Source organism: Notolepis coatsorum, assembly GCF_963971535.1.
Source record: "Notolepis coatsorum genome assembly, chromosome: 4".
Classification (NCBI taxonomy): Eukaryota; Metazoa; Chordata; class Actinopteri; order Aulopiformes; family Paralepididae; genus Notolepis; species Notolepis coatsorum.
Genome location: NC_140168.1, coordinates 206045394 through 206106341, shown reverse-complemented (window position 1 = coordinate 206106341; position 60948 = coordinate 206045394). Strand labels below are relative to the sequence as shown.

Below are 60948 nucleotides of genomic sequence, written 5' to 3'. Positions count from 1 at the left end.
ACTTTTTCATAAGCTCAGCTGCACTATAAATGTGTTTTTTTGTTCAAGTGTTGATGTTAGAATGTTCAGATGCACATCATGCACTTGTTTGTTTTTTATTTTATTTTTATATTGAAATGTTGAAGAGGAGATGTTGTAGTTGTTGCACAGTCATAAATGAAGCACTTTCTGCAGGAGATGTTGCAGATGTGGCACATCTGAAGCACTTTTTTTGAAAAGTATACTACTTTCGCAATGTAGTTAAATAAAAGTTGTGAAAATGTGGTTGCGTGTTGTGTCAAGTGTACATATATTCATAGCACGGGGAGGTGCCGTGGCAGTCCGGCCCCTGGCCCCTTGGGTTTCTGAACAATTTAGTTGAATAGCCCTGGCCTACAGGGAAAAACACATTCACAACAGGCAGCAACGTTTATTTTCAGCCAAGTATGGTAATAAGGTAACTATTAGGATATATATGGTATGGATTACTTACTCTTATAACTTATTACTATCTGTGGTAGCTCTAGTCTCCACCTACACAAATTGTTTTTGTGCTGTCCATTGATCATGCACCTTCACATGGTAGGCACATTAACTGTAGGTCAAACTCCCCAAACAAACAAGCACACCATTGATTTAATTGCCATATAAATCACATACAAATATCTAACTATTACTCCTCTCTGAACATGAATATAAAACAAGAAGGTGATCTATTAACTGTGTAAACCTTATGCAATATTCATCATTGATATTTGAATACTTGAAATCTGTATGAACTGAGTAGTTAGTATCAAATGAAATAAGATGAAACAGCTCCATGCATTCATTGAATAAACAACTATTTGCTCATTACCAGTATGGTATTGTTTAAATTGTACAGCTTTTTAGACATCTTTGTCAGGGAATTCCAACCATTCTGGACCTGAATGTACCAGTTAATTGTAATCATCTCTCTCTCCTTATGTCTAGTCAAGCCAGGTTGTGGAGGAGAGAGACAGGGATGCACAGGCTATAGACTACTTTGCCCATCCTGACCCTGCTATGATGCAGGTGTTTTTACATCACCACCCAAAACAAGATTCAGCCAAGAGTGAGTGAGTACACTGGTCCACTTGCACTGGTACACTTGTCCATGGCACTTACTACCCAGCTTTGTAGTGGTTTGGGGGAATAGTACAGTAGGTACGCATATTTAAGGGTACCGCAAGGATGGTGTACTGGTGGGTGGTGTCCGACCAATTATGGTGGGCCGGTCTGGGCCAAAAATGCCAGGGCCGATTTTTGGTCCCAGTCCAGCCATGGGCTCAATACACACAATTGTTAAGGGGATGCAGACGAGAGAAAGACTTTCGTCTTGTTTACATCAGGGTCCCCCATTTTCAATTCATCATAAATAACCCTAGATATTTTTTACTTACATTTCAAGAAATCTTGCCAAGCCAAATTTGCTGGCAGGCAGATTATTTTACTTGTTACGAGCACATTATTTGCTAAAAACTAGTTTGTATTTCGTATTTCTGTCACTCACACAATTTCTGCAGTGTGGAGTTCTCTCTCCTGATTGGATAAAGTTGGAAGGGATACCAGAAAATGTATTTTGTGTTTACTGCAGAGAGGGAATGTTGAGCTATTATTTTAACATGCAGACCACTAATGTTAATAAAGAAAATACCACTTACAGCACCTTTAACGTCCGTTTTGAATGGAAATGTTGGCAAGGTTCCCTAGCAGCCCCTTGGTAATAGTAGCTATGCTCAAACAATAATGTTGACTCTCATTGACGAGCACCAAAATAGAACGCCTTTAAAAATAGCCCTGCCTCACACTCTCATAACAGTCTTATTATTTGTATTGTCTTGTCACTATTATTATTATTATTATTATTATTATTATTATTATTATTATTATTATTATTATTATTATTATTATTATTATTATTATTATTATTATTATTATTATTATTATTATTATTATTATTATTATTATTATATTTGAAAAAAAAGAAGAAGAAGAATACCAAATATACGCCAATAATACCGACCCGTTTGGAGAATAATCAACAATAATCGATGTAGATTCGCTTTCCATAACATGGAAATGGTAACAACAGATGAGGTACTCAAAAAACTGAGCGCCCTCCAACCTAACAAGGCCACCGGCCATGACAACATCCCCTCCAAATTCCTCAGAGACTCAGCAGCCGCCATCACCCCAGTCATCACACACATAATAAACCTCTCCATAAAACAGTTACACGTCCCCAAGGACTTCAAAATTGCAAGAGTGACCCTTCTGCACAAAAAGGGCAGTAAATTAGACCCAGGCAACTACCGCCCTGTTTCTATTCTTACCTCCATCTCGAAACAGGTTGAAAAGTACCTAGCGGAAAAAAATCTAATCTATGAATTCCAATCTGGCTTCAGAACATCCCACTCCACTGACACATGCCTTCTCTATTTGAACGACCACATCAAACAAGAGGTGGACGCAACCAAATAATGCGGCATGGTCATGCTGGACCTACAAAAGGCCTTCTACACTGTCAATCACTCCATTCTGATTGACAAGCTAAAAGCAATTGGTTTTGATAGTCTATCAGTGAGCTGGATGCGATCCTACCTTGAGGGGAGGGAACAGATGGTGGAGGTAAACGGTACCCTATCCCCCCCCCCCTCACAATGAGCTGTGGTGTTCCACAAGGAAGCATACTAGGACCGCTACTGTTCCTAATTTATGCAAATGACATGTCGTCAGCTAGTGACTGCAACTTGTTCTTGTTCGCAGACGACTCAGCCCTGCTGGTCTCGGACAAGAACAAGTTACAGGTTGAAAAAACCCTCAGCTCAGAACTCGGCAGAATCTGCACCTGGCTCGCTGATAACAAACTATCATTACACCTGGGTAAAACAGAGTCCATTCTCTTCGGATCAAATAACAAACTCAGCAAGACCGACGGCTTCTCAGTTACAGTGGGTGACAATATTGTCACAAGGAAAGATGAAATTACATACCTAGGTTCCATCCTAGAGGCAAATCTTTCCTGTGACAAAATGGCATCCAAGGTAATAAAGAAAGTCAACCAACGAACTCGATTCTTGTACCGGATCTCCTCTCTGGTAAACAAGAATACCCTGAAGACTCTGGCAGGAGCACTCATTCAAGGGTACTACGACTATGCTTACACCTCATGGTACCAAAGCACCTCAAAGGCGCTAAAAACAAAATTACAAACATCTCAAAACAAACTGGGCCCCGTTCCATGTACGTGGTTCAACTAAGTCGATCAACATGTCCATTATCCAGCTTCAGTTAACCCGATGTTCAAAGCCGGGATTTTCCTGTTTCACAAAGGAGGATTCAGTCTCGTTAACTCAAGCCAGACTTGAGAGTCAGGCTCAAGTCAGGCTAGATGCGCGCTCCCGTTTTAGGTGGAAAGCCAGCACGTATCGATGGCAGAGACCCTGATTCTCAACGGCATTGATTGATTAATTGATTTAAGACTTTATTGACAGATTGCAATAGGCTCAATCGCCTCGCCGACAAGTTAAATGCGTTATCTATAGGCTAATTCTAAGTCCCTCATTACCTCAATCAATCAGATTATATTTCTTTAAACTTGCCTGCTGGATTGAATAATCAAATGAGATCTTGCTAGCGAAAATTATTAGTTAACTGTTATACAGAATTACGATACGGCTCTCTTACCCATTGATTGATGTATAGTCAATCTTTTACTTATCTTCTCTGTGGTGTAACGGGTTCTTCTTTTGACTTTCACACGGACGACCGGGGTTCAAGGCCCTAGTCTTTTCCTTCTTTTTGCAATATAGGAATAATTCAATTTGGTGCACGTTGAGAGCTATATAAAGAATGACATCCTCAATGCATGTAGATTTATAATATTTTAACTTAAAACCAGGCTACTTTGGCGTATAATCCTTAATATTATATTCAAAAAAATCATATTGGAAACACGGGGATTTGAACGCCGGTCTCTGAATTGGCAGGCATGAGCACTACCGCTGGGCCACTGGGCCAGATGGGATAAATTCATTGTTTATACATTAATGAACGAGAGACCCGTGTTTAGAATATCCGTTGTTTTGAATGAAGTTTATCTCTTTATCCTCATTCATTAATGTGACGTCAACGGCTCATTCAATTTCTCAAATCCGTCAAACAGCGCATCTCATCAGACATCTTAATCCCAGTTACAATTAAAATAACCACATCATGTGTACATCGCACGAGCGAGAGCCACCGTCGCCACGGTATATATAACGTGCATTATTTAGGACAAAGTGAATTTAATATCAGCATTTTGGGTCTATTTTACATTTCAAAAGCCCCCTCTGGAAGAATGGAGCACAAAAACGTAATTCAGAATGGTATAATGCAGATCGTAGACTGTGGGAATAGTTTCAGGAAACGGGCTGTCACTTCTTTGCGGGGGCGTGGCGATAGTTCAGGCTAACTTGAACTTGAACTCTGCTTTCGACCAGGCTCAAACTTTTGGATATGTTGTCATGGTGATTTGGAAAATCCAGGTACATGAAATCGGAAAGTCAGGCTAACAGAGTTATCCAGCTAAAGTTATCCGGCTAACTCGGTTATCCCGGTACATGGAACGGGGCCCTGGTCAGACTACTGCTTGACCTTACTCCTAGAACCCACCTCACCCCTGCCCACTTTGACAACCTAGGATGGCTTAGAGTAGACGACAGAGTACAGCAACTTGCAATGGGCCTGGTCTACAAGATACACTACACGACCAAGGTACCCATGTACATGTCAAAATACTTCCCAAAGGTCAGTGAATACCACGACCACAACACCAGAGGGAGCTCCACAAATCATGTTAAACCCAGATTCGGCTCAAACAAGGGACTACATGTTTAGCAATTATGCCACATCAATGTGGAACGCCCTACCCAAAGCTGTAAAGGAATGTGAATCACTACCCACATTCAAAACCACTCTCAAAAAACCCCTACAGGAGACTGCAATTCGAAACTGGCCCCTGTAAATGTCCTAACCCAACCCCCTCCAATTTACAGTAAATAACCAAGTATGGTTTTGTCAATATTCGAATGTACAGTTTTGCTTGTACAGTTGTACAGTGTCCCCCACCCACCCCTCCTACCCAACCCCCCCACCCCACCCACCCAACCACCTCCAATGTACAGCCCCCCCCCCAGGCGCAACTCTGCGTCCTGGAAATGCTACTCGATCCTCTTAAAAACTTCTGTTCCCAAATTCACAAAAAATATTTTTTGCATCGGAATGTATATAAAGCTGTTGGCGTTTTTATTAAGGAATAAAAAGGTTATTATCCTGAGCTTGTGCCACAGGCCAATTGCTGCAGCATGGCCCCACACCTCTCAGTTGGCCCGGGTGCTGTCCGTGTCCGCGGTGCTGAATCTTACGCGCCTGGCTGTATGCGAAGAAGGTGGTCACTGACTGGTCACCGAACTGGCTTCTGGGTCCGGCTTACATTACATCCCCCCCCCCCTCCCCCTCCTCCCCCTGTCAATACATATTTGGTGAATATAATCATCTATTGATAAAGACTATAAACGCATCCTTTTAATAGTGAACGGCATCGTCTTCTCGGTGCATATAGTGCACTGCACACACAAAACAAAAAAAGTCCAGTAGCCTGGCTGGCTGTGTCTAACCATCATCCACCACCGAACGCTTAATAATAAATAATTAAAGTGAACGAGGGGACGCTGCTGCAGCTGATTTGCTGATGTCAGGGATCCAGTGCAGCATTTCACGGTGCAGGGTGTATAAGCCATCTGCCTCCCTCCGCGCCGGTGTTTCTGCAAAACCTCACACATGCACGCCCGACAAGAAGAAGAAAGATATGCCGTCAATTCTCAAGATCTGGGCATTGTTTTCTGTGACGTTTTTGTACCTCTCTCAACCGGTTGATTTGAAGAAGGGCTTCCGATGCCCTTCGACATGCAGCTGTTCCAAGGAGTCCATAATTTGCGTCGGATCCTCCAATGTCCCGCGGATCTCCCCCAACGATGTAAACTCCCTGTGAGTATATAGCTAAATGTCGTGATTAATAGACACCTATACGGTAGTAGATGTATTTCTAAGAAGCAACACCCCTATAGCCTAGTAATGCGCAGTAGGCTACATGCGTATTTTGGCTAAATCACCCCCAGTAGCTTGATTGATTGATTGATTGATTGATTGAAAACTTTATTAACAGATTGCAGAATGGGTACAATACAGTACACCTCAATACATACAATTGTTAAGGGGATGCAGACCAGAGAAAGACTTTCGTCTTGTTTACAACAGGGTCCCCCATTTTCAATTAATCATAACATAATATGACACACACGACATATAGATAGACTTCTCTGCATGGGGTCCGTTCCTAAGCCTGTTAATTTTCCTAATGAGATGTGTACGGCTGACTTGGGGTAGTTTTAAGAGGACAATGCAGTCCCCTCTCCTTTCCGTCTGTTTTTTTTATTTTTTTATTTTATTTTGTTATTTGTTATTGACTGTGGTTTCGTTGCAGGAGCATCGTTAATGGGACGTTCTCTGAGGTCAAGGAGGCCATGTTTGCTCACATGCCATCACTCCAGTTACTGTAAGAGTTCTTAGTATTGATTTACCATTCCTTCCGTGTTATCATCATCACCTCAACTTCGAAGAACCGGTCATTCTTCAAAACTGACCAGTTTGCATCCAACATTCACTGATTCGTTCGATAGCGAAATTCAACAAAAGTTTCTGCTATTGGTATAGGCCAAGTGCATTGCGTTTATATACATATAGCTACGGTATACATATTCAGAAAACTGCATATACTCAAATATGTATTCAACTATAACTGCTTTAGTGAATGGTATAGCAATAATACAACTATATCCAAAGTGTTCCTAAAAAGTGGTAATCGATTCTTAGGGCAGTCGAAATCAGAATAAAATTCCCTAAGTGAAGTCCTATGAGGCTTGTTGAGAATTGATACCAGACCACGTCATTTATCTCCCGAAAAGATAATGGGCTTGAGGTTGAAAGCAACCCCCCCACCCCCTCCCCCTACCTTACTAATAATACTTACCGGAAGCCATCGATCCACATTGTCACTCCATTATTGATTGTAGTGACGTCGGCGTAAACACAGGCGTGGCAGGTATGCTAAGCGCGTCGCTGTGTGACATACTTCCATGGAGGAGTGCAGCATCGGCCATCCCTGTAAACATCCCTGCCCTCTCCCATCTTAAAGTGGGGATGGGCAACAATACAGCCCAACAACAACAACAACAACAACAACAACAACAACAATAATAATAATAATAATAATAATAATAATAATAATAATAATAATAATAATAATAATAATAATAATAATAATAATAATAATAATAACTTTACTTATATAGCACCCTTCATACAAGAATAGTCTGGTCAGTTTGGGGCAAATATGGGGTCAAGGCTGCAAATCATGATTAACATTTGAGACAATGTTTTTCTGTTCATTTAGGGTCCAATAAAGAAAAAAAAGCAAGGAGCCCAAAAAATTTGGTAGGCGAAGTCTCTGAAACAGCCATGATTTTGGGCTCAAAAGTTGCGGAAACACCACATTTATATTAGTGTTATGAACAAACATATGCCCTAAAACCTTAACCTTTTGAGATATTCATGAAAAACCTTTTTTTATCTCTGAATTGATCAGCGCCCAAGCCACTTCAGCCAAATCTGCTCATGAAGGCCATGCAGTTAGTTTGGGCCAAAGTCCTAAATCATACTAGTGTTTAGGTTGAGGCTTTGTTATAAGATGAGGACCCCAACAACCACCCAAGAAACAAAGCAAACCACTTGAAGTCCAAAAAAACTTTTTTTTTTGTATCCACTTTTTCTCCTCTTTTTCTACTCTACTCCATCCCAATTCCACTGTGCCAATTCTTCCCTCCCCTGTCTTGAACGTTGCTCGCATATGCCCCCCACTGGCCGGTTGTAGGGAGGATAGAAGCCTTGCATCACGTGTCCCCTCCGATACACGAGGAGGCAGCCTGTCACATCTTTTCACCTGCCAGCGCGGACTCTCATTTGTGAGGTGTAACGTGTGGGAGGCTCACAGTACCCCCGCCATTTCCTGTCTCTGCTGTGCAGGCGTCCCCAACGCGTGTATGCTTTTACAAACGCAGTTGTGTTTCCGGGTTCCCGTTTTGCACTCTGATTGGCCGCTGACACAGCGTACGCCCCCCTCGCTATGAGTGACGCACGAACAGCTGTTTCCACGCGCTACACGACTTTCGTCTTGTTTACATCAGGGTGAACCCTGTTGCGTGCCACCACCCACTTCAATGACAGAGCTCTCATATTTGCAAATGCATAAACTATATCTTAAATTATGGCTATGTGTCTAATATGGCCGTCGCTTATCAATGACTTGTTTGCAGTCAACATTGTCGAAACGGATTGTTTTTTAATCGGTTCATTTTACGGATTGTTTTTTAATCGGTTCATTTCCGTTTTATACCATTTTGAAAAACGCTACACGCGTACAGTACAGTACGCGTACAGTACAGCTCAATACATACAATTGTTAAGGGGATACAGACCAGAGAAAGACTTTCGTCTTGTTTACATCAGGGTCCCCCATTTTCAATTCATCATAATAAGCGTGACTTTATATGTGCGCTAAAGTTCGCGTTTAAAGTGCTTAGAAATGCCGGTAAATGCCCGGTAAATGCCGGTTCATTCATGCTTTGAGGCACGCTTCCTGACAGGATTTTATAATATTGTATTTTATAATATTGTAGCTTGACAACGCTCTCAGCTGAGAGTCAAGAAACGACGCTCTCAGCAGTCATCTTATGCAGCATCACTTTTCACATCAAAACAAAAGTAGAACTGTAATGTGGAGTGGACTTAAACATATTTACAATTAGCATTTTATAAAGTAGAACTGTAATGTTTACTTTCTCAGTCAGTGCTAAGTGCAGCATCCCTTTTCACATCAAAACATGTAAAATATTTAAAGAACCATTAAGCAGTGTTGGGCAAGTTACTCATGAAGTATAGGAGTTGCGGAAAGCAGGATGAGAGAGCGGCTCATCTTTAACTGACTGCTTGAACAGCTGGAATCTGAGTCCATCTATACTTGCACAGTCATACAATCCAGTCTTGTTGTACCAGCTCATTACCCAGGGTTCAATAACTTCCATGCTGTTCCTAACAGTCTCAATACTAGGGCAGCAACTTAGTCCTCTCAATGTAGCAGTGAGCTCTGTCAACTTACTGTGGTTCATCCAGGCTTTGAATTGAGCATTCTTTGAGTGGCCAAAGAAGGCGCTCACAGAATTACAGCCACTGAAAGAATGGAACACAGGCATGGCATCAGCCACATCTCCACCAAGCTTCTTGTGTGCTTCTGTGATTGAGTAGAACTGGCATTTGTCCGGAACAGCAAAGTCGACGAAGTTGCAAATCACAACATACTCACAGGAACTTTGTAGTGAACCCTAGTAGGATGACAACTACATCGGAGTCGACTGTTCTAACCGTAACTGACTTGATCCCCTTGTTTAGCATGTCCATCTCATGGCAAATGATGCGGTTGTTAGCCTCCTCAAGCATCTCTATGTAGTCATAAAGCTGGATCTCAACATTTTCGCCAACGTTTGCAAGGATCTTCCTGCCGTAGGTGATGCTGAACTCCTTGCTCCAGTTCCATGCATGTTCCTTAGCAATCCTGGCAAACATTAAATTCAGGGCTACCTTGTTGTCTTGATTAGACAGAAAACCTTCAAAGAATTGCTTAGATTCCGGCACGGTGTCATTCTCACTGAAGGCCATCTGTGAACTACCTGCTGACCCCCGATTATTCCTAGTCACAGTCTTAATGTTCATAGTCTGGTAGAGGTCAGCCACAATGTCAATACAATTTGCTCCCTTCTCATGACCAATCTTGGCAACACTGTTCAACACCTTGAAGACAAAGTCCTGGAATGTCATGCCTTTGGTGAGAGACTTCGCCAGGATTCGTACTTGCACAGATAGATCTATCACAAGTCCCTCTGAGGCTGTAGATTGAACTTGTACTCCGATGTCCTTCAGGATTTGAGACTTTTGGCTGTGATAAATGTCTCCATCCTTTCTTGACAGGGCTTCTGGTAAACCTGTGATTGAAATGAATAGTTTTACCAAAACTAAATTAGCACTGTCAAATCAATTCACTTATAAAATGAATAATTGAACGTCACTGTATCGAGAATCTGGTAAGACGAAAGTTGCCTGCGTCTAAGACATTGAATAACTTTGAAATTATATCAACTAGATTTACCTGTGAATTCACCACCAAAGAGCCTCCTTGTCTCTTCTTCTCTTGATCTGCAGGCCTCCTTCAGCTTTGCAAAGGTTCCTTTAGGTGGCTTGATTGCAGGGCTAGCAAGCTGGACTTTTGCACCTGAACTTGGGAGTTTCAGGGCATTTCAGGAGATTTTCGCACTAACATCCTTCTGAGCATATACAAATCGCTCATGCACAAACTGGTCATGCTGTGTTTTGCCAACTGTAAAAACAAGGCTGGCATCTTTAGTTACCACATATGGGAAGGGAATGGATGAGTTCAACCTCATGAACTGAGCTTGGTTGAAGGGGTTGGTAAGGATCCCCTGATACACCTTGAGAGTGTGGCTTGAAAACGTTTCCTTGAAGGAGTCCACCATTTCTTTGTGTCCGTGTGCTAGATCTTGACCTTCGACCTCAGCTAGGTAGCACTGGATTTCGGGTAGGGCAAGTTCGAGTTTCCTGAAGAATTCCTGATCTTCCCGATTGATGATATCGACGTATCCAGTGTCAGACTTGATGACCTTTATATTATGCTCCTGCTTTTGATCACATACAATCTTCGAAAATCGGTTACCTCTGGTGTTTACTGCGAAAGAGCCTGATAGAAATTCCTTGAACAACTCTGGGTGCCATTTGAGCTCTTTGAGATCCTGAAGAAACACTGATGTCCATCTGGCATAGTGTGTATGATCAAGTGCAAAGTAAAGAGGAATGAGCTGCTCAAGTCCACTGACCATCATGATGAAGTTGGCCTCCCGAAAGTATCTGATGAAGATAAGATCTTTCTTGATTGCTTCAAGGACATTGGTCCAGTAGTGAAACATGGGGCTGTTTTCATTGGCCACCCAATTCAAATCAAACTGTTGTCCTCTAGATGTTTTGCCTGGAATGCCTCGTCTCTCTTATTGGCCAGGACCACAGCCAGGATTTGAATGCAGTATCTAGCCTTCTTTATGGAATTCACATCACATACAGCAGTTGTCAGACCAGTGATGTTCAGATTAGCTGAGGTTAAGATGGTATCCAGGCCAGTTCCTTTTATCAACTGGCCAACACAGACCAGAGCAACCTTCTCAAGGTGCAGCCCACCCATAAAAGCAAAGTATGAATGAGAAAACTCTTCTCCCATGATACGCGATACACCCAGAGCGGTTTTGAATTTCGGCCGTAGCCAAAACGGGCGTGGCGGAATGGCAGTGATTTTTCACAAATATCTGAAAAAGTAAAGGTTTTAGGGCATATGTGTGTTCATAACACTAATATAAATGTGGTGTTTCCGCAACTTTTGAGCCCAAAATCAACTCTCTGTGACCTTCAGGAGCCGAGATACAAAATGCCAGGCCTAAAAAGTGGGCGTGGCCGTTTCAGGGACTTCGCCTAGCAAATTTTTTGGGCTCCTTGCATTTTCTTGTTTATCAGGCCCTAAATGAACAGAAAAACATTGGCTCAAATGTTAACAGCAGTAAAATAGACATAGGCATAAAACGAGCATAGAACTGACAGTAAAAGCAAGGCAGAGAGTGAGAAAAGGGTAAAAGCAATGCAGGGTTGATTGATTGATTGATTGATTGATTGAAAACTTTATTAACAGATTGGGTACAATACAGTACAGCTCAATACAAAACAACTGCTAAGAGGATGAAGACCAGGGCCCTGTTCCTCATACATGGCTAACTGAGTTAGCCGGATCATTTTCAGGATAACTTGACTTAAACTAGACCTTTCGGTTCCCCGACGTGCGATTTTCTAAATCACTATGGCAACAGATCAAAAAGTTTGAACCTGGTCGAGGGCAGGGTTTAGTTCAGTTAGCTGGATAAACCATGGCCACGCCCTCGCAAAGAAATGCCAGCTCCCTTCCTGAAATAATTCTCACAGTCTAGATCCCATTTATACCATTCTGAATTATGTTTTTGTGCTTCGTTTTTCTAGAGGGGCCTTTTGAAATGTAAAATAATATACCAAAAATTCTGATAATAAATCATATTCAGCCTATGGATTTACTTTGTTCTAAATAATGCACGTCATATATACAGCGCTCGCAAGGTGCGATATACACACTATGTGGTTATTTTAATAACGTCGGAGCATTGCAAATGTGAATCCCGCGGGGATGTTTTTAATGAATGAAACCTATCGGGCGTTTGGCTCTGATTAGTTTCATATTCTCGGCTGTGGATGTATTTGCGCCCGGATTGTGTTTCATTCAAGCATAAATTGAAGCGTCTTCATGCGTGGATTATTGTGGATATGAATTACGACGAATCTGAATATGTGGATTGTTGAATTGTGTCACTCACACATTATTGTGATATTGTAACTGGGATTAAAATGTTTGAGGAGATGCGCTGTGGATGTGACTTGAGAAAATGAATGAGCAATTGCAAGCCTTTGACGTTTTTATTAGTGCTGTCAGGCGATTAAAAAAATTAATCTAATTAATTACAGGATTTGTAATTAATTAATCTAATTAATCGCATTTTAATCGCATAACCATTTTATGCCTGATATTCTATATTCTATAATCATATTTCAAATTGCATGTGTCCGGATGGCAGAATTCAGTACTGTATCTACAAAACCTTCTGTTTAATCATCTTCCATCTATTCATTTGCTTAGATTTTTCAGGTCTGGTCAATTTGAGCATAGTGTTATTCACAGTCAAAGATAAAACAAAATTTGTATTGATATTCTCATTTGGTTCATTACAATTTACTCAAGCCTAGTAACAGACACAGTATTTCTGACACTGGGAATACATTCCCTGAGATCCATAGATGTCCCTAGAATCAGATACCAAGAACATGCAAATGGACCATATAAAAAAAAGTCTGTAATGTGTATTCTACGTTCTTATGGAATGAATGAGATAAAAAAATATATATATAAAAAAAATAAAAATTGGAATTAATTTTGAGTTAATTTTCATAACGCGATAATTAGCTGTGTAATTAATTAATCTAATTAACGCGATAAACTGACAGCCCTATGAATGCATTTGAGAAAATGCATTTACTGTATCTGTTCAAGCACTGTTAGTGTTATTTGATGATGAACAAGAAGGTGATTAACTTGACTGGTGTCACTGGTATAAACCAAAGGTTAATCAATTCAATGCATGTATGGATGATGTCCGAAAAAGATTAAAACCTGATTAATAGTGAAACTGTATAGCCTCCAAGCCTCTCTAACTTATTTCGGGGGTCGCGCCTTGAAAACTTTGGGAACCATGTATTTATATAGTACATGATACCTAAGCACATAGAGTACAGATATCCTCATAAGTATCTATTAATTCGTATCAATTAGATACACGTTGGGCTTGTTTTGTCTACTTATTCTGAAAGAGTTTAAGTAATTATTTTCTCATTCGATTATTCATTCCATTAAGCCTACTGCCAGCATGAGATCATGGTTGACCTCTAAAAGAGGGATACGTTAGCATGTTCCAGAGGAGGTATTAGCAGGCTGTCAGCGTTGCCACCGCCTGCTTGCATCGCAGCGTCATCATGATCCCTCTCTGCGTGTCCGCACGAGGAAACAGAAGATCCGTACTTAGCGAGCGTTTGGATGTAGCAGGTGCTGAGACTGAGACCTGATTGGCTGTCTCGCAGTGAGGTATATATATGGTCATGTGACCTGAGCAGTGATCCTAGATTATAGCATTCCTACTCTTAGAAGTGTGTTGATAAGTGACATTTATTGATAACTGCCGACTAGATGCTGTAAGTATTTTGTTGTTAAAATATGTGTTGAACATTCCAACATGACTGGTCTACAGTACATGTTAAAATATAGAGTGTCTGATCAGTAACATGGGTCTCCCAGTCCCTGCAGTAAACACAAAATAGTTTTTCTGGTATCATTTCCCACTTTATACAATCAGGAGAGAGAACGATAGGTTATGTAGATAACCTAGTTATATTAGTATTGGCTAAGCGTCCCGCTCTGAGCCTTACGAGATACTCCTATCTCCTGTGATACCTAATGTATCTCCCACGAATAAAAACACATGCACCCCACCTGTATGGGGCCCCGCCCCTTATGGTGGCACCGCCCATATAACCATGACCCTGGTCATGAAACACCCTTCCTCGCCAAAACCCGTCCCAGGAAAAGATCCCTCAAGAGGGAACTCAGGGCGCGCAGAGCGGGACGCTTAGCCAATACTAATATAACTAGGTTATCTACATAACCTATCGTTATATTTCGTATTGCATCGCGTCCCGCTCTGAGCCTTACGAGATAATGGGGAAGAGCGGGCGCGAGACCCGACAGATGTACCCCCTGAGGACCCGTAAGCCCACATCAAGGGGTGCGGGGAGCCCTGTCACCCCATCCTTCCTAACGAAGGGGGGGCGCAGTCAACTCCACCTGAATGCGAACAAGAGGGAACTAGAACCCCTTGAACACACCGTACAGGCGGAACCACGTGTGACTCAACACACTGTGGCCCAAACCCATACACTCCTGCTACCCGACCAAAGGACGGGAAGCAGGAAAGGCCACAGACCCCAGAACCGCCTGGGAGACAGAACCCCCGGTCATGTCCATGAGGAAAAACCTTACAAAGGAGCCCGGGGAGGACCATGAAGCTGCAGCACAGATGGCCTCCACCGAGGCCCCACCCAGGAGAGCGGCAGAGGCAGCCACCCCACGAGTGGAGTGCGCCCTGACGCCCCCAGGGGGATCCTGCCCAGCCAACGTGTAGCAGAGGGTAACACCCTCGCACAACCAATGGGACAGGCGCTGCTCCGACAGTGCCTTACCAGCACGAGCCCCACCGTAACAGACAAAAAGCTGGTCGGTAACCCTGAAATCCTGAGTACGGCTGAGGTAAATCCCCAAGCACGGACTGGACATGACAGGTGAAGGCCCGCATCTAACTCACTAGTGTGAGGAGGAGGACGAAACGCCTGAACCACAATATCCCGGGAGCGGAAGGAACTCCGGATATTCTTAGGCACGAAAGCAGGATTAGGTCGCAGAGACACCGCAATCGGTCCGAAAAGACAGGCACTCTGGACGTACCGAGAGAGCACAGAGCTCACCTACGCGTTTAGCGGAAGTGACAGCCAGAAGGAACGCGGACCGAGGACCAATTGAAGATCCCAAGTCGGAGCCAAGGAGCGTTGCACCGGCTTAACGCGTCGAGCGCCAAGCAGGAAACGCTTCACAAGAGGGTGGCTGAACAAGACATCCCCTCAAACCCCTCATGATAGGAGGATATAGCTGCTGCATATACCCTCACCGTCGAAGCCGACAGTCTATCAAGGAGAGACTGGAGGTAACTAAGGACAGCATCCAGGGGGCAGGAGACTGAGTCCCGGCCCCCCGCCTTACACCACACTTGGAACATACGTCATCTGCCCGCGTAAGCGCGACAGTGGAGGGAGCATGCGCATTCCAGATGGTAACACCATCAGGATCAAGAACCTGCGCCCCTCAACGTACCCGTCCCAACAACTGACCTAACAGATGTATGGGGAAGAATCCCTGGCGGCACGGCATCGGTCCCAGACCTGCCTGGCCATGTCCAGACACAATCCTCACCCGTCAGGATGAGGGCCGCCCCGCGACAGTACACCTGCACCCACATTCTCCCTGCCGGGGATGTGGGGAGCCCTTAGGCCGCGCAGATGGAGGACGCCCATAGCCAGCCGCCCGCCGCCTGGTGCAGACAGGGGGAGCGTACTCCTCCCTGTCTGTCGATACACGACACTGACGTCGTATCGTCCGTCCTGATCAACACCATTTGTGGACCAGAAGGACCGCTTTCAACACCAACACATTGAACGTAGCGCAGACCGGGCAGCATGGTTTGCCAGCTGCCCCCTACTGCGTTGGCCCGACGCATCACCAGCGAGGGAGGCGTCGGTGAAAACGCGACGTGAGACAGCGCCGTAACCGTCCTAGGACGGAACCTCCCGAGCGTGTTGACAACACGCTCTGAGATGGATGCCCATAGCCCTCCAACCGTTGACTGGGAAGAGGAATACTCTACATCCAGTCTACAGCAACCCCAGGCTGGTAGAGACCTGCCTGGTACGAGACCTGACGATCCACCTTGACCGCGAAGGACCAGAACGTCATCAGGGCAGAACACTCCGTAACCCCGGATGACGCAGAGGCCCCAGTGCGGCCTCCACGCACTTGGTGAAGATGCGGGGAGCCAGAGAAAACCGAACGGCAGCCTCTGGTACTCATACGCTAACCCTGCAAAGGAAGCGTAGGTAAGCCCTAGGATGGAAGATCGGGGATGCGCATACGCATCCTACAGGTCTATGGAGGAGAACCAGACCCCCACCTGACAGTGTTCAACAGGTAGGAGACGATCCAAAAAATGCTGAACCTTCCCATGGGACAGGTCCAGCCTGGGTCTTACACCCCTCCCTCCCGACTTCTCGGGCAGAGAACACCGGGAGGAGAACGCCACGACGATGGCTTGCTTCGTCCACAGAGATTGGATCTCGTCGACCAGAGCTGTCCCTGCTGGAGACCCCGACAACAGGGTCTGTACCAAACCTGAAAACGGGTGGGGTTGTGTAAACACAAGTCCCCGCCTCACCATTCTCTCCATCTACCTCGACATATGGTACTGCCGTAGTCATATGTGACGACACTCCCAACGCACCCGCCGTCACGTGGCGCAGGTCCGCCAGGAACTGTAGATAGTTGGCCCGGTCCCCCCGCTGTGCGAAGACAACCCTGGAACCGTGCGAGGAGCGCGTTCCGTGTCGGAACACCTGCCCTGACACCACCCACGAGGCAATCGCACCCAAGGGGGAACCCCGACAGAAAGGGCCTGTCTGATACGGGGGGCCTCCGATCAAAAAAGCCCCCCCACTGAACACCCCTCCAGAACATGCTGAAGGAGTTGTTCTGCAGCCGGACATGCAAGGTGTAAGGCCCCCATGGGTTCCTACACACCGTAGCCCTGCAGTGATATTACTACCACCCCAAACCATGTGAGCTGCGACCACTTGCCAATATTTCAGGAGTGGGAGCACCAACATGATACCTGGCCTGGCGAAGGCGAGGCCGGGGAAGCCCGCACTGTGTGCCTCAAAAGGTTTCGAGCCCCCCTGCTGACAACACTTAAGTTGACAGACGTAACACCAGGCTCAACCAACACAGTTCAAGGTGTGGGAGCCGCTTGACAGCACAACATTCTCACGGACAGACCCAGGCTCAGCCATCAACTGGGTGTCAGCCCCTGTCCCCATGAGAAGCAAAAAGGGGGGCCGCCCGCGCATCAACGAAGGCACGCGGCCCGCAGCCAAAGGAAACAATCATACTTTTTTAGAGCCCACTTCTTCCGCTGGTGTTGGGGAAGGGAGTGATCGGAGAGCGGGCTGCTCGCGGCAGGACGGTGACGGCTTGTTTGTTCAAGCCGAACCCATCCTACATGGCCGATCCCTCGGCCGCCAAGGCTGTCGGCCTTGTGGACACCTGTCGAATCAACGCCCAGGATACCTCTGGCGGGGGAAAAACATGGCCGCCTGTCGAGGGCCCCGTCATCGCCGCTGACGAGGCCGTGCTCTCTCTTCTTCTGGCTGAGCGGTGTGAGGCGGTGTAGGGCCTAGGACAATACCGCCCGCGCTCCAGCAGAAGACCAAAATCCCCTGCGGAGAGGGGAGCCCTGAGCGGTTATAGCTTGCGGCTGGGTCAAAGCTAATAACGTCAACAACCTCGCGCGATGTGTCGACGTCGGCTGGCCCCAAGGCCCCTCCACCAGACACCATTTTTTTTAATAGAAAAAACACCAATTCGAACACAGTTCTAATCGTTGCCAATTCCATACCGTGGCGGTACAAGCCTTAACAGCCCACCAGCCACTCGCCAGGCCGACCCACCCAAGGTGTCGGCCGGGCGGGGCATTGTTTCAATATATCAAAAACAAAGGACTGACGTTAACATGGAGCACCAGTGGTGATTGCAAACAGCACCCTCCACTGTGGTGTGCACCATGAAAAGGTTAAATGAATAAAAGAGCTAAACCACAAAAACTGTAGAATGAGCAAACCCATACACACAAAGTTAAGGGGAGACGGACCAGACCCGTCTTCATTCAAAATATTCACAACAGAACACCAGCCCTAGTTTAGCCCATTTACCAAAAAAGGTAAACAAAGCCCCCCCCCGCACTACTCCCCCAGTATACCGATTGACCGTCAGTATGAATGGTTTGAGAGGAGAGAAAGCTGTAGCAAGACAGACCTTCTCATAGCAGAGTGACAAAACGAAACAATAGCCCCCTACACAGGGCCGCCCCAGGAGATGGGGGGCCTCGCGTCTAAAAACGCACAGGGCCTCACATTTCTCCCAGGCGGCCCTGCCCTTATACTACTGCAGCCTAACGCCAGGCAATGTGGGATCCAAGACAACAATTGCCTGTGCACAGACACGCAACATGTTTATCATGTCGGCTGGACCCATAGCCCCACTACCCGACGCCAACCCAGATGGGAACACCGTTCAACAAACCCCGCCGGAACACAAGGTAAAATACCTGGCTAGGCCTAGCCACGACCTACCCCGTTGTCAACCTATTTACCCGAAAAAGGTAAATAGAACTCAAAAACCCCACAACAGCTACCGACTGACCTTCATTGATGAACCGGGCAAGAGGCGGGAGAGTGACAACATCTCACGGCGGAGACATTAAAACAGCATAGCAATTAGCAGTAGTAATAGCATGCGGCAGTAGCGATAGCATGTTAGCATAGCTTTAGATGTTTTAGCAGCACGCCCAAGACAGCTTGGAAACCGTTCCCTGCAGAGAACGTTCACCAAACCATCCTGCCCCCGGCGCCAACACACAACATGGTTGTGTTAACAAAACAAACCAGCATTACTAACACTAATACCCATGCCTGAAGACACAGGGCCTACCTGAGTACAAGCTGGCCCGACAGCCAGCCTTGTACAGCTGAACCTCGATGTGCAGTCATCAAACGAGGAACATCACAGGCCCGTCGTGTCGCCGAAAACATGCGTCGAAGATGCCAGGGGCCAGCAACCTCCGGTAAGCTTCCAACATTATTAATCTTCCTTAATCTTTTCATTCCGCTAGCTCGTATGGTGCACGCATCCAATACGCTGGGACGAAAATAGAGGAAGGGTGTTTCATGACCAGGGTCATGGTTATATGGGCGGTGCCACCATAAGGGGCGGGGCCCCATACAGGTGGGGTGCATGTGTTTTTATTCGTGGGAGATACATTAGGTATCACAGGAGATAGGAGTATCTCGTAAGGCTCAGAGCGGGACGCGATGCAATACGAAATATAACCCTATATATCTTTACTTATTTCAAGAAATCTTGCCAAGCCAAATTTGCTTACTGCACTGGTTGATTATGTTACTTGTTTCAAGAACACATTTGCTTAAAACTAGTTTTTATTTCTTATTTTTGTCAGATTTTTGCAGTGTGGAGTGGAGTCCTGATAAAGTGGGAACGGGATACCAGATAATGTATTCTCTGTTTACTGCAGAGCGGAGGGACTGGGAGACCCATGTTACTGACCAAGCACTCTATACCAGTGCTGGCTGTCAGAATGTAGAGCCATTATTTGAACATGTAGACCACTTATTTTAACAAACAAAAAATTACCACTTACAGCAGCTTTAAACACTGTACTTTGTGGTTAGTGGCTAATTATCAATTTACTTGTTTTTCTTCTTCTTACTATTCATGACAGGCTTCTGAATTCAAACTCTCTCACGACAGTAAGGGATGATGCGTTCTCTGGCCTTTCACACCTGGAGTACTTGTAAGTACATCCATGCTATTTTGTTTTCGTGACCGTATTCCAAAGACATTCAGAGCACCGCATGCAATAACTTAACATAGACAGTGAAGGCTTCCCTGCTGTGCTGCACTACATATTCTCCTGTAGGTTTTGAATTCACAAAGATCCTACATAAACACTGGCACATCATCACCTCTGATCCCAAACTCCAATCTGTCTTCAAGGAACCTCCCACCGTAGTTTACAAACGTCCCCCCCGCCCAACCTGAGAAACCAACTAGTGAGATCCTACAGCCCACCCACTGCTCACAGACCCACGTTCCTAGATAACACCCCGGATGGGAACTACAAGTGTGGCAACTGTGCACAATGTGGATATACTATTAAGAGCAAGACCTACACACATCCACTTAATGGTAAAACCCTCAGAGTTCGTGGCTTCATCACCTGCAGCTCCACTCATGTCATCTACCTAATAAAATGTCCATGTGGCCTGAGTTATGTAGGCAAAACCAACCGGCAACTCAAAACATGCATCAGTGAACACCGCAGCAACATCAGATGTGGTGATGAACATAACCCGGCTGCAGTACACTTTAGACAGGCAGGACACAATATCAGCACATTAAGATACATAGGCATTGAAAAGGTAGAGAGACCAGCGAGAGGCGGAGACCATGGCAAACTACTTTTGCAGAGAGAGACCTACCATATACACACCCTTCAGACTATGGCCCCTCTTGGACTTAATGAAGAGTTTGACATTAAACCTGTTGACAGAATCCGGCTATAGGGCGATAATAATGTGGTCAAGAGGCATGGTTTCTATCTTTAGCCTGTAAATGGCGTGGTTTATTCATTCACATGGTATGAGCAGCAGCACACGAGTTCTCCTCTCACTGAGAGGCTGGTGGAGAAAGAGGTAGAGGGGGAGGAGACACCTCTATTTATACTCGCCACCTGGTGGTATCTTGAGTGGCTCCGCCTAGAGCGCCCTCTAGTGGAAACAGTTATATATGCAGTTAGACAGTTACTAACAATCCTACATAGAACCTCTAACTTCAACAAAACCCTTCCTGTAAATACACACATTCTGTCTGGTTCTGTTTTTTAAGTTTTCTCATTATATATATTTTTTTCTCTATTTTGCATGTGAAGGTGTGTTACATCTCACTACTAACTACCGTACTACTGTTATTGTAACTATGTACCGTATGTTCTGGCACTTGAGCTGCAGTATGGTTTGTAAATTTGTAGCCTATAGGCTAATTGATTTGAACCTTGACCTGGTTCAACCTTGACCTCTAATATGTATATATATATATACCCCACCCCTTTTCACATGTTGGTGACACTTGAAAAAGGCCACAGGCCGAAACGTTGTGTTAAATCATATTAAACTTGGGAACACTGCAGATGGTGTGCTGACTTTTTTTCCACAGGTATACACATATAGACACAGGGGTGTGTACTGTCATACTCTTAGTTAAACTGAGAAAAATTAAATGTATCTCCTGTCCAGCAAAAGTAGAAAGTTATTTTTCTCCTCTTCACTGCTAGATGGCTGTTTTGCTTTTTAGAACCTTGTAGCTCTAGAAACCACTACACTATTCACCTGACTTACTTCGCCGCCATATTGGTTGAGTTTGATGCAATGTAGCTATGAAAATGCCATTTCAAGAACATAAATAGTCCAAACCATAGGGGTAGATTTATTTTGGGGGGGGGGGGGGTTGCAGTTGACATGTCCCCCTCAATATTGAGAAGAGGTAAATTTGACCCCCTCCAAAAATAGAACTAATATGAAAGACAACCCCCTCCCCAAAAGAGGTAAAAAAAATACTAGTGGGTCAAAATATTTATATATCCTTCTTACCTGTAACTATATATTAACCAACACTTTCAGACACCATACAGGACCGTACCATCTCAACCTTGCAGGCGTGCCTCCCACCCACATTCAGTCAGTGGCTGAGAGCCTCACTGCATTATATACCATTATAATTGTGTCAGCGGGTGATTACACTTGACAGTGTTATCAAGAAGGCACGACAACGCCTCTACTTCCTTAGGTGCTTAACACTTTGGCTGCCATGGGTTAAATTCATTATATACCATAGGTTGCCGGCTCTATTTGTCTATGGAGAAGTACCCCTTCTTTGCAGGGCTATAACTTTTTAAATTCTATTGCTACATTGCCATTATTAGGGCCCATTCAAAGTCCTATATGTATTGTTCATTGTGTAGCAACGTTAAACTTTTTCATTCACATATTCATAGTAAAGTATGGTCTAATGTATAAGTATGTTTTCATCTCTTTCTGCAGCTTTCTCCAGAACGTGATATATAGCCCCAAATGCATTATATTGATGATGAAATACAGTTTGATGGCAATCGGGGCGATATAAAAAATTTCAATTGGACGTACTTCTAGAATGATCTACGTATGATCTGATGATGACCGGATGGGCGGGGGATCGTTTATAATTCCGTGGGCAGCGTTATATCATTCATCTAGTGTGGGTGATATGTTCATCATAACAGTTTATATGGAATACGATCAAAAATAACGCTGAATCTTACCGTATCCTCCTCGCGCCGTTGGGCGATGAGCGTGGAACAGTCATTTACCTATTATGATATGTAGAAATATCGGGTCCATTTCCAGCTTGTATAATAGTATATATGTCCAAATCATGTTGTTTATCGAGTTATTGGCAATCGATCGCTATGTATTGTGTTGAGATCGAGTCCCGTGAGCCAAACAGAGTGCCCGGAAGTAATATGGTCGACCAGCACAACCTCCATAGCACTTCCTGTTTGGCGATTGCAGATGGCGCTCCTGAACCGCCAGAGAGCTCAGTGGGTCCTCCTGGTGGATCTCAGGCCAGCGGAGGGGAAATATGAATCCGATCGCAGATTTTTGAAATATTGATATAAGTACAGCGTCCTCCGGCAACTTGAGCATGGCCGGGAATGACGCTCTAAAGCGTTTTCCGGCAGTCAAAGTGTTAAGGAAGTTCAACGTCAGTCAGAATATCCTCAAGAACTTCTACTCATGCACAATAGAGAACATCCTGACTGGCAATATCACCTCCTGGTTTGGGAATAGCACTGCACAAGACCGCAGCAGACTACAGAGAGTGGCCCGTTCAGCCGAACACACAATTGGAGGGGGGCTTCCCACTTTCCAAGGCATTTACAACAAGCGGTGCAATGAACAATGATTGCTCAATGAACAATGATTGAACAATGAACAATAACAGGCCAGCAACACACCCACAGCACACACACACTCACTTTAAATGAACAACACACTGTAGCACCCACTTTATCACACTTTACACTTTTACACTTTACACTTTATATTTATATTATTGGTAAGGGAATTGCACATCTCTCATTCCTTATTCCTTATTGCACCTCACCACCACAACGGTGGCACCACAAGCTAAGATATACCTCACCATTTTTGTACCAGATGTACATACTGTATATAGAGGTATACTGAACAATTGTTGTTTACACTTGTGTTTACTTGACTTATTGACTTTCTATTTTTTACTTATTATACTTATTTATACTATCTTATTATTATCTAGCACACTCTCAGGAGCGAAACAGAACGAAACATTTCATGCAAAGTATTCTGTATTTCTGTATGACAAATAATAAAGAAACTTGAAGTTGGTACCTGCATATCTTCTCCTTTACATAAATAAAGACATTTCCACCATAAATTGATGTGGAAAAGGCACACATTGGTGCATTAAAATACACCAGAATGCATGAAATTAAGTGTTTGATGCTCAGTATCTCCTGGGGGAGGACCCACAGACCCCCCCCCCCCCGCGCTTGAACTGTCCCCCCAATGTGGAAACCCGAACCTATGCCCTGGGTCAACTACATTCAGAACAAAACAACAGTCAGAATAACACTATCATAGTCAAAACAACAGTCATAATACACTATTGGAATCACAAGCTCACGATCACCTGACAGTGTTAATTTTGTCAACTAAAATGATGACGAAAGATGTTCATCAACGAAGGTTTTTTTCATGACGACAACGAGACATGACGTCACGTTATTGAAGACCATGTGACGCTAATGAGACTAAATAGTTTATTAAATATCGTTGACCACAATTGAGGACACAAAAATGTAATTTACAAAAACCAGGACGAAATTTCTCTTCATGTATGTTGATATTGTTGACTAAAACAAGACGAGACAAAATAATTATAACTTTTCTTAATGCCATCGTCCCGACAGAGCAGTGTGACGGGGAGCTCTGTTATTAGCATTAGCTGAAGAGCTATTTGAAAAGCTAGTTTTAGCTTAACGTTACCTTGGCTAAAGTTGGGACTATTCATAATCCAGCTGCAGACCTGCAAGCAAAGTACAGCAAGTTGGCAAAGGAGTATTCCAAGGTAAATCACTTTTTCACCAGTAACGTTACATTGTTTGTATTTCCATCTAGCTCGCGTTAACTAGTGGCTAACCTAGCTCACGCTAATGTGGCTAACTGATCGACCTCTCGCACACAATTAATGACATGTTGCGGACAGCCATACCGGTGACAATGTTTAGCTTTTAGTGCCAAATGATAAGAGTCTGAGGCGGAGTCTCAAAAGAGAATGTTGAATATTTATTGTGCATTAAAAATCACAACAGAGCCTCTGCTACTACAGTAGCTAACCTAAACGGAGCCTTCTGGAAGCAAGTGCAACAACGTATAATGTCCGTGTGGAACCAATGTGCCAACAACCTTTCCGTGGGTGAAGCATAGTTGAGCATAGTTGTCATTTAATGATACTAATACTAATCTATACAATCACCTGTTGTTGAATAAATATCATTACTTTCTAGTTATTACAAAAAACAGTATATATAAAACAGTAGCTGTAAAAAAGAAAAGAAAAAAAAGTTGAATAATTTATATAATATCATTTTATTTTTTTTAGTACATTAACTAAAAATAGACAAAAATGTCATCCGTTTTCGTCGACTAAATCTAGACTAAAACAAAAAAGACAAAATTGAGACAAAAACTGACTAAGACTAAAATGCTCAGACATTTAGTTGACTAAAACTGACTAAACGAAAAATAAATGAAGATGACTAAATATGATAACGAAAAAGGAGCACTTGACACATGACTAAGACTAAAACTAAAATGAAAACAACTGCCAAAATTAACACACCTGATCAGGCACGTTGGAAGGGGGGGTGCTGCAGCACCCCCCCCCCCCCCCCCCCAGTTATTGCAAAAAAAAGAAAATATATATATATATAATAATTTTTTTTTTTTTTTTTTATGACAGTATTTATATATTTGTATATACTGTAACTGTATAACTATAACACTGTATATTATAAGTATCCTGCTCAAAGCACTTCACCATTTTAATATTGTGTGTATTGAGCCGTACTGTATTGTAGCCATTCTCCAATCTGTTAAATAAAGTTTTCATTCATTCATTACACTACTGTATGTACACAATCATACGTGTAAAACCGAGTAGATTTTCGAGTGATGACAGACTGTCACAGACTGATTGAATGACAGGTGAAACAACTAATTGTATTCACCTCCCGTCTCCCGCCCTTCCCACGCGCCACAAACCACTGAGCTACTGTGATACAGTGCTTGCGCAGTCAGTCGATTTTAGCTAGTAGTCAGACTTTGCTAGCACAGAATGTCTCACTTGCAGAAAAGAAAAATATCAGATTTATTTTCTAAACGTCCCGCCGGTCCCAGTGACAGTCCCACTAAATCTGATAAACGTCAGAGAGAGACAGAGACGACAGCATCAGGTATTGAAGAGTTAACTGAGTCTGTTCCCCTATACCCCCCCTCGGGCGCCAGGGGCTTCCACTGAGGGGTGATGCAAATAGGGATGGGGTGTTATGGCAGCTCATGATGGAAAGAGTGCGCACCGAGTCTGATCCCGAGTTGAAGAATTGGCTCCAAAAGAGAGACAACTGGATGTCCAACAACATCCAAAACGAAATCTTACAGCTGTTTGCCCATGATATTCAGCGACAAATTAGAGGCAAAGCATCCAAAAGCCCATTCTTTGGCTTGAGCGCTGACGGAACCACTGATGTCACTCACTGGAAAAGAACAATTCTCGTGTAATATACAGTTCGCCGATGACAACTTGGAAGCTCAGAACTTCTTTTGGGGTTTTTACAATGCCCGGCCCAGACACAACAGCCGAGAACGCTGTTTTTGTGTATAAAATACTTTTACGCCTCGACCTGCCCATGGAGAGGCTGATAGGATACTGTTTTGACGGGGCCAGCAACATGTCTGGGGGGTACAGGCTAGACCAGGGGTTCCCAAACTTTTCAGGCCGCGACCCAAACAAAACGGTGTAAAATAAAATAGGAGGTACATTTTTTATTTATTTTTTTAAACGGAAATGTATGGTTGAAACATGCAAACGTTCAAACGCACACACACTAATAAGCATTGGAGGCTTTTAACCAGGGCCGGACTGGGGAAATCATTCAGGCCAGGAAATATAGCCCCAGTCAAGCCACTTTTTAAGCAGGGGGTCTGGGGGTCCCCCACCAGGATTTTTTTTGTTACAAAGACTTCATTTCCTGCATTCTGGTGCAGGATTTTCTTTTATTTGTACCCTTTAAATGCCAGTGTTTGTGATGGCATCACAAATTATTGTTAAAAAACAGGCTAGCATATGTATGATTAGCAACAACACAGATCTTTATGGATTTTCAGTTTTTTGTAATTGATAAATACAATATTTTATTCAACTTCAGCCCTGATCATAACACCACATATTAATTGTATAATTCTAACCCTTTAAATGCCAGTGTGTGTGATGGCATATATTTGCAATATATCAAATGCAAAATACATTTTTCTGGGGGGGATTATTGGCTAGCATGTGTCAATGATTAGCAGTTTTTCGTAAGGATCCCGCCTCCACCAATCACATGCGGCTCCCTTTGTGTGTGTGTGAGAGCAAGAGAGAGAGAGAGAGAGATAGTTCTCCAACTTGTGTGAGTTGCAGTGATCTCCTGGTTGTTCCCCACCTAGGTTATCTAACTATATTGTGCTGGTGCAACTAGAAACACTGGCTCAGTGGCCTGACCGCCATCTTTCTTTTTTTTGTCTTTTTTTTTAATCATCTGGCGACCCCCCAGCACCCCCTACCGATTTAAAGTTCCAACGTGGCTGCACCTGATGATTGTTTTTCATCGCCATGGTTTTCGTGTTTTGAGATACATGGAATCAGTCATCAGCTCACTGACATGCATTCATAGTGATCTACGAAAACAAAGATGGCGGCGAGGTGAACAAGGCGAATGATGTAAGAGATACCGCTGCTATATTGTGGTTATAAGCCTTTGTGGAACGTCTCTCATCCAGTCACGGTGTGTGATTGGAACTAAATGTTGTACCATATAAGGTAAAGATGCATTAGAGTCTTTTCCGGGGTTTGATGTCGGCTTGCGTTGATGACGTTGATGTCAAAGGTTAACAGAGGAAAGAAATAAGGTGTCGTTTTCATGGACGATATTCTGATTAGGATCTATCTGATAATATCTGATGGGGTTTTCATGTTTTCCAGAGGGCCTAGGTGAGATTGACGAGGTTACATACAGTACACGCAACCGTCTTAATACGATAAATCTTGTAGTGTTTCAATTGACTATTCCCCCCAAAATGATCACTTGATATTGTGTTGCTATGTGTCCGCAGATTCATTGAGAGTAATAAAATGGAGACGGCAGCCAAATATGCCTTCCGAGGACTGCGGGACTTGACACACCTGTAAGTTCCAACCATCGTCATCACTAAAGCAGAACAAAAGTTGGTGAAACAGTGGCTCAGGAGTGGCTCAGGAGGTAGAGCGATCGTCTGGTAATCGGAAAGGTTCCCGGTTCGATTCTCGCTCCTCCCGGGCAGCATGTCGAAGTGTCCTTGAGCAAGACACTTAACCCCTAATTACTCCCGATGAGCAGGTTGGCACCTTGCATGGTTGCCTCCGCCATCGGTGTGTGAATGTGTGAGTGAATGGGTGAATGTGAGGAACTAAATTGTAAAGCGCTTTGGATAAAATGCAGTCTATTTACCATTTACCAAAACAGATCTGAGCAATAAATCAGAATTGAGCAGTAAGGCCTGCAATGTGATACTGTGGTAAACAGTGTGAAGTCCTATTTCCTGTATTGACTTGACGGTTGCTGTTTCCTTGCAGGTCTTTGGCAAACAACAACATAAAGGCCTTGCCCAGGGATCTCTTCATAGACCTGGACTCGTTGATAGAGTTGTAAGTTTGTTTTTCAGTTGTTCCATTTGGGCATACTGGAACAACATCAATATATACTTACTAGCACAGTCTCTGGAGCGTAACAGTAAGAAGCATTTTGTATGAAAGTATTCTGTACTTCTGTATGACAACTATTAAAGAAACTTGAACTTGAAACTTGAAACTTACTTGTATCTCCTGGATGGATTCTTTCCATCGGGATTCCTGCGTGGGTCTTTCACCAACACACTACAGAAGGTTAACCTTTTCACGACCACACTCTACAGACCTTTGTCGTGTGGCAGTGAAAGGGTTAACCCTTTGGTAGTGTGGTGGCCAAATTCCCAGTTTACGACCGGAGGGCTTCCTGGAGCTGGTGGGCAGTGGTCACAATGTTGTGGGTTCAAAACCGTCACGCAACCTTTATTTAAGAATTGTTGAATCAGTCTTCTTAACGGTTTTGGGCTATTAAACCTCTGGACTCAGCTCTTGAAAGCCTCAATGTCAGCTCTGTATTTGAATAGATTAACCCTTGTGCCTTGTTAGGTAACTGACAGAGTTGGCATGTCAGTGCATGAAAAGATTGCATCACGTTCAAGGTCATAAAAAACTTAATTTGTAATATTTCGTTCCAATTCTTTTTTTATGAATACCACTATGAACCTAACTCAACATATCTATCAAAGATTCCAAAGATTTCCGAATTGTAACCCCTTATATTCCCGTTTGTGTTAGGGTTATGGTTAGGGTTAGGGTTGGGGTTGGGGTTAGGGTTAGGGTTAGGGTTAGGTTAGGGGACTGTTCCCCAACACTGAGCAAGTGTTGGGGCGGGCACGGACACAGGGATGAGATTTTACCTTCTCCTAATCTTTCTGTCTGGGTAACCCTAACCCTAACCCCCTAATGGCAAGAAATAAACCACTATGGACTAGGGCTGCACGATTTTGGGAAATTATCTAATTGCGATTTTTCTGACAGATATTGCGATTGCGATAAAATGTGCAATTATAATTTTTTTTGTTAAGCAGCCCCACAGAGGTTTATTGTAAAATGCGGCTTGCATCTGGCCTACGCGGTGGGTCTGTTCTGGACACCGAGCCTGAAAATGTTTCTTTTTACCTGGGAATCGATACCGGTACCCAACGGTACCCTTTTTTCTGTACTTTACTCTCCCTCTCTGTAGTGGCGGCCGGTGGGTACTTCGCCACTAGGGGCGCTATACCAAACATCTCTCCCTCTCTCCTTCTCTCTCTCACACACAGCGCGACGTGGAATCGATTCGTTACACAATCAGACCTATTATATACCAAGAATAACTTCAGTATGAGTACAGGGCTGTTAAACTATGGATATGAATCGAAAATCTGGGACCCTGATGTAAACAAGACAAACGTCTTTCTCTGGTCTGCATCCCCTTAACAATTGTGTGTATTGAGCCGTACTGTATTGTACCCATTCTGCAATCTGTTAATAAAGTTCTCATTCATTCATTCATTCAAACATAGACGATATTGAACAAGCCATAATCCACGTATTTTCAATCCGAGAGAGCTGCAGTAGTTAAATCAATGAGCCATCGACATAGTCAGTGTGGTAACGACGTAACGTTATTATTGCATCCAAGATTGATACACGGCTGGCTAGGCAGTTGGTAGTCATAGTCTTGTGTTATAAAATAAATAAACAATCAGCAATGTCTCGCTTCATGAATGGCCAGCAGTAGCCTAACAGTACTGCTCCTAAAAAAAACTATTTACAAACGTTAACGTTAACCTGAGAGAGAGAGAGAGAGAGAGAGAGAGAGAGAGAGAGAGAGAGAGAGAGAAAGAGAGACTCACTGTTTAGTTGAAACGTCCAGGGCAGGAGAGCTTGATAAACGTGTATAATCCACTGATGATGTATTCCAGACCACTGTCCACTGTAGTCTACATCCGCCATATAGCTTGTTAGCCAAGTGTTAGCTCGTTAGCACAACACAAGTACATTCCTTTGTCCATTTCCGCTCGAACAGACTAGCTGGCGTTCTATCGCCATGCTCTAAGACAAACTCTAACCTTAACCAACTTTGAAAGAGTGCCTAAGCTTAACAGTCTAAAGAACTTGCAGTCACGGCACGCTCGTCTAAGACAAACAGCTGCCTGCATCATTCTCACAACAACACAACTATCTCCACCGACCAACCTAGGAACCAACCTAGCCGGAATAACCTAGAATTGGAACATTAGAAATTGGATTCGGCCAATCAGAGATCGTCTCTGTGAAATTCTGCTACGGAAAAAAATACTGGCGTCGGCCAATCAGAGAGCGTCTCCGCGAAATGCGGCTACAGATATTCTTGACGCTACTGGCTAGACCGCTTCAAATCGCGCCCAGATTCCAACATAATAGTCATATTTCAACGCACAACGCGTTATGCACTGATTGGCTGTGACGGATACAGCGATCAAACTGTGACGCGCACTCAGAGCGCTATCGCGTATAGCCCGGGCCGAGAAATACGAAAAAATTAAAAAAAAATTAAAAAAAACGTGATGTCACTTCCTGCTCTGGAAAACGAGTGTTTTTTAATTGCGATAATAACGTTATATTGTGCATTGGAAATACAAACATACTTAAAATGAGTAAATATTATTCATTTTAAACATGTTTATATTATTTATAGGGCTATAAAACAAAAAACAAAAAGATACTTATTCTTGTTCTACTCTCATATAACCAGGCAGGGCCTGAAGGGGGGGCGGCGCCCTAGCGCCCCCCAGTGGCGGCCGCCACTGCCTCTCTGAAGTCTAAACTTCACAACATAGCCTATGTTTGCGAAGAGGCTACGGGAAAAAAAACACGCCGCTGTGCGTCTCTGATTGGATCTTAAGTTTGTGTGGCACAGCGTGAACGCCAATCAGTCTCGTGCGCAAAGTGTCACTAGCCAGCCTACCCTACCCTATTTTGATTGGATAATTACATTCTTAAGCCCAACCCAGTGCAGTTATTTTGCACTGAGTGATTGACAGCTGGCCATTACTGGAGTTATGATCAGGCCAGATCAGAGAGCTCAGAGCTGTCACTTGGCCAGTTTTGAAGATTTCTTTTTTTCACTGGCATTTTTTTTACAGAGGAAAACATTTCTAATAAAAATAATAATAATAATAATAATAATAATAATAATAATAATAATAATAATAATAATAATAATAAAAGATATATATATATATGTAAATTAATAATAATTTTTTCTTCTTCTTCTTCTTTTTCTTCTTTCTGACTGTATATTATGAGTGTAGTACTGCCTCACGTGTTGTCATGGAATAACCTCCACTGGTCCACTATGTTCTGATCTAATGACTGGATGGTTCTTAAGGTCCAGTATGTTCTGATCTAATGACTGGATGGTTCTTAGGGTCCACTATGTTCTGATCTAATGACTGGATGGTTCTTAGGGTCCAGTATGTTCTGATCTAATGACTCGATGGTTCTTAGGGTCCAGTATGTTCTGATCTAATGATTGGATGGTTCTTAGGGTCCAGTATGTCCTGATCTAATGACTGGATGGTTCTTAGGGTTTCTACTATGTTCTGATCTAATGACTGGATGGTTCTTAGGGTCCAGTATGTTCTGATCTAATGACTGGATGGTTCTTAGGGTCCAGTATGTCCATCTCTAATGACTGGATGGTTCTTAGGGTTTCCACTATGTTCTGATCTAATGACTGGATGGTTCTTAGGGTCCCTCAAGCGTGTTCTGATCTTAGGGAAATCAGCTTTTGGAATGTCCTCCAACTCTCTCTGAAGTTGGAGGTTCTCCCTTCCTTTGGAATGTTTAAGTGTCTGATTTCTGACCATTATGTGACCTGTAACTGTTTTTAGACTTTTCATTTAGTTGTAAAGGGGGAAACCTCAGAAACCTCAGAAACGTACGGTATTAAATAACGGTTGAAATGAAATGAAACATGTACCAATAGAGGAACGGTTCTAGTTTTCTCTATTGATACGAGTTTGTACATAATGCCCTTGTTGCAGGGATCTGCGGGGCAATGCCTTCGAGTGTGACTGCCGCGCCAAATGGCTGATGGGTTGGCTGAAGAACACCAACGCCACGGTGTCGGATGTCGTGTGCGCCGGACCCGAGGAAATGAAGGACAAGCGACTCAATGATATGACCAGCCTGCACAACGAGTGCATCTCCACGGGTGAGACCAGACTGAAAGACGGTTGCCGGTAACCCGAGTTTAACTGGCAACGACACAGCACAAGCAATACTGCACTTAAAGGCCGGCCATGAAATCAAAATAGATCTTTTATGTCACTTATTATATCTGTCCCAACAATGACAGAAAAGTTGTTTTGTAGGTATTGTTAATGGTATTTTAGAGTTGGAAAAACTATAAGAAAATGTTGATGAGTCATCCAGCACACATATACTTATTTTGCGTCCAATGAAATACTTTCTAGAATGACATTTAATAAGCTAGCACTTGGCCTCTTTAACTAAATTTAACAAATGTTCAATGTTAGCTTGCTAGTTAACGTTACTAATTTTGCATAACATTGCTAACGTATGTCGCTAACATTAGCTTGGTATTGTAGCTAATGGGTCGACCGCACTGCCCATTCAGCGCTATTGGCTACTGTAAATGCCAATCAATATCCATGACAAGTCCCTCCCTAGCTTCCTGTTTTGACAGGAAAACACATAAATATAGATTTGATCAAAAAAAAAAGAAAACACATAAATATGTAGAATCACATAGCAGTCTAGATTCATGGGGACTTTAACAGTGACTTAAGACAAAGCATTGTTAGGAATGGCTGGGCGATGCAGTTCAAGACAAAGGTATAGGTATACAGTCAAAGGTATAGATTTCACCATGTTGCATCTTTTTGATCAGGTCAACACTAGTTTTTACTAGTATATGAGCTTCCTTAATCTGTGTCCCTCCTCAGATTTCATCCTCCACCAGTCTGTGGCATCCGAGTCTCTGTCCGTCGACACCTTCTCCTATAAGAATGACGTCTATGTTGCGATTGCTGCTCCTAATGCGGAGAGCTGTATGGTTTTCCAATGGGACCACATAGAGATGAACTTCAGGACTTATGACAACATCACAGGTACTGACTAGTGACTATAAGATTGTGTATACATTTAGAAAACAAACGTGTGGTTAATTTTCACATTCAAATGATCTTCGGCGGATATTAACGCGAAGGGAGAATCTGTTTGGGTGAGATGCCCTTGAGATGTGTTTTACTGACTGCATCTGAATCTACCCTATCGTTTAGGTTGCATATTAGATTGCGGAAAATTGGCAGAGCTAGACTCTTTTCAAGGTGGCTCAAATAGCACCCGGAAATGCTGAATGTCCCTTTAAGCTAGGTTATTGGTTGACATTCATTAATACAATCACCCTTTTTTCTGCTCTTCAGGTCAGTCCATTGTGGGGTGCAAGTCGGTGGTTATCAAGGATCAGGTGTTTGTCATCGTGGCCCAGCTATTCGGTGGCTCCCACATCTACAAGTTTGACGAGGACCAGAGCAGGTTCAGCAAGTTCCAGGACATCGAAGTGTCCAAGATCTCCAAGCCCAACGACATCGAGGCTTTCCAGATCGGTTCAGAATGGTTCTTTGTGATTGCAGACAGCTCTAAAGCGGGGCTGTCCACACTCTACAAATGGAACGACAAAGGCTTCTACTCGTACCAGTCCCTGCACGAGTGGTTCCGCGACACGGACGCCGAGTTCCTCAACCTGGACGGCAAAGCCCACCTTATTCTGGCAAGTCGCTCGCAGGTTCCGGTGATCTACCAGTGGAGCCGGAGCAACCAGAAGTTTGCCCTGCAAGGGGAGATTCCCAACATGGAGGACGTGGTAGCCGTGAAACACTTCCGGATCAAGGAGGAGCTGTACCTGGCCATGACGCGCTACATCGGGGACTCCAAGGTTCTGCGCTGGGGTGCCAAGCAATTCGCAGAGATCCAGGCATTGCCCTCGCGAGGCTCCATGATCCTGCAGCCGTTCTCTTTCAAAGAGCGCTTCTATCTGGCCCTGGGCAGCGACTACACCTTTTCGCAGATCTACCTGTGGGACACCGAGAAGAAACTCTTTGAGCGCTTCAAGGAGGTGTACATTCAGGCACCGCGTTCCTTTACCGTGATTTCCACCGACCGCAGGGACTTTATCTTCGCTTCCAGCTTCAAGGGCAACACGCAGATCTTTGAACACATCATCATTGACTTGAGCTTGTGAGCTTCTTCAGGGGATGTGCCTTATTGCCCCTATTTGCATCCAACGTCTTCCACTGTTACAGTTGACATTCAAAAGGGACAAGAGAGGCAAGGAAACTATGAAAGAAAGAAAGGTCATCACGTCACTGTGTGGCGGCAGTAACGTACCTTGGTGCCATGTTTGGAAACGTTCAGTTCGGCCGACATTGAGTTGAATGTGATCAGCCGTCTCCTCGTTTATGACCTGTCATTCAGAGTCATGGGCAATGTGTTGCATTGTTAACTAGCTAACGTTTGATATATTGGTTGATGTATATTTCCTCAGATAGCTTGTATATTTTGCTATATTTTAATACAGGCTTCAATAGAACTGACACCAAGCAGAGCATTAGAACGCTGTTATTCTGACGTGATGACCCTTCCTTCTTTTATGGTTTCCTTGAAGAGAGGGAGGGGAAAGGACATAATGAAGAGTTATCACCTTTAAATTCCTGTTTAGATTTTCTGCCATTTATACCAGATCTGGATGAAGTAGTTTTTAGAATCCTTCCAGGTGCTTTGGGTTGTGCTTGATTTTAGTGTGTATTGCGCAATGGAAAACACAGGCTTGGTCTTGTTATCGATTCGCATGGCCTCTCAAGACGTAAAGGCTGTGAAGGTCAAGGTCAAGTTTATTGGTATGTCCCAAACTGGGCAATTCATGTTACAGCAGATAAATAGGAGCTCCAAAAAAACACAGCAAACATACATAACAAGAAGAACACATGTACAGTACATGGTCGCAGGTGCAGTTAAAGAGGGTGGACAACGCAACGCCATTTTAATTTAAGTCCAGGCACTCTCGAGCTAAATCTTGACGTATGTTGAAGGATTTTCAAATATTATTTTAGCTGTTTCGGCTGTATACATTTTGCAACCAATTTAATACCCCCGTGCTTATAGTTTTACACTCGGAGAAAAATAAGTAGGTATATACACTGGGACCATACAGAAAACATTATTACAATTTTCAAACTCAGTTTAAGATTTGGGGCAACTGAGTGTAAGTGTGTTCGCTCATCCGTACCACTTGCCTCACGTCTTCATACCCTGTGGTGATACTGTATGTTGCCTTATCAGCACTGGGGTACTGTGTTCTGGTGGGCCTGCGTCACCCCTTTTGGCCGTGATGAAGTATCGCCCCCCTTTGCATAAATACAGGGAAATGTCTTGTAAGCACAAACCTTTAATAATAATTATGAGACCCCAATCCTTAGAGTATAGTTGTTTAGTCTAAACCATGACTGTAGTTGCCATAGATGATATAGCATACATACACTACATTTACCATTTTCAAACGTTTGTGGGTTGTGTTAATAACATAGGAGGTGGGATTTTGATGACTGGATATATGTATACGAATCTTTCTTAGACTAAAAATAAGAATCCCCATTAAAATAAATGTTTAGCCCATGAGGTATAAAATGGGTAGAAGTAGAAATAAACCTTTGTTCTTCTACTTACTGGAAAGGTCCAGGACCAGTGTCTATTAAGCATCTGGGAAATGTACCATATGGCAAGTTTATCTACAGCTGTTAGTGGATTACCAAATTAATTAATCAATTAATGTCCTTCGATATGCTTGTGAGTCAAAAAATTGTTTCTAACATGCTTCTTGGTAAATGCCAACATAATGGAACCCTGGCTGTCGGTCTGTCGTTTGCAAATGAAAGAAACATTTATTGGATAGAAGGCCATATACAGTATACAGTCCATAGTTGCATAAGACAAAAAAAAAGTTTTTGTAAATGTATCAATCTGCATTTGAAATGCTTTTATTTCTTTCATACATTTATTTGAAAATACTGAATGTGAATTTCAACCTACAAACAGTATATATAACAAAACCTGAAATGCCACAACCTGTTTCTCATATCACATAGAATCTGATGATCAAATATTTTGCGCTTAACTTAAAAAAAAGAATATTTCTGCAGCTTGCAAGAGCATGCCTTTCAAAACGGAATATTCACCTGATTCTTTTTGATACAACTAACAATCTCAAAGGTTTCAATACGTAAGTGCTTCTACTTATGATAAATGAATGGTATCACCAATCATAATAGAAAAATAATGAATATACAAGCTGTAGTACATGCAGATTGTCTTTTTATTTTATTTTAAACATATTGAATGTTACTCTCAAAATGATTCTGTAAGCTTGAGCTCTTGAGTATCAAAATAAATGTGTACAAATGATTTTAAAATGTGCATTATTGTGTATGTATTGTGTCAGTGAGCATGAATAATTTTCTCCCCCTTACACAATGGCATCATATAGTGTAGTTAAAACTGAGCAATACGTGCAAACTATTCAATGTTTTAATATAGTCGGCTATGCCTTCATTTAATTGACTTTCAAACCTTTATTTCAACTCGTAAGACACTGACTGAGGTTACCCTCATTTACAGCGATGACGAGCTTACAAAATACAGTTTATGCATACATATAGACACATTAAATAAGAATAAACAATAAAAAGAAATCAGCTAAGACAGTTACAAGTCGACACACAGTGGTCGGAGATCATACTTTTAAAATACAGCAAAAGAAGGAAGAACCTTCAGCTTCAGAGTCAGTCGAAGGGCATTCCAGGTGTTGGAAGCATCAAAGGAAAAAGCAGTTTGTCCTACTTCAGAGCAAACTGGAGGAACCCAACCAATCATTCGAACGTGCAGAATGGAGATTTTGTAACAAACTCATATCGAATACGTTACAAGAGGGGATACTGCATTATTCCACAAGGAGACGTGATTTTAGTCAGTCTGCCTTTTCAGCCAGAGCCTCACAAGAGTGGAACTCTATTGCAACACATACAGATAACTTTTGATTGATTGATTGAAAACGTTATTAACAGATTGCAGAATGGGTACAGTACAGTACAGCTCAATACATACAATTGTTAAAGGAAAACTCCAACATTTTGGGAAATTAGCTTATTTAACATCTTCCCCGGAGTTAGACAAGAAGATACATACCTTTTTTGTCTCTGTGCGTGCATTTAGCTTAGGGAACAGTCACTCCGTTAGCATAGCTTAGCTTCATCACTGGAAGTGGGGGGGTTTTGCAGCCTGACGTTCCCTAGTGCCCTACAGTCACCAAATACACTCCAAATACAACTCCAAAGCGTTCCTGTAAACATGTTGTGACCTGTGTATTTACCACGTGGAGAAATAAAAAATAATTTAATTCGACAATTACGTTTTCTAAGCAGATATACTCGGAACTATTTTTTGCCGAACGACTCCTCTCTGCGCGCAGTCAGTGGTTTCTACGTGGAAGCCGTGCATTCATTCAAAGGATCCGAACCGATTGAAGTTTATGGATACCATGACTTAAAATCCTCTTACCTTGACGATTAAAAGCCTCCCCAATTTAGAAAACAGTAATCCAATGGCTGGTATTGATTATATACTACTAACTACTGGACGCTCTGAGCTAACCGGAGCTAACACAGAACCGGACGGTCACTAAAGCAAATATAATGACTTCCTTCTGGGGGGTTTCAAAATAAAAGAGCGACGTCTATAGCAGCGGAATTACTTTATTTTGTACATTATCTAACGTTAACACAAACCTAAACTAACTTTAGGTTAGTTGTAACGGAAGATGTTAAATAAGCTAATTTCCCAAAATGTTGGAGTTTTCCTTTAAGCTTATGGAATGTAAGGGAAATCTTATCCTAGGTATGTGACTACAGGCTACGCTATGACTACTGACTACTACAGGCTACGCTGTGGTGACGTCAGTCAGCAGCGCCAAATAGCAGTGTAGTTTCCCAGCGAACGAAAACATAAACGTTGTTATTTTGCTACCTTTACGATTAATTTGCGAATATTTTAATGTTTAGCTATAGATTGTGGATGAATACGCACAGAAAGGTACACCATGCCAACGTTAATGCTTTATTTATCTAAAACGAGCCGATTTAGAAATGGTCAATGGGGAAATACATTAAGTGGAACAGAGGGTGGAACAGGAAAAAACAAAAATGACGTAACCACTACACCTCCCTATAGGGAGGTATAGTGATTACGTCATTGCTGTTTCCGGCCGGTCCACCTCCCAAAATTGCAACGTATTTCCCCATTGCCCATTTCTGCATGGTGTACATTTCTGTGCGTATTCATTTACATTTACATTTACATTTAGTCATTTAGCTGACGCTTTTATCCAAAGCGACTTACAAGTTCTGTACGACAAGACAGCAAGAAGGGTACAACTCTATCAGCTGAGTAACAATGTTCATCAAGTGTTGCGTGTTACAGTGTAGGTTAGTTTATTAGGACAAGTGCATGACAGTAAGGTTAGTCAGGGTTAGATTTTTTTTTTTTTCTTTTTTTTTTAATCATTTCAGATAATGGTTGAAGAAGTGAGTCTTTAGTCGACGGCGAAAGATTGGACGGGATTCGGCTGTCCTAACTGGGATGGGTAGTTCATTCCACCATTGTGGGGCAAGGACTGAGAATAGGCGGCTTCTCTTTGATGACCCTCCGGGAGCTTGGATAGGAGTAGGTCTGAGGCGGCCAGAAGATGCAGAGCGTAGGGGTCTTGAGGGTGTGTAGTTAGAGACCATTGACCGGAGGTAGGCGGGAGCGGTTCCCTTTGCTGCACGGTATGCTAGGTCGAGGGCCTTGAAGCGGATACGTGCAGCAATGGGGAGCCAGTGCAGGTCCCTAAGAAGTGGGGTGACATGGGCCGACTTCGGTAGGTTTGATATCAGGCGGGCCGCTGCGTTTTGAATGAGTTGAAGAGGCTTGGTGGCAGTGGCCGGGAGGCCAGCTAGCAGTGCGTTGCAGTAGTCGAGGCGGGAGATTACTGTTGATTGGATGAGGAGTTGGGTGGCTTCTTTTGTCAGGAAGGGGCGTATCCTTCTGACGTTGCTCAGGAGGAATCTGCAGGTTCTGGTTGTCGCTGCGATGTGAGCAGAGAAGTTCAACTGGTCGTCGAGGACAACACCAAGGTTCTTGGCGGTCGGGGACGCGGTCACAGCTGCATTCTCGACTGTGATGGAGAGGTCGGTCAGGGGGGAGGATTTGGCCGGCAGGTGGAGCAATTCTGTTTTGCTTAGGTTCAGTTTGAGGTGGTTGGTCGTCATCCAGGCGGAGATGTCGGACAGACAGGCCGAGATCCGCTCAGAGACGTGGATATCTGAGGGAGGGAAGGAGAGGAAGAGTTGAGTATCATCGGCATAACAATGATATGAGAAGCCATGAGACGTGATAATGTAATGTAACGTATTCATCCACAATCTATAGCTCAACATGAAAATATTTGCAATTAATCATAAAAAAATGCGGTTAGTGATAGAAGGGAACTCATTTTGTTCAAAAATGGAAAGCTTTCCAATGTTCATGAGGCAGAATTGTTACAATAGCCGATAATCCATTTTCGCAATGATAAATCCCTATACGGGTGGACCTCACGGGCGGTCCAAAGTGACGTCAGACTACACCTCCCTATAAGAAGGTGACGCTCTAAAATGTTTGGTACACAATCAAGCTGCACTATCTGTGATTCGTCTCAAAGAGGGCAATTTCCTTTAAAGAAACAACATGCACAATTTTAAAAGGTTTTACTGTAGTGCAAGATCATCCACGTTTTATGTCATTTATCATATTTGTGCTGACAAAACCACTTCCTGTCTGTCACTGCAACCTTGTTAAAATAATGTCAGCACTCTCTACCACCATCTATGGGCCTGACCTGGAAATGTCACTTCTAGATGGTCGTGTATAAAGGTGACTCTTTGTTTTGGTAGTGATAGTATGGTACCTTGTCTTTCATGCAAATGTCATGCTAAAATAGATTTTAGGGTTCAAATCTTTAAAAATATGTTTCACCCCGTTTGCTGATGTCCTAAATGTACATCATAAAATTGTTATATATTATACTTTTATTTATTTTTGTATCATTCTTTTCAAAAGCAAAGAGGCCTAGAACTTCAGAAGCATGGCTAACGCTAATGGCGTGCATACCAGCGAGCTAACTGCCTAAGAAAACAGGCACAGAGGCACTGAAAGAGGATTTCACCCGTCTAATGAACACACTAGACTAGAGTCTAGACAAATATCAAGATGTATCCATCAGTGGACCAATTGCATGCTTTTGCAGGACAAGGAGCCTTCAGTCGACTCCTTCAGGCATTAAGCACCCTGCACAGACCAAATGGAAAAAATAAATATATATATATATATATATATATATATATATATATATATATATATTTTTTTTTTTTTTTTTTTTTTTCATTCAGGGGGGTAGTCGACTATCGGCAAATTTCGGCCAATCAAAGTCGACTATCCAAATCCTTAGTTGGGGACAGCCCTAATCCCCTCTCTACTTTGACAGTGGCTCAGGAGGTAGAGCACTCGTCTGGCAATCCGGAGGTTCCCGGTTCGATTCCCGCTCCTCCCGGGCAGCGTGTCGATGTGTCCTTGAGCAAGACACTTAACCCCTAACTGCTCCCGATGAGCAGGTTGGCACCTTGCACGGTTGCCTCTGCCGTCGTTGTGTGAATGTGTGAGTGAATGGGTAAAATGTGAGTAACAAATTGTAAAGCGCTTTGGATAAAAGCGCTATATAAAAAAGCAGCCATTTACCAAAAAAAGCAGCCACTTCCCATTTCCCCACATGAAATGCACCTGATTGATTGGATATATGCTTGTGCTCTAGTGCGACATCTAGTGGCTGAATGTTAGTAGCTTTGCCAGTGTGGATATGTGGAAACGTTTGAAAAGGCAAATCACCAACACAGAAAGACGTTTACTGTACATAGGAGGTGGTTGGGTGGGGGGGTGGGGGGGGGGGGGGGGGGGGGGTGGATGGGGAACACTGTACAACTGTACAAGCAAAACTGTACATTGGAATATTGACAAAAAAAACATACTTGGTCATTTACTGTACATTGGAGGGGGTTGGGTTAGGACATTTACAGGGGCCAGTTTCGAATTGCAGTCTCCCGTAGGTGCTCTTTGAGAGTGGTTTTAAAAGTGGGTAGTGATTCACATTCCTTTACAGCTTTGGGTAGGGCGTTCCACCTCTATCTCTTTGTATTTAATTTTTTATGCTCGCTTATGCCTGTATTTTTACTGTTGTGAAGCACTTTGAACTGCAACTTCTGTATGAAAAGTGCTATACAAATAAAGTTATTATTATTACCCGGACATCCCCCTGCCGGCCCCACCCACCCCCCGCCGGCCGCGCCCACCCCCTGCCGGCCCCGCCCACCCCCTGCCGGCCCGCCCGCGTCTAGTTTTTTACCAACCCATTTCCAGGTCCGCGTTCGTGTTCTGCGATCTGATTGGCCACTGACGTTTCTGGTCGTGTGACATGTGCGGCCAATCGTGTGACGCCTGTTTCTTTCACCGGTTAAGCTTAGGCACTCTTTCGAAGATGGTTAAGGTTAGAGTTTGTCTTAGAGCAGGGCGATAGAACACCAGCCCTGATTCCAAACTCTAACCTTAACCAACTTCGAAAGAGTCGCCTAAGCTTAACCAGTGATAAACTAGGCGTTAGGTAGTTTGCATGCTGTTCGAGGCGGAAATGGACAAAGACACAGGCGTCACGCGATTGGGCGCACATGTCACATGACCAGAAACATCAGTGGCCAATCAGATCGCACCAGAAACGTCAGTGGCCAATCAGATAGCAGAACGCGAACGCGGAACTGGAAATAGAACCGCCCACGTCTATTCTTAACCCAACGCATGTTTGCTTCCGCGTTCACGTTTTGCGAATCTGATTGGCCACTGCCGTTTCTGGTGTGATCTGATTGGCCACTGACGTTTCTGGTCATGTGACATGTGCGCCCAATCGCGTGACACGCCCATTTCCGCCTCGACCAGCAGCAAACTACCTACGATCCACACTCTAACCTTAACCAACTTCAAAAGAGTGCCTAAGCTTAACCGGCGAAAGAACTTGCCGTCACACGATATCGCCCTGCTCTTAGACAAACTCGAAAGAGTGCCTAAGAACTTGCCGTCACACGATTGGCACGACCAGAAACGTCAGTGGCCAATCAGAGCGCAAAACGCGAACGCGGAAGCAAACATGCGTTGGGATAAGAATTTAGGCGCCCCCCCCCCCTCGCCGGCCCCGCCCACCTGAAAGAAGTGACGTCGTCGTAGCCACCGCCACCCGGGTGCTTATTGCTTATTCCCAGAGGAAGAGTGCTGCCGAGTCCTTCCGCGTTTTCCCTGATTGGCTGCGACACGCCCCGCGGCAGAGCTTGTGGCATTATGTAGCCGTAATCCCTGATGATTTTCATTCGATGCTTAGCTCAACTGGCAGCGCTGCGGTCCTGCGGTCTGTTGGTGACAAGTTCGAATCCCTTCAATTTTTTTTTTTTTTTTTAATGTGCATTCTTTCGCCGGTTAAGTTTAGGCATGTTAACTTAAGGTTAAGGTTAAGGTTAGGCATTGTTTCGGAGTTGGTTAAGGTTAGAATGGTTAAGTTTAGGCGCTGTAACACTTTGGCTGCCGGAAAACGCCTAAACACGTCATTCCCGGCCATGCTCAAGTTGCCGAAGACGCTTTACAGCATCTTTAATATCAATATTTCAAAAATCTGGGATCGGATTCATATTTCCCCTCCGCTGGCCTGAGATCCACCAGGAGGACCCACTGAGCTCTCTGGCGGTTCAGGAGCGCCATCTGGTGGCCGATCGGCGCAATCGCTTAACAGGAAGTGCCGTAGAGGTTGTGCTGGTCGGCCGTATTACTTCCGGGCACTCGCTATAGGTCCCGAGGCTCGATCTCGACACACTACATAGCGATCGATTGCCAATAACTCGATAAACAACATGATTTGGACGTATATACCATTATACAAGCTGGAGATGGACCGGGTAAATCGACATCCCATAATGGTAAAATTTCTACTCTACGATGATCGCCCAACGGCGCGCGGAGACTGGGGTGAGTTTTAGCGTGTAAAATTACCGTCTTCGATACTAAATGCTATTATCAACATTTGACCCACATTAGATGATTGGTATAACGCTGCCCACGGAATTATAAACGCCCCCTAGCCCATCCGGTCAACATCAGATGACGTGTAGTAACTTCTAGAAGTACGTCTAGTTGGAATTTTTTATATCGCGCTGATTGCCATAAAACTGTATTGCATCATCAATATAATGTATTTGGGGCTATAGATCACGTTCTGGAGAAAGCTGCAGAAAGAGATGAAAACATACTTATACATTAGACCATACTTTACTATGAATATGTGAATGAAAAAGTTTAACGTTGCTACACAATGAACAATACATATAGGACTTTGAATGGGCCCTAATAATGGCAATGTAGCAATAGAATTTAAAAAGTTATAGCCCTGCAAAGAAGGGGACTTTCTCTATAGACAAATAGAGCCGGCAACCTACGGTTGATAATGAATTTAACCCATGGCAGCCAAAGTGTTAAGGAGCTGGTTAAAGTGGAGATGAAGCATAGCGATAAATACATATTCATAGCATCACATTAGTATTTATGTAACAAGTGCCTTGTTGCCTTGTATAGATAATTACACCCCATCACAAAATACACTTTAATACATTCCACTAATACTCCTAAACGTTTTATTTTATTGATTTGAGTTGATTTCATTCCTTTCGTTTTGTTTTATTGCACTTTTGGGAGTTAAGGCTTTTATTTTGAAATCGACACCCTTCCATTTCCGGTCCTCCGGGACACGCATCTTGCCTGCTTTCCGGTGGTGAGTTAGTTCCACCTGGAGGTCCGTGGAGTGAGTACTACTCCTTATGTTCAGTGAAAGACTTCGGTCTAAAAGTTGTTAAATATTGTATGTTACATTCCTAAAACTGTGAAACGAGTTTGTAATGTAACTACTGTTGTTAATATGTACCTGTGCAGTTGTTTTGTGGGAGGTTTGACTGGGTAAAATGCACTTTAATAGCATGTAGGAAGTTTGCACACACGTGCGCTGCTGTTAACATGTAGTTAATGCAGTCACGTCTTTTCTCAACCATAGCTCACGTGCTGCAGTGCAGATGACTATTCCTAATGCTGGTGCATTGTGTTGCATTGTAACCTAACAGGTATGTGTGTACAGTAGCTCCCATGTGTCCGTTTTGTATTCAATTGTGTATATTTTTCCAATGTAATTGTATATTAAAATGTGTCATTCTTATGAGCCAGTTCCACCTGGAGGTCCGTGGAGAGGGAAATAAAGTCCGTCAACAGTCATCCATGTCTGTCGTCCTTAACACAACGCCGTCAGAGAGTACACCTTACTACACCGGTCACACGTGGTGCCGTTTGACCTCGGACAACGGACAACGCTCGCCTGTCCACCGGGGACGCTGTCTGCACGCCGCTTCTTCATTCAACTGGCTGTGCTGAGTACAACGTCGAACGTTAACGTGTGCGCATAGGATAAGCGCATATGTGATATTGGTTGTTTTTGTTTGATAATAATATGCTATAGATTGTAATTGTAAATATTATTGTAATGATACAGTAATTGGAAACGACACTAGTTGTACAAGACCATTGTTTTTTTTTTTTTTTTCTTTCATCTCTTATGTATTGTGAATAGATAGCCTATGGTCTAATGTTCAAAGTTTGAGCAGTAACAAGTGTTGCTATCTAACACATGCCCACTGTAAATATAATTGGGAACTAATTTGTTTATATGGTTGGCTGGTAATGAGATATATATATATATATATATATTATTTCCCCCCCCCCCCCATCTGTTCTGGTAAATTGTGAATGGATAGCCATACAGTAGCCTACATGTATTCGTGTGTAGTCTAGTGTTTAGAGTCTGAGCAGTAACAAGCGGCCATTTAACACATTCACACATACTTTTCTCTTGTTTATAGCCCTCTAAAGCATTTTTATTTTTTATTCTTGAACATGTCTGAAGCAGGACCACCAGATCTGGAGATGGTGGGTATGATGCCTGTATATGGCAGGGGTCAGTCAGCTCTTATGTGTGGGAGGGGAAGACCTGTGGAACTGAGTCAGTCTACAGTTCGCCAGTCAGTGTTTGAAGCAGTGGGGCCAGTGGCCACATCTACTCCAATCACGCATGGCAATGATGCAGCCCCGCAACTCGCTAGGTCAGAGGATTTAGGCAGCCTCGTCACAGACCTTGCCATACAGATAGGAGAACAAATTGCATCTACTCTGCATGCCATGCACCAGACCAGTTATCAGCCCCAGGTCCCCGTCCCTGAGCCCAAGGTCCCCGCACCCCAACCACAATGTTTTTCTGGGTGTGCAGACATGTCAAGGATGAAAGTAATAGTGCAGGCGGAGACTAAACCACCTCCGTTCTTCAGAGGTGATCGCACTGAGCCAGTCTCCATACATGAGTGGGAAGACATGATGCTAGTGTATCTGTCTAGAGCGAGTTGTAAAACCGACAGAGAATTGTGTGATCTAGTGATGGGCAGGTTGACTGGTAAAGCTAGAGACATAGTGAAGGTGTCACTGCGTAGCCGGCCTGAGTTGTCTGCCAATATGACCCCTGCAGCTGTGTTTGACATTTTAAAGCGTAACTTCAGCGAGCTGACATACTCCAGTATGCCCATGGCCGACTTCTATGCCATGGTTCCCAGGCCTAGTGAGGGAGTGATGGATTACTGGGTCCGGCTGAATAAAGCAATCGATGTTGCAGATGAGTGTCTACGTCGCCGGGGTTGGTGTGTTGATGATGCGAGCGCCGAGGTCGTGATGATGTTGATCACGCACTGCCCAGATCCCAGTCTAGCTATGTCCTTCCAGCTGAAGCCTGTGGAGCAGTGGACTGCAGCTGAGGTCCAGGAGCGTCTAGATGGTTACCAGAGAGACCAAAGGAGATCCAGTTCACGGGCACAGCAGATTAACATCTCGGCATGCAGTCAGAGCCCCATGGCTGGTGGCCCATCCCCTCCTGTCCTGTATGGTGGGGCCCAGCAGTCTTCTGTTGTTGTGCAGTCACAGCAGCCTCCCTCCTTTGGCTCTTCTCATGAACAGCTTGGTGAGCCCCACAGGGTCTTAGCCGCAGCGCAGGCCCTCAGCCCTCCTACACCCATCTTAATGACTCCTGCCCCGGCGTGTCCCCCCTCTGTAGACCCTGGCCTTCATCAGGTGGTTGACTTGTTAGACCGTGTGCTCTCACTGTGTTCGGCCTCGCTGGCCCCAGCAGTACAGGCTCAGCCTGGTCAGCCGTCTCGCTCCCACATCCAGCCAAGTAATGGGCAGACGTACCACTCACGCAACCAGGCCAGACCGAGTCAGCAGAGTTACTCGCGCAACCAGGCCAGACCGAGTCAGCAGGGTTATTCGCGCAACCAGGCCAGACCGAATCAGCAGAGTTACCCGCACAACCAGCACGACCCATGCGAAGTGTGTCAAGACAGCAGGCATAACACTTATCAACACTGTATGCTCTATCGGCTGTGCCACCGCTGTTTCCGCCCTGGTCACTATGAGGACTCATGCCCTGGCATCTCCCAGCCATCAGCTGGATCAGCATCTCCCTCCAACAGACCCGCTCAGACCCATCCTGTCAATGCTGCCCCTTTAAACTAGCCAGCCCATGCAATGAGAGGGATAGTATGGGCAAAGTGAATGAAACCCTCGAGAGAGAACCAGACTTAGAAGCCATCTATGTAAACAGCTGCAGATTACTTCCAGAAAACGAAACAGCCATCTTTGTTGGGTCACAGAGAGTGAACGGAGCTAGTGAACTGTTTTATGCTCCAGTGTTAGTCAGTGACAAGTACACATTGAGGGGGATGTTGGATTCTGGTAGTATGTCATGCACGCTCAGTGAGGAGGGTGAACAAAAGTTACAAACCGCTGGTGTTCTCCCTCGTGTCCAGCCGGCACCTGTGAATGTGGTGCTGGTTGGTTGTGGTGGCTTGACTACTCGACCAAAGTGTGTCTATGATTTGGAGATTGAAGTTTGTGGGTCAAAGTTTGTGGTTCCTACGTTGGTTGTGCCAGGTCAGAGAGACGAGTTTATAATTGGCACTAATGTAATCAAGTCCGTTCTCCAAAGGCTGAAGTCGACTGAAAAGTACTGGGAGCTTGTGTCCTGCAGAAACAGAGACCCTGAGTGTGAGAAGTTCCTTGAGCTCTTAAGCTGCACCTCCCGCTGGTCGGGCCCTGACCCGCCCGGGGTGATAGGCACAGTGAAGCTATGCCAGGCGGTTACCCTCCTCCCTCAGCAGGAGTATCTAGTGTGGGGGAAGCTACCAGCCAGTGCACATGTGTCTCCTGGGAGTACAGTCATTGTGGAGCCCACCTCAGCGAGGTCGGCCCCTCGCAACATCATAGTGGGGAGAGTGGTGACTCCCATGTGGGGCGACCGCTGGGTCCCCATGAAGGTCTTGAACCCGACACAGAGCCCCATCACGCTCCGTCGTAATGCCAAACTGGCTGATGTCTCACCTTGTCTTGCTGTTGAAGATCTGTCCATCACTCAGGGCCTGTGTCAGCAGCAGTCTGGTGTCTCCAGCTCCTCCGCCTCTCCTGGCTCCTCGTTAGATGCTGAGCAGATGTTGGCCGACTGTGGACTGGAGGACGTGAACATCAAGTCATGTGAGGTGTCTCCTGATGGGAAGAAGAGGCTAGCTGACCTACTGGTGACGTATCAAGATGTCTTCTCCAAGGACAAGCTGGACTGTGGAAAGGTCAAAGACTTTGTGCACCGTATCCACCTCTCGGACGACCGTCCGTTCCGCCTGCCCTTTAGGCGTGTCCCCCCAGCTGACTATCACAAACTGAGAGAGGTGTTGACTGAGATGGAGGTGAAGGGGATAATCTCCAAGTCGATGAGCGAGTATGCCTCACCTCTGGTCATGGTGTGGAAGAAGAATGGAGACCTTAGGATCTGTACGGATTTCCGCTGGCTCAACGCAAAGACCGTCAAAGATGCTCATCCGTTGCCCCATCAGTCCGACTGCCTTGCTGCCCTTGGTGGGAACGCTTTCTTTAGCACCATGGATCTGACCTCAGGGTTCTACAACGTCCCTCTCCATGTGTCTGACCGGCGGTACACTGCCTTCACAACACCACTGGGCTTGTACGAGTACAACAGACTCCCGCAAGGCCTGTGCAACAGTCCGGCATCTTTCATGCGTATGATGCTCGGCATCTTTGGCGACCTCAACTACTCCAGCCTCTTGTGCTACTTGGACGACCTGCTGGTGTTTGCGCCGTCTGAGGAGGAGGCGTTGAAGCGATTGGAGGTGGTCTTCGGCAGACTCAGAGTGAACAACCTCAAGCTCGCACAGAAGAAATGTAACTTCTTACAGAGGTCGGTCAGGTTCCTGGGTCATGTGGTCGATGCCAGTGGAGTCTCTGTTGACCAAGAGAAGGTCTCCGTCATCTCTGGCTTCCAGAGAGAGGATCTGATGGAGTCGGATGGCCGCACTCCCGCTCCGAAGAGAGTGAGATCCTTCCTCGGCATGGTGTTGTATTACCAAAATTTCATACATGGCTGCTCCAGTATAGCCAAGCCCCTCTTTGCCTTGACAGCTGGCCAGAAGAGAAAAGGGAAGACCAGTGCTGGTCGTACGAGAGCCGGTACGTTCCGGAAGCTGACTCCTGAGGACTGGACTCCCGCCTGTGAGACGGCGTTTGAGGAGCTCAAGAGGGCGCTCGTCGAATGTGTAGTGCTGGCTCACCCGGACTTTGAGAGGCCGTTCATCCTCTCCACTGACGCGTCGTTGGACGGTATTGGAGCAGTGCTCTCTCAAGTCCCTGTCGGGGAGGAGAAGGCCAGACCAATCGCCTTTGCGAGCAAGTCGCTCAGCCGCAGTCAAGCGAACTATCCTGCCCACAGACTGGAGTTCCTGGCCCTCAAATGGTCAGTGTGTGACAAATTCAGTCACTGGCTCAAGGGTCACAAGTTCACTGTGTGGACTGATAATAATCCACTCACGTACATCATGACCAAGCCTAAACTTGACGCATGCGAGCAGCGCTGGGTGTCCAAGCTGGCCCCTTACTGCTTCGACATCAAGCATGTGCCTGGGAGGCTGAATACAGTGGCCGATGCGCTGAGCAGAGATCCCTTCGTGAGGCCGCTCAGCCGGCGTCTCTTGACCGAGCCTTACTCCGCTCTTCTGGAGCAGGTGTGTGATGTGGAGAACAGGGGGGTGCAGGATATCTTCCGTCTGACATGCCAGCCCCAAGCTCTAGTGACCCCTTCTGGATGTGCGGTTGCTGATGTGTCCATGTCGGCGGATGAGACCTCCACGGTGCTTTCCTCCCAGGAAGACTGGGACTCTGCGCCAAGACACAGGGCAGTATCTATGGCGGGTCACCTGTCCACTGTTGTCACTGCCGACCACGACGCAGTCTCCTCCTTGTCGTTGGCCGATCTGCAGGCCCGCCAGCGAAAAGACGCCACCGTCTCCAGAGTCATCTTTTACGTTGAAAGGGGCCGCAGACCCTCCAGACGCGAGCGCTGCTATGAAGATCAGCCCGCCTTGAGGATGCTGAAGCAGTGGGAGAGGCTCGCTATGCAGAACGGCATATTGTACAGGGTTACGAAGGACCACATGACCAGGCACAAGAGGTTCCAGTATGTTCTGCCTGAGTCCTTGAAGTCGGAGGCGCTGTCTGGAGTGCATGACTTGGCTGGTCACCAAGGTCAACCTAGGACACTGTCTCTCGTACGTCAGCGTTTCTACTGGTATGACATGGAGAAGGATGTGCGGGGCCATGTGAGGAACTGTCCCAGATGCGTACTCAGCAAGACTCCAGAGCCGGCGGCCAGAGCCCCTCTGGAGAGCATAATAACCTCTGCACCACTGGAGCTGGTGTGCATCGACTTCTGGTCAGCTGAAGATAATAACAACAAGTCTGTGGATGTTCTGGTCATAACTGACCACTTTACAAAGCTGGCCCACGCCTTCCCCTGCAAAGACCAAACCGCGAAGAAGGTTGCTAAAAAGCTGTGGGACAACTATTTCTGTGTGTATGGCTTCCCACAGCGCCTGCATTCGGACCAAGGAGCGAACTTCCAGAGTGAGTTGATGGCGGAGCTGCTGGAGTTAGCAGGGGTCACGCAGTCCCGGACCACTCCGTATCACCCTATGGGGAATGGTGGCACTGAGAGATTCAATCGGACCCTGGGTGGAATGCTGCGCTCCCTGCCATCGGAGTCTAAGCACAGATGGCCCCAGATGGTCCAGAGCCTGACCTTCGCCTACAATTGTACACAGCATGAGACGACTGGCTTTGCCCCCTTTTACCTGATGTTCGGGAGGGTCCCGCGTCTGCCAGTTGATCTGCTGTTTAAGAATGTGCTCCAGGACGAGGTGGTCTGTGACTATGATGCCTATGTGAAGTCCCTGGCGGCAGATCTCCAGTCTGCTATGCTGTTGGCCCAGAGGCACACCTCAGTGGAACAGGGGCATCAGGCTGACCAGTACAACAAAAAGATGAAGGGCTTGCCCCTCTCGGTGGGTGATCGGGTCCTGGTGGCGAACAAGGGCGCCAGAGGGAAGCGGAAGCTGGCGGACAAATGGGAGCCGGACGTCTACACCGTCATCGCTTCCAGACCACAGTGCCACATATATCGGATCAGAGACCGGACTGGGCGGGAGAAGACAGTCCACAGGAACCTCCTGCTTCAGGTCAACTTCCTCCCCTTGGACGGGTCATTTGATGATGAGGGTCTAGCTGCGGACAGCGACACCTGTGCGCCTGGTGAAGCCTCCCTCTCAGTCATGCCTGAAGGTAGCGCCTCAGACGCGGACAGTGTGGCAGCAGAGCCTTCCATGGGAGATGGACCTTCCATGGGAGATGGGGATCGCACCGCATCATGGGTGCAAGAACAGTCTTCAGTGGAGAGTGAGGATGACGGGCTACGTCCGTATTCCCCCCAGGGGATGTCCCCTGCTCTGAGTGAGCTTCCAGTGGCAAGTGCCGCCAGTCCCCCACTGTTGCTTGCTCCACCGAGTTCCCCCCCTGCTGTAGTCCAGCATGATGACAGTGTTGTGTCCACACAACCAGGGCGTACTCCTGAGCTAATGAGTGTCAGTGTGCCTGGTCAGAGCCAGGGTCCACAGACCACTGAACACTACACGTCCAGGTTCGGTAGGGTCATCAAGACAGTCTTTCGGCTGATAGAGACAATGGTCCAACTTGAGAGTTTGATGGGCTTCGAGCCGCAAGCCTCTATCAAACGTGTGTGAGGTTAGCTGCGGTGTTGTGTATGGCGCTTACGGCCTGATACAGTGTCCTTTGTGGTGATAAGGAGTAACCGTTTTATTTATGTGTATGTGCCCTCGTCATGGTATGGTCAAGTGTAGCTGGATGGTGTATAAGGCACCGTCGTTATCCCTGGAGGTATGGTGGGAGTTGGCCACTCCTAGTGCCCTCCTGGCCTTTTATTAGGTGACAGGTATCGTTGGATTGTTCCGCAGTGTGTGGTTCTCATAGTAAGCTTGTGACTAGTGTGACACGAGGTAGGCACAGTTTTATTTTATTCGATGTAGGTGTAATTCTGTGGGGTGAATGTAACAAGTGCCTTGTTGCCTTGTATAGATAATTACACCCCATCACAAAATACACTTTAATACATTCCACTAATACTCCTAAACGTTTTATTTTATTGATTTGAGTTGATTTCATTCCTTTCGTTTTGTTTTATTGCACTTTTGGGAGTTAAGGCTTTTATTTTGAAATCGACACCCTTCCATTTCCGGTCCTCCGGGACACGCATCTTGCCTGCTTTCCGGTGGTGAGTTAGTTCCACCTGGAGGTCCGTGGAGTGAGTACTACTCCTTATGTTCAGTGAAAGACTTCGGTCTAAAAGTTGTTAAATATTGTATGTTACATTCCTAAAACTGTGAAACGAGTTTGTAATGTAACTACTGTTGTTAATATGTACCTGTGCAGTTGTTTTGTGGGAGGTTTGACTGGGTAAAATGCACTTTAATAGCATGTAGGAAGTTTGCACACACGTGCGCTGCTGTTAACATGTAGTTAATGCAGTCACGTCTTTTCTCAACCATAGCTCACGTGCTGCAGTGCAGATGACTATTCCTAATGCTGGTGCATTGTGTTGCATTGTAACCTAACAGGTATGTGTGTACAGTAGCTCCCATGTGTCCGTTTTGTATTCAATTGTGTATATTTTTCCAATGTAATTGTATATTAAAATGTGTCATTCTTATGAGCCAGTTCCACCTGGAGGTCCGTGGAGAGGGAAATAAAGTCCGTCAACAGTCATCCATGTCTGTCGTCCTTAACACAACGCCGTCAGAGAGTACACCTTACTACACCGGTCACATTTAGATAAGCCACAGAAAAAATCACGTTATAAAAATAAGCAGTTTCTAAGAAGAAACGATTTGTTATGTGCATTTTTGAAGCATTTATCATTATGGGCGCGGCCATTTTGTTGCTGACGTCATTGGGCTGGTTTGGTGTATACACTGCTGGTTAGCTGCCTATAGTGAATGGGTCAGTCAGTAAATAAAATGATGCCTACAAAACAACGGGACCGCGTGGTTCTGTTTGTATTGCTCCTGGCTGTTCAAACTAATTTTACCATGTGAGAGAGAGGAAAGTTGGTTAATTTCCACAAACTACCAGTGAAAAAAACAGTGTTGTTGGCACGTTGGCTCAGGCTGGCTGCACTCAGGCGGCGCGACCAGCCTGTTGGACAGGGAAGGAGGATCTGCAGCGAACACTTCATTGCCTCGGATTATGTTGTTGGGGTGGGATGTTTGTCCAGAAGACCACTAATCAGCTGAAGCCGGACGCGGTTCCCTCGGTCTTTGACAGACAGACCGGCGCAGGCAGTTCAGCGTCGCGGAGCATTCAGCCTGCTGGCTACCTAGATCCACTTCAACCAGCCGAGCGTCGGGAGCTCCAGCAGCTTGTCGATGTGCTAATAGCCTCGGCAAGCTAACGGTAGCTGGCTACACAGCTTGTCGGTGTGCTAATAGCCTCGGCAAGCTAACGGTAGCTGGCTACACAGCTTGTCGGTGTGCTAATAGCCTCGGCAAGCTAACGGTAGCTGGCTCCAGGCTATTAGCACATCGACAAGCTGCTGGAGCTCCCGACGCTCGGCTGGTTGAAGTGGAGCTAGGTAGCCAGCAGGCTGAATGCTCCGCGACGCTGAACTGCCTGGGCCGGTCTGTCTGTCGAAGACTGAGAGAACCGCGTCCGGCTTCAGCTGATTAGTGGTCTTCTGGACAAACCTTCCACCCCCAACAACATAATCCGAGGCAATGAAGTGTTCGCTGCAGATCCTCCTTCCCTGTCCAACAGGCTGGTCGCGCCGCCTGAGTGCAGCCAGCCTGAGCCAACGTGCCAACAACACTGTTTTTTTCACTGGTAGTTTGTGGAAATTAACCAACTTTCCTCTCTTTCACATTGTAAAATTAGTTTGAACAGCCAGGAGCAATACAAACAGAACCACCGCGGTCCCGTTGTTTTGTAGGCAACATTTTATTTACTGACTGACCCATTCACTATAGGCAGCTAACCAGCAGTGTATACACCAAACCAGCCCCATGACGTCAGCCATGACGTCAGCAACAAAATGGCAGCGCCCATGTTGAAAACAGGGATATTATATTTGATTTTTCAGACAAATAAGATAGATTTCACATTTGATTATAGAACCCTGTCTTACACAAGGTACACAACAAACAAACTAGGATCACATTGTTCACTGCTTCATCTCCACTTTAAGGTTAGAGTTTGTCTTAGAGAATGGCAATAGACTATAGACAGGCTATTTCCGCGCTGCGGCTCTCTCGCGCTGCCGTGGTCACATGGGCGTCATGGCCAATCAGAGAAAACGCGGAAGCACGCGACGCACTCTTCCGCTGGGAATAAGCTACACGCCACCCGGGTAAACAGACGAAGAGGCGAGAGCAGCGGAGCAGAACCAGAGACGGGATCCGGTTGTCCGGTTCGAAACACTTGTTGTTGTGACTTGTGAGCGGATAATAATGCAGCCTTTAATAACAAGGAGCGAGGGCGACTGGCAGGGGCTGGTGAGCGAGGTGAGTCCATAATAATATTATAATGGAGGATCAACAGGTGTCATTTATTGCCAACGGTCTGTCTGTCTCTGACTGATATATTATTACCGACCCCTTTGAGATTCATATTATTGGGTTGCAGGCGAGATACTGTACACACCTGCAGGCCCCGACCGTCTACTTGCAGAAGAATGTTATCTATCCACAACGAATTTTTTTGCAGGCAATGAATGAAGCATATTGTTTATAGTTCTTCTGACCTAGACTGTGTAGAATTAGATTAGATTCAAATGTATTGTCATCATCATACAGCACAAGTATAGTACAATGAAAATATTAAGTTTGGCATCCAACCAGAGTGCAAATGTAGCAGTAAAGTGCAATAGTAATATACAATGTACAGGTGATTGGGTATATATACATGTACACAAAAACTGGGTATACATGTACATAGATTAGTACTACTACTGAGTAATGGTGCTAATCAGATGTATAGTGAGGTATAAAGACACTATGGTAGTAAGTCCTACTGGGCCAGCAGCGTAACTAGTAATGAAAAAAAATAATATATATATCTAACCCTAACTAACCTTACTGTCATGCACTTGTCCTAATAAACTAACCTACACTGTAGCACTCAACACTTTGATGAACATTGTTGCTCAGCTGATAGAGTTGTGCCCTTCCTGATGACTTGTGGTACAGAACTTGTAAGTCGCTTTGGATAAAAGCGTTCAGCTAAATGACTAAATGTAAATGTAAATGTAGTAAGAGTATAGGTAAGGGATATGTACAGATATACTGTCATCTACAGATATCTAACAATGATTATATGCAGGTATATAGTGACAGATGTGGATATATATATATATATATATATATATATATATATATATATATATATATATATATATATATATATATATATATATATATACATAGGGTATATACAGCGTTGCATGCTATCATACCGAGTTACAGTATATGCAGGTGTATAAGTAGGTATATAGAAGGATTATGCAGGCATATTCAGACAGATATGGATATTATACATATGGTATATATAAATGTATATACACGGTATATACAGCACCATTGTACATGCTATCATACCGAATGGTATAGTAGCTACACAGGACTATCACTCTGCTTTGGATCATTTCCATTTTCACACCATGATGTTCCACAGCTACTGGCTGATACGAGCGCTGGGGTTCAACCTCCACCTTCAAGTGTGTTCTTATCGCTTCTCTTTACACACGCGTTCCACTGTTTACTCTTCCACCTGTGTGGAAACATGGACGGGGCTTGGGTGGAGGACAGGTTGATGGTTCAGTCAAGTCATGTAGCCCTTGTAAAAGAAGGCTACATGGTATTTGGTCACTATACCGTTGCTATCGTTGTTTAAATTAGGTTGTCATGTTACCGTCAGACTCACGGTACAAAAGAGATCCGTAGTAGACCACTTCTTTTAAGAAAATACCAGCTTTAAAGGGGCACTTCACCAAAAACAATGCTACTACTATGCAATGCAAACAATGAGTACATGAGTTAGGCTATAATATGACCACCAGTGATGTCATCAGGGACATTGAATCCTTGTCTTGTGTTAATTACAGCACCACAAATGATGTAGATGAAAAAATAGCAATACCTTGTCTTAGACTGCTGCCTTATTATCATGTCATTGAGCTGTAACTAACGCAACACGAGGATGCAGTGTCCCAGATGACATCACCGGTGGCCACATTCAAACTCCTCTACTCTCAATAACTGTCAAACTATAGGAACGTGTGCAAAACCGCTTTAGAGTTTTTGGGACGTGTGTGATTATTATGTGCAAAATAAATCGGCGTTGGTTTTTTTGTGGCGGGGTGCCCCTTTAAGACCGGTGTCTCAAGAACTAGGCTTCAACACTGATATCATTGAGGACATTTGATGAAACCATTCAGGGATGCACAATATATCTGTGGCCATATCTGTGCCGGCTGGTATCTGTGATTTCTTTTCGATTATCTGTGAGCAAAAGTGGGTAGATATATATATATTATATATCAGCAAATATCATCAACTGGTGATAGTGATTTTGTTATTGATTGCATTGGTCTGAAGACTAAAACTGAGTTGATGTCAACAACTGATGATTGTGTGTAGCTGCTGTGTGTGTGTGTGTGTGTGTGTGTGTGTGTGTGTGTGTGTGTGTGTGTGTGTGTGTGTGTGTGTGTGTGTGTGTGTGTGTGTGTGTGTGTGTGTGTGTGTGTGTGTGTGTGTGTGTGTGTGTGTGTGTGTGTGTGTGTGTGTGTGTGTGTGTAGTGTGTGTGTGGGTTTAATCATTTTTGGCCACACAGTTTGTTTTGGTAACGTTCATGGGCTAACATTGTTTCAGTACAAATATAGTACGTACACAATTTGATTATAATAAAAAATGTATTTTCATTTATACAGATCATATCGACATTGGTTATCGGCCATAACGGATTATGTTAATATGGGTCATCGGTATCTGCAATCGCTATCGGCAACCAACATTTTCATATCGGTGGATCCCTAAAAACCATTCTGCTGTCTCCTGCTGACCTTTTGACCTGTCTCTTGGTGGTGGTGGTGGTGGTGGTAGTTCTTGGTGTGTAAGCGTAAGATGGAGAGCAAGAAGGAGGCGCTGCTCATCTTGTCCAAGGAGCTGGACACCTGCCAGCAGGAGAGAGACCAGTACAAGCTGATGGCCAACCAGCTGAGGGAGCGGCACCAGGGACTGAAGACCAAGTACAGGGAGCTCATTGTGAGTGGCTCCAGCCTGTCGGGTCTCCGTCCAGGGAGGGTGGTGTGTCCTGTTTGTTATTAGATTAGATGAATGTATGAGTGAATGTGTGTGAGTGTGTGGGTGAGTGTGTGGGTGAATGTGTGTGTGAATGTGTGAGTGAATGTGTGAGTAAATGGGTGAGTGAATGGGTGAATGTGTGAGTGAATGGGTGAATGTGTGAGTGAATGTGTGGGTGAATGTGTGAGTGAATGTGTGGGTGAATGTGTGAGTGAATGTGTGGGTGAATGTGTGAATGTGTGAGTGAATGGGTGAATGTGTCAGTGAATGAGTGAATGTGTGAGCGAATGTGTGAGTGAATGTGTGAATGTGTGAGTAAATGGGTGAATGTGCGAGTGAATGGGTTAATGTATGAGTGAATGGGTGAATGTGTGGGTGAGTGAATGGGTGAATGTGTGGGTGAATGTGTGAGTGAATGGGTGAATGTGTGGGTGAATGTGTGAGTGAATGTGTGAATGTGTGGGTGAATGTGTGAGTGAATGGGTGAATGTGTGGGTGAATGTGTGAGCGAATGTGTGAATGTGTGAGTGAATGGGTGAATGTGTGAGTGAATGGGTGAATGTGTGAGTGAATGGTCGAATGTGTGGGTGAATGTGTGAGTGAATGTGTGAATGTGTGAGTGAATGGGTGAATGTGAGTGAATGTGTGAGCGAATGTGTGAGTGAATGGGTGAATGTGTGAATGAATGGGTGAGTGAACGGGTGAATGTGTGAATGCATGGGTGAATGTTAATGAATGGGTATGTGAGGCACAAGTTGTAAAGCGCTTTGGATGTAAAAGCCCTATATAAATGCATATATATATTACACAGAAAACATTGTCAACATATTAGTGATACACATCGGTATCGGTATCGGTCCGATATCAAGATAGGGCCGATATTTAGTGTGAATGGGTGAATGTGTGAGTGAATGTGTGGGTGAATGTGTGAATGGGTGAATGTGAGTGAATGGGTGAATGTGTGAGTGAATGGGTGAGTGAATGGGTGAATGTGAGTGAATGTGTGAGTGAATGTGTGAGTGAATGGGTGAATGTGTGAGTGAATGGGTGAGTGAATGGGTGAATGCGTGAACTATAGTTCGATTGAAACGAACCGAGTCCCAACTTTTCAAGAGGACCATGGTTCGGTTGTTTGGTCCTCATTATAGTTCGGTTTGCGTTCACACCTGTACAAACCAAACGGACTATCGATCTAAAGGGACCATGGTCCACTTAAAGTGGACCAAACAGGGTAGGTGCAGGCCCGGACTGGCCATCGGGAGCACCGGGAGTTTTCCCGGTGGCCTGGCCTGCACAGATAAAAAAAAAAATTATTATAAAAAAAAAAAAAAAAAAAAATTTTTTATTATATTTTTTTTTTTTTTTTTTTTGTCAGGTCATTGTTTCTAGTTGTGGCGGCGGCGCGGCGCGATAGTTAGATAACCTAGGTGGGTGGGGAACAACCAGGATTTCACTGTCTGCGACAGAGTTGGAGAACTATCTGACTCTCCCTCACGCGGATCACACACACACACAATGGAGCCGTGCTGCCGCTTGTGATTGGTGGAGGCGGGACCAGGCGATACAACTGATTGACAGCGGAGGCGGCGAATGGAATGGCAGACGGCACTCAGATGCAGAATAACAGCCAGGCAATGAGCCAGGTAGTGAGGAACTCGGTAGAGATCAGAGAGCGAAAGTCAATTAACGTTGATGTCAAGATGGACAGTGGAAGAAAGAGAGAGGGTGGAGGAGAGAGCGATAAAACAAAGAAAAATAAAGGCCCTTACAGGAGAGAGTGGTTAACTGTATTATAATAGTAAATAGAAAAATATGTTGTGCTCTTGCTTTTTTCTTTTTGAAGGTGGAGAGAGTAGCATTGCTAGTGCCACAACAGTTTTATTTGAGGTCCATAACAGTACATTGTACTAAGCAATTGTTGGCTCATTAGTTTGTGATTCACATGCACTAAAATTCACCAGAATGCAGGAAATTAAGTCTTTGTAACAAAAAAATTCCTGGTGGTGGCCTGATTGGGGCTATATTTCGTGCTATATCTCCCGGTATGAATTATTTCCCCAGTCCGGCCCTGGGTAGGTGTGAACGCGCCCTAAGAGTGCTGAGGAGCAAACTTATGATTGATTGACTAATTGAACATTTTATTAACTTGACAGACTGTGTTCTCATAGTGATTCCTTCACGTCAATGCTACAGGCCTCCTTGGAATTAATTACTTAATCATAATTAAAATAAATATGACAATATTTGTACGATAAGAAATTACGCATTTAATGTCGGAAAAATAAATAATATGGATTCATCTGATCACAGGGCAGCTGGATTAACCATATCTGAACCAGCTATTTTGGACAAATGTATAATTACTTTAATTACTCAGATATTTAAACACAATTATGCAATTATTGTGAAATGATTGAAAATAATAATTATTTAATGTCTTCTGTGGAATTTGTATTTCTTATTTGTTACACATATGTTTTAATGATTAATTATATACATTTGAAAGAATGCAGGTCAACATGCAATATATTCAGAAAAAATTTATAACGCACATCCTCCGTTTGTTGGTGCTGAGCCAAACTGTAAAAACAGTAATACATAAGACAAAGCGGGGCTCGCAACTCACTTGTAGTTCCAAGGTGTTTTAATTGACAAAAAGGCAGTAGATGCGACGTTTTGACCGACCTTTCCGGTCTTCTTCTGTGCTTATTCATCCACAATCTATCGCTCAACATGAAAATATTCGCAATTAATCATAAAAAAATCGCCAAATTTAATTTCAACCAAAAATGCTTAACACTTTAACCGCCGAAAACGCCGGAACTCGTCATTCCTAGCCATGCTCATTCTGCCGAAGACGCCGTAACTCGTCTTTGATGTCAATATTTCAAAAATCTGTCATCGAAATCATATTTCCTTTCCGGAGCCCTGAGACACACAACTCTCTAGCGGTTCAAGAGCGCCATCTGGTGGCCGATCGGCAGATCGCCAACCGGATATTAACCTTTGAACCGGTAGTGCTCATCCATATGTGGTCCGGCCAATCGCTATCGTTAGAGAGACTCCGTCTTGATACAGTGAACATCGATCGGTGCAAATAACTCGAAAAAACAACATGATTTGGACGTATATACTATTATACAACCTGGAAATGGATCGGGCATTTCTACATCCCATAATAGAAAAAATTCTGTTCCACGCTCATCTGCCAGCGGCGCGAGGAAGCCACGGTAAGATTCAGCGTTATATTCTAACGTGTTCTTTACTAACTGCTCTGATGAACATATGACCCACTCTGGATGAATCATCTAACGCTGCCCACGGAATTATAAACAATCCCCCGCCCATCCGGTCATCATCAGATGATACGTAGAAACTTCTAGAAGCACGTCCATTTGAATTTTTTTTTATCTCGCACAGATTCCTACCAAACTGTATTTGATCATCAATATAATGCATTTAGGGCTATAAATCACGTTCTGAAGAAAGCTGCAGAAAACGATAAAAACATACTTATACTTTAGACCATATTTTAGTATGAATATGTG

General features: G+C 44.5%; 2 protein-coding genes across 2 annotated transcripts in view; both read left to right on the top strand.

Annotated features, from left to right (window-relative positions):
- Positions 1–5851: 5851 nt before the first annotated feature.
- Positions 5852–34586, top strand: lgi2a (leucine-rich repeat LGI family, member 2a; the record flags this gene model as incomplete). The annotated part of the gene is made up of 8 exons (XM_084312954.1): positions 5852–6030; positions 6527–6598; positions 20013–20084; positions 27802–27873; positions 28301–28372; positions 32365–32534; positions 33289–33453; positions 33769–34586. 8 exons carry the CDS (start codon positions 5852–5854, stop codon positions 34584–34586), a joined length of 1620 nt encoding a protein of 539 aa, XP_084169080.1.
- A 22700-nt stretch (positions 34587–57286) lies between these two features.
- ccdc149a (coiled-coil domain containing 149a) overlaps positions 57287–60948 on the top strand; it is a gene marked incomplete at its 3' end in the record, with an annotated part of 80281 nt that continues 76619 nt past the window's right edge. Inside the window, exon 1 of the mRNA XM_084312200.1 lies at positions 57287–57361. Within this exon, the coding sequence (XP_084168326.1) occupies positions 57302–57361 (60 nt within the window). The 5' untranslated portion in view covers positions 57287–57301. The remainder of the gene's footprint in view (positions 57362–60948) is intronic.